This window comes from Zea mays, chromosome 6 (assembly GCF_902167145.1).
Source record: "Zea mays cultivar B73 chromosome 6, Zm-B73-REFERENCE-NAM-5.0, whole genome shotgun sequence".
NCBI lineage: Eukaryota > Viridiplantae > Streptophyta > Magnoliopsida > Poales > Poaceae > Zea > Zea mays.
In genome coordinates, this window is record NC_050101.1 from 165,592,832 (window position 1) to 165,664,053 (window position 71,222).

Sequence of the window (71,222 nt, forward strand, 5' to 3'; positions counted from 1 at the left end):
GGTCAGCTATACACTAGTACAGAGAAGTTCTATAGTGGCGGTTGTAAACCTATTTATAGTGGCGTTTTTCGTAACCGCCAGTGCTAGGGGCTAGTGAAAATCGATTTTCACTGGCGGGTAACTGAGGACCGCCAGTGAAAATCGATTTTCACTGGCGGTCGGCTTAATAAAACCGCCAGTGAAAATCGATTTTCACTGGCGGTCGACGTAATAAAACCGCCAGTGCAAATCGTTTCCAGGAAACATAAAACATATTTTACAAATAGTTAAAAAATTTATTTTTATTAGGCCCACCCCACCCGCATTTTTCGCGCAAAATTCACGCGCTACGCGGTTGTTAGTATTCGAACACTAGTACAGAGAAGTTCTATAGTGGCGGTTGTAAACCTATTTATAGTGGCGTTTTTCGTAACCGCCAGTGCTAGGGGCCAGTGAAAATCGATTTTCACTGGCGGGTAACTGAGGACCGCCAGTGAAAATCGATTTTCACTGGCGGTCGGCTTAATAAAACCGCCAGTGAAAATCGATTTTCACTGGCGGTCGACGTAATAAAACCGCCAGTGCAAATCGTTTCCAGGAAACATAAAACATATTTTACAAATAGTTAAAAAATTTATTTTTATTAGGCCCACCCCACCCGCATTTTTCGCGCAAAATTCACGCGCTACGCGGTTGTTAGTATTCGAACCGTCGACCTCACCCTCGCGCGTACCCTCCCCTACCACTCCGTCTATGACATGTCTTGTGTCTAGTTTGTAGTTGTTTTCTCCACATATTACAACCATTTGAGTGTAAAATGCTTATTTGAGACACTAAACGAATTCAAATAAAAAAGTTGTCAACTACAAAGATAAATAACTTTTGAAGTTCTACAACTTTTATTTTGACACTTTTTTCATCCGAGGTAGTTTGCAAAATTTGAATTTTAAATTTGACATACTTAGATTCAATTTTTGAGAACCGAAATGAGTTCAAACAAAAAAGTTGTCAACTACAAAGTTTCATAACTTTTAGAGATCTACAACTTTTATTTTGGTGGTTTTGTCATACGAGGCCGTTTGAAAAACTCAAAAAATTAAGGATAAAAATGATTTCTAGTGGCGGTTCCTTAAGAAAACCGCCACTAGAAATCGTATTTCTAGTGGCGGTTCCTTAAGAAAACCGCCACTACAAATCATGGATTTCTACTGGCGGTTTTCTTAAGGAACCGCCAGTAGAAATACGATTTCTAGTGGCGGTTTTCTTAAGAAACCGCCACTAGAAATAACACAGTCGGTGGATAACCGAAACCGCCTGTAAAAATATATCGTCCCCGCAGGCTTTGAGCCTTTTTGTACTAGTGATACTTAGTAGATTTTGATAGAGCTGAACTCGACACTTGCTTAATTGCTAAGACTAACATGGGCTGGCTCTGGCATCGCCGACTAGCACATGTTGGAATGAAGAATCTTCACAAACTTCTAAAGGGAGAACACATTTTGGGACTAACAAATGTTCATTTTGAGAAAGACAAGATTTGTAGCGCATGTCAGGCAGGAAAGCAAGTTGGTGTTCATCATCCACACAAGAACATCATGACGACTGATAGGCCACTCGAGCTCCTACATATGGACCTATTCGGCCCGATAGCTTACATAAGCATCGACGGGAGTAAGTACTGTCTAGTTATTGTGGATGATTATTCTCGCTTCACTTGGGTGTTCTTTTTGCAGGAAAAATCTCATACCCAAGAGACCTTAAAAGGATTCTTGAGACGGGCTCAAAACGAGTTCGGCTTAAGGATCAAGAAAATTAGAAGCGACAACGGGACGGAGTTCAAGAACTCACAAATCGAAGGCTTCCTTGAGGAGGAGGGCATCAAGCATGAGTTCTCTTCTCCCTACATGCCACAACAAAATGGTGTAGTGGAGAGGAAGAATCGAACTCTATTGGACATGGCAAGAACCATGCTTGATGAGTACAAGACTTCGGATCGGTTTTGGGCCAAGGCAGTCAACACCGCCTGCTACGCCATCAACCGGTTGTATCTACACCGAATCCTCAAGAAGACATCATATGAACTCCTTACTGGTAAAAAGCCCAATATTTCATATTTTAGAGTCTTTGGTAGCAAATGCTTTATTCTTGTTAAAAGAGGTAGAAAATCTAAATTTGCTCCTAAGACTGTAGAAGGCTTTTTACTAGGATATGATTCAAACACAAGGGCATATAGAGTCTTTAACAAGTCTTCAGGACTAGTTGAAGTTTCTTGTGACATTGTGTTTGATGAGACTAACGGCTCTCAAGTAGAGCAAGTTGATCTTGATGAGATAGGTGATGAAGAGGCTCCGTGCATCGCGCTAAGGAACATGTCCATTGGGGATGTGTGTCCTAAGGAATTCGAAGAGCCTCCAAATGGACAAGATCAACCATCCTCCTCCACGTAAGCATCTCCACCAACTCAAAATGAGGATGAGGCTCAAGTTGATGAAGGAGAAAATCAAAGAGATGAGCCACCTCAAGATGACGGCAATGATCAAGGGGGAGATGCAAATGATCATGATAAGGAGGATGAAGAACCAAGACCACCACACCCAAGAGTCCACCAAGCAATCCAACGAGATCACCTCGTCGACACCATCCTCGGCGACATTCATAAGGGGGTAACCACTAGATCTCGTATTGCACATTTTTGTGAGCATTACTATTTTGTTTCCTCTATTGAGCCACACAGGGTAGAGAAAGCACTACAAGATTCGGATTGGGTGGTGGCGATGCAAGAGGAACTCAACAATTTCACTAGGAACGAGGTATGGCATTTGGTTCCACGTCCTAATCAAAATGTTGTAGGAACCAAGTGGGTCTTCCGCAACAAGCAAGACGAGCATGGTGTGGTGACAAGGAACAAAGCCTGACTTGTGGCCAAGGGATACTCACAAGTCGAAGGTTTGGATTTTGGTGAAACCTATGCACCCGTAGCTAGGCTTGAGTCAATTCGTATATTACTTGCCTATGCTACTTACCATGGCTTTAAGCTTTATCAAATGGACGTGAAAAGTGCCTTCCTCAATGGACCAATCAAGGAGGAGGTCTATGTTGAGCAACCTCCTGGCTTTGAAGATAGTGAGTACCCTAATCACGTATACAAACTCTCTAAGGCGCTTTATGGGCTCAAGCAAGCCCCAAGAGCATGGTATGAATGCCTAAGAGATTTTCTTATCACTAATGGCTTCAAAGTCGGAAAGGCCGATCCTACTTTATTTACTAAAACTCTTGATAATGATTTGTTTGTATGCCAAATTTATGTTGATGATATCATATTTGGGTCTACTAATGAATCTACATGTGAGGAATTTAGTAGGATCATGACACAAAAATTTGAGATGTCCATGATGGGGGAGTTGAAGTACTTCTTGGGATTTCAAGTGAAGCAACTCCAAGAGGGCACCTTCATTAGCCAAACGAAGTATATTCAAGACATTCTAAACAAGTTTGGGATGAAGGATGCCAAACCCATCAAGACACCCATGGGAACCAATGGGCATCTCGACCTCGACACGGGAGGTAAATTCGTAGATCAAAAGGTATACCAGTCGATGATAGGTTCTTTACTATATTTATGTGCATCTCGACCGGATATTATGCTTTTCGTATGCATGTGTGCAAGATTCCAAGCCGACCCTAAGGAAGCTCACCTTACGGCCGTAAAACGAATCTTGAGATATTTAGTTCATACTCCTAAGTTTGGGCTTTGGTATCCTAGGGGATCCATATTTGATTTAATTGGTTATTCGGATGCCGATTGGGCGGGGTGTAAAATTAATAGAAAGAGCACATCGGGGACTTGCCAGTTCTTGGGAAGATCCTTGGTGTCTTGGGCTTCAAAGAAGCAAAATTCCGTAGCTCTTTCTACCGCCGAAGCCGAGTACATTGCCGCAGGTCATTGTTGCGCGCAACTACTTTGGATGAGGCAAACCCTTAGGGACTACAGTTACAAATTAACCAAAGTTCCTCTTCTATGTGATAATGAGAGTGCAATCCACATGGCGGATAATCCCGTTGAGCATAGCCGCACTAAACACATAGCCATTCGGTATCATTTCTTAAGGGATCACCAACAAAAGGGAGATATCGAGATTGCATATATCAACACTAAGGAACAATTAGCCGATATCTTTACCAAGCCACTTGATGAACAAACTTTTAACAAACTTAGGCATGAGCTAAATATTCTTGATTCTAGGAATTTCTTTTAATGTCTTGCACACAAGCTCATAAGTATACCTTTGATCATGTCTCTTTTATATGCTATGACTAATGTGTTCTCTAGTATATTTCAAACCAAGTCATAGTTGAAAGGGAATTGGAGTCTTCGGCGAAGACAAAGGCTTCCACTCCATAACTCATCCTTCGCCGTCGCTCCGAGCAACTCTCCGTCTTTGGTATAATCTTCACTCATGTCTTATGTGCCAAAGGGGATAAAGTAGTTAGCAAAGGGCTTATATTTTACTCAAGTATCCGTTTTTGGCGATTCATGCCAAAGGGGGAGAAAGTATTAGCCCAAAGCAAAAGGACCGCACCACCACCTTATTTTTAAAAGAGTTTTTCAAATTGGTATCTCTTTGTGTTCAAAAGGGGGAGAAAGTAGCACATTCAAAAATTGATATCTTAAAACCCTCTTGAACACTAAGAGGAGGATTTTATCAAGGGGGAGTTTTGTTTTAGTCAAAGGAAAAGCATTTCAAACAGGGGGAGAAAATTTCAAATCTTGAAAATGCTTCTCAAAATCTTATTTATTTACCTTTGACTATTTGCAAAAAAAACTTTGAAAAGAATTTACAAAAGAATTTGCAAAACAAAACTTGTGGTGCAAGCGTGGTCCAAAATGATGAAAATAAAGAAACAATCCATGCATATCTTATGAGTATTTATATTGGCTCAATTCTAAGTAACCTTTGCACTTACAAATATGCAAACTAGTTCAATTATGCACTTCTATACTTGCTTTGGTTTGTGTTGGCATCAATCACCAAAAATGGGGAGATTGAAAGGGAATTAGGCTTACACCTATTTCCTAATTGATTTTGGTGGTTGAATTGCCCAACACAAATAATTGGACTAACTAGTTTGCTCTAGTCTATAAGTTCTACAGGTGCCAAAGGTTCACAATAAGCCAATGAAAAGACCAAGAAAAGGGTTCAAACAAAAGAGCAAAAGACAACCCGGAAGGCACCCTGGTCTGGCGCACCGGACTGTCCGGTGCACCACCAGACAGTGTCCGGTGCACCACCGAACAGTGTCCGGTGCACCAGGGAACTCGACGCCAAACTCTTCACCTTCGGGAATTTTCAGAGAAGCTCCGCTATAATTCACCGGACTGTCCGGTGCCCCAAGGGAGAGCAACTCTGAACTCGCCAGCTTCGGGAATCCGCTCCGCTATAATTCACCGGACTGTCCGATGAGTCACCGGACAGTGTCCGGTACACACCGGACTGTCCGGTGTGACAGCGGAGCAACGACTACTTCACACACAACGGTCGACTGCAACGCATTAAATGCGCGCCTGCGCGCGCAGAGGAGCAGAGCACGCGCGGGTGGCACACCGGACAGCCTACAGGGCCTGTCCGGTGCACCACCGGACAGTCCAAAGGCCCCACAAGTCAGAGCTCCAACGGTCGGAACCCAACGGCCAGGTGACGTGGCTGGCGCACCAGACAGTGTCCGGTGGCGCACCGGACTGTCCGGTGCGCCCGTCGACAGCAGCCTCCACCAACGGTCAAGTTTGGTGGTTGGGGCTATAAATACCCCAACCACCCCCACATTCAAGTCATCCAAGTTTTCCCACTTCTACACCTTACAAGAGCTAGCATTCAATACAAGACACACCAAAGTGATCAAATCCTCTCCCAATTCTACACAAAGTTTTAGTGATTAGTGAGAGAGATTTGTTGTGTTCATTTGAGCTCTTGCGCTTGGATTGCTTCTTTTTCTCATTCTTTCTTGTGATCATCTCAATTGTAATCAAGGCAAGAGACACCAATTGTGTGGTGGTCCTTGCGGGAAGTTTGGTTCCCGTTTGATTGAGAAGAGAAGCTCACTCGGTTCGAGGGACCGTTTGAGAGAGGGAAAGGGTTGAAAGAGACCCGGTCTTTGTGACCACCTCAACGGGGAGTAGGTTTGCGAGAACCGAACCTCGGTAAAACAAATCCTTGTGTCTCACTCTTTATTCGCTTGCGATTTGTTTTCACACCCTCTCTCGGACTCGTTTACATTTCTAACGCTAACCCGGCTTGTAGTTGTGATTAAGTTTGTAAATTTCAGATTCGCCCTATTCACCCCCCCTCTAGGCAACTTTCACATTCCAATCATGCATAAAGTTGATAACAAGAAAGCCAGATAAATTCCTACAAATTAAAATAATACGTTGTTACATATATGTAGACAAAATTAGTAAGTGGTTCGGGTTAAAAAAATTACCAGTTTAATGTTCTTGGAACCCATGTTGGTACTATACGACGCCACATATAAATATCGTCTTTCCATGTAGGATTGGCCAATTCCATGACAACATTCATATTATTGGCAATATAATGTATATTATGGATATTATGCATGCTAGGATGATCACCCTTAAACCATGATGGTATATGCATGGAGTCCATTATATAGATGCTTCTAGTGTCCATGTTAAGTACATATAAGGTGAAGTGACCCAAGAAAGAATCGGGCAATAGAATCTGCAAGTTAAAAAAATAGTTCAAGTAAGAGAAAAAACAAGATTACAAAAATGATGAAGAGTATAGCTTACTTGTTTGCAATCTGAAACATCGTACTCCATGGCAGGCCAACATTCTAATAATTTTGCCAACATGTTGATATCTGGCTTTGCACGAAGGCGAGGGTCTCGATCAAATTTAGTTATGGACTACTTTTTGTTAGTAAAATAATGATATAATGAACACACTTATATGAATAAAGACTAATTACTTCAACTTACACAGAACTGTAGATCCATGTAGTGGTATTTGTCTTCCAACAAGAACAAGGCATCATTGCATGCGGTCATCCGAACAGCCATATTAAAACAATCTATATCCATCGACTTATTTACATCCAATATATCTTTAAGTTTTTGAAGACTTAAAGAAATTGGATAAGGTTTAGTGCTCTGAATCCAATGTTTCCTATTAAATGAACATTTGTTTTTATAGTTAAAGCAATAACATATGTGTTGAATATTTACCATGCATATACTATATTAAATGAGAATTAACTTACTTTAAATATTTGGCGTTGTCTATCTCCATGATATATGTGCATAATACAAACATCAGTTCTTGTGTGTTTGTTGATGTTACTTTAGCAGGCAGAACATATGGAGATATATATGGTTCAATCTGATGTGATGTATTTGACGATTTACATAACTCACATGGAGTATCGATTATTTGAACATCACTTGAACTCTCTCCATCTTCATCCACATTGTGATCAAGATTTTGATGGCTTTTCTTTGTGTTTAATCTCGAATCCCATAATATTGTAGGTAGCTTAAACCTAAACATTGTTATATCATCCTGCAAGTATATAAATTAGAACAAAAGAAACATTGTTCCTATAAATATACGTCCTCTACATGAGTTACGTTATCAGATAGGGAGGATTCTGCCCAGTATTCCATATAGTTTATCATCCATAGCCCGCAAGATACCCTAATATGAAATTTAACAGATCAGGTGAGTTTCTATGTATATATGAAAATAAATACAACCAATTTTGTAGAGTTGTGGTCACATGAATTTTATCCATCGGTTTGCATTTGTGTTGTGATCTTCTCTATAACTGGCCATGATGCAACATCAAGGTTCGACCACTTGCCTTGGTAAAGCTCTTTATGTTCTGCTGCAAGTTTAATCTGTCTTTCTAGACCTTTTAACTATGTGTTTATATAAAACATATCACGATTTATAGATAACAAATAATGTAATGATGAAATAATCATAATATAAAAGAAATAATTACTCACTGTAGTATAAAGGTCTCGACGATCCGTTATTTGTTGTCCCATAGAATCAAGTACATGTACCTCACTTTTTTTTTGCATTCAGAACTGCCAGGTACTAGTGAAAATTTTCTATATTCATTTGTCGGCGTTTCGAACCCGGGGGGTCCCTGGACCGACGAGTAAATTGTCGCCGTGTTTCCCAGCCCAGATGGGTCGGCACGAGACGGAGCGCAAAGGGGGGAAAAAGCCGGAGGGAGACAGGCGTAAAAGGGGAAACCCGCGGCCTTCGTGTTTGTCCCGCGCCCAGGTCGGGTGCGCTTGCAGTAGGGGGTTACAAACGTCCACGCGGAAGGGAGCGAGAGGCTTACGCGAGCGCCGTCCCGTCCTTCCCCGCGCGGCCAACCCCCTGTAAGAGGGCCCTGGACCTTCCTTTTATAGGCGTAAGGAGAGGATCCAGGTGTACAATGGAGGTGTAGCAGTGTGCTAACGTGTCTAGCAGAGAAGAGCTAGTGCCCTGAGTACATGCCATCGTGGCAGCCGGAGAGGTTTTGGCACCCGGTTCGTGTGGTGTCGTGGCCGTCGGAGGAGCGCTGGAGCCTGGCGGAAGGACAGCTATCGGGGCTGTCGAGTCCTTGCTGACGTCTCCTTGCTTCCGTAAGGGGCTGAGAGCCGCCGTCGTCATAGAGCATGCGGGGCGCCATCATTACTTGTTTACCGGGGCGAGCCAGATGGGACGCCGGTCTTGTTCCCCGTAGCCTGAGTTAGCTTGGGGTAGGGTAATGATGGCGCCTCCTGTGACGTGGTCGGTCCGAGCCCTGGGTTAGGCGAGGTGGAGGCTCCTCCGAGGTCGAGGTCGAGTCTGTCTTTCGAGGCCGAGGTCGAGTCCGAGCCCCTGGGTCGGGCGAGGCGGAGATCGTCGGCTGAGGCCAGGGCTGAGTCCAAGCCCTGAGGTCGGGCGATGCGGAGTTCGTCGTCTTCCGGGGCTGAGCCCGAGTCCGAGGCTTGGGGTCGGGCGAAGCGGAGTTCGTCGTCTTCCAGGGCTGAGCCCAAGTCCGAGCCCTGGGGTCGGGCGAAGCGGAGTTCGTCGTCTTCCGGGGCTGAGCCCGAGTCCGAGCCCTGGGGTCGGGCGAAGCGAAGTTCGTCGTCTTCCGGGGCCGAGCCCGAGTTCGAGCGCTTCGGGCGATGCAGAGTTTCCTATGGCGCCTGAGGGCGGACTTGGCTGCTGTCAGCCTCACTCTGTCGAGTGGCATAGCAGTCGGAGCGGCGCAGGCGGCGCTGTCCTCTTGTCAGACCGGTCAGTGGAGCGGCGAAGTGACTGCGGTCACTTCGGCTCTGTCGACTGAAGGGCGCGCGTCAGGATAAGGTGCTAGGCCACCTTTGCATTAAATGCTCCTGCGATACGGTCGGTCGGCGTGGTGACTTGGCCAAGGTTGCTTCTTGGCAAAGACTGGGCCTCGGGCGAGCCGAAGGTGTGTCCGTTGCTTGAGGGGGTCCTCGGGCGAGACGTGAACCCTCCGGGGTCGGCTGCCCTTGCCCGAGGCTGGGCTCGGGCGAGGCGAGATCGTGTCCCTTGAGTGGACCGAGCCTTGACTCAATTGTACCCATCAGGCCTTTGCAGCTTTGTGCTGATGGGGGTTACCAGCTGAGATTAGGAGTCTTGAGGGTACCCCTAATTATGGTCCCCGACAATAGCCCCCCAGCCTCGAAGGGAGTGTTAATACTCGCTTGGAGGCTTTTGTCGCACTTTTTTGCAAGGGGACCGGCCTTTCTCGGTTGCGTTTTGTTCCGGTGGGTGCGCGTGAGCGCACCCGCCGGGTGTAGCCCCCGAGGCCTCGGAGGAGTGGTTTGACTCCTTCGAGGTCTTAATGCGTTTCGCGATGCTTCGGCCGGTCTGGTTGTTCCCTCATGCGAGCTGGCCGTAGCCCGGGTGCATGGCCGGGTCCCAAGTTCTTGGCTGGTATGTTGACGTTGTCAACGGTTTGGCCGGAGCTGGGTTTGCGAGAGCAGCCCTCGAGCCTCCGCACAGAGCGAGAGGACGGTCAAGGACAGACTCGACTTTTTTACATACGCCCCTGCGTCGCCTTTCTGCAAGGAGGATGGGGGGAAAAGCGCCATGTTGCCCTTGGAGGGCGCCGAACATGGTGTCTCCTATGAGCTGCTAACGGGTAATCCGAGTGGACGCCCGTGCCCCATTTGTTAGGGGTCGGCTAGAGGCCCGGAGGCGCGCTCCAAAAGTACCTGCGGGTGATTTGCCGGACCCGGTCCCCTTTTGACGGGGTCCGAGGGCTCGATGCCTCCCTCTGATGGGATTCCGTTACAAGATCGTTCCCGCTGGTCTCGGAAATGTCCTAGGGTACCTCGGGAGCGTAGCCCGAGCCTTGGTTATGTATCGAACGTACCTAGGGTCATCCCTCGCTCTGCGTCTAAGGCGGCTGTGAACCCTTCGAGGGCCAGCCTACAAACCCCTGATCAGTAGTGGGCGCGGAGCCCGAGTGGCCTGAGGCGGTCGTTGAACCCTTCCGAGGGGCCGACCTTTGAACCTCTGACTAGTAGTGGGCGCGGAGCCCGAGCGCTCTGAGGCGGCAGTTGAACCCCTCCGAGGGGCCAGCCTTCGAACCTCTGATCAGTAGGGGGGCTCGGGGCCTGTTTCCTTCGCTGAGAAGGATCCCTTTCGGGGTATCCCCCTTTCCCGGTCCCTGTTGTAAGAGAGAGAAAGAGGAAAAGGAAAAGGATACGAAATCGAATGACGTGGCGCACCTTTTTTGACGCGGTCATTATGGCGAAGGCGAAGCGTCGCTCGCTTCTCCTGCCAAAGGTGCCGCCTGTCCCGCCGCGGAGTTAATGCGACGGGGCGAGTGGTTCGCGGTGCAGCCGTCGTGCGTACGCGAGCCGTTCGAGGAACGGAACACGGGCGCGCCGTCTTCACGCCGTGGGAGAGGTTCTCTTGCTGTCCCATGAGGGGACGTGAGCTTGGCTGACGACGTGACCGCTGCTTCTGCCCGCCTGCCACCGCCATTACTGCCGGCCCATTTTTGGCCGCATCGACCGTCGCGCCTTCTCCCGCGGCTGACTGGCCCGTGACCGATGCGCCTGGCTGGCACTGTTGGGTCATACGCAGGGTTGCCTCGAGTCGCGGTACTGGTTCCACAGTCGAGGAGGCGCGGTAGTGGCGCGAGGGGCGGTGCAGTTGTTCGCACGTAGCAACCGGCGCGCCGGTTGCATGACGTGTGGGCCTAGGCCTCCATGCTGGGCGCGTTGGAGTCGAGGGGGTGCGCCCACTTGGCGCGGTTGCATGCCGACTGCATGGCTGTCCGCCCTTTCACTCGCTGGTCTGGGCGAAAGTGGAGGAAGGCTTGTAACCGCTAGGCAGTTGCGCGCACCGCGCGCGGCGGTTTGGCTTCTTCTGCCCTGGGCCATCTTGCATGACGCATGGGACCCAGCCCCCGTGTTGTATGGGGAGGACCTTGGAGCGTGTTGGAGAAGACTCAGCCCGCGATGGCTGAGGACGCAAGTGGGGAGAGTTGCCTTTAAAAGGAGGGTGACCCCCTTGAAAGGCAACCATGTCTTCGCGCTCCCTTATGCATCGCGTCTTTCCACCTTCCGAGCCCCCGGATGGGGAACACTCGCAATCATTCCGCCTTGTCGTTGGAGGAACGCAACTTCGCGGAAGTTGGTACCTTTCAGCCATCGTTCGGCTTCAAGGATTTTCATCAGGCAGCCCGGTCGCATCCCCTCGCCGGTGGTCACCCAAGATGGTGACCACCAGCCCCTGGGTGGGGAGAAGCAAGCCGGGCTGCGGCCTCTGCCCCTCCCTCAGCTTTAAGGATGTTCATCATCAACGCTGGGGAGGGGAGTGCGTCGAGTTGGTGTCGGTCGCTGCGCGGGCAGCGGCCCGCTCCTTCCCTCAGTGATCGGGGGGAAGGGCGTTCGCCGTTCGTGGCGCTGGCAGCTGCCGCGTGCCCGGCTCTGCGACCCGAGCGGCTTCGGAGCCGCTTCCGGTGTCACCTTCCGCCACGGCAGCTGGAAGAGGTTTCTCCGCCGACGAGATAGCCGGTGCCGCCCACAGACTGACCTCCGACTCTACGGCCTTCTGCTCGTCCTCGCCTCTCGAGTGAGGACGTGGGCGAGGGCCTTATGGCAGCAGCATCCGCCCTGAGGTCATCGCTGCTGCTGTTCGGCCCCTCGGAGCAGAAGTCGTCGTCGTCGCTGTTGGAGCGAGCGGCGACGAGTCACCCGTCGGCCTTCTGTTGCTACGCAGGCCCTCCAATCGTGTGGGGTTGTTCGTGCCTGCGGAGGTGGAACTGGAGTTCCGTTTGTAATGGCACCTTCAGTGCCGGTGTTTTGTTCATTGTGGCTGTCGGGGCCTGAACATGTATGTATTTTCGGCACGGAGCCGTGTTTTTCCTCATTTCGAGCACTAAGACTCGCCTGTCGGCTATCTGAACCGCTTCACCAAGCGTGAGTTGCCTCGTGCGAAGGTGACGAGTGAGGTATCCGTATCCCGGAGGCGTAGGAGTCCCTCGGCTCGGTCGGCCTTGCTATCCGAGGCTTCTCTTGCTTAGTTAAAGGAACCCTCGGCCGCTCTTCGATGAGCCAAAGCCGGAGGTAGCGGTGTCAGCACGGACAGAGGTGGAGTTGGCTCGAAAGGAAGACTTCGTCAGCCGGAGCCTGGCCGGGCCATCCACTGGCGGGACCGACACCGGAGTCGAGTTGCCGAGGCCACGAGCCTGGCCGATGTCCTCGGGGGACATCTGGCTGAGGCTTCGGGGTGGCCGGCTCGGACTGTCTGCTCGAGCCGGATTCCTGGAGAAGACCCCGCCGGTGATGGTCCGGGCGCGGTGCTGGCAACCACCTTCGAGGCAGAGATCCTCCCGCCTGCGCTGTCGTCCGAGGCCGGGGCGGACTTTGCCGAGGGTGGGGACGAAGCCGAGGGCGCGGCTCCTTCTCCGGGCGACGCCTGACTTTGCTGGAGCAGTTTTCTTTGAATGCACATGTGTCTTTTGCGGCCGCTGAGGCCCGAACACTTTATTATCGTAGTATAAGGTTGTGCTCCTTTTCCTTCCATTTTGCGTATCCGGCCCCGTTCATCAGTAGAAGGGTGGCTTGCCCAAGTAGGAGTCATTTTTCGTGGTAGGTGACGAGTGAGGTATCCGTATCCCAAAGGTGTAGGAGTCCCTCGGCTCGGTCGGCCTTGCCACTTACATGCGCCCTCGCTCGCTTCTTGGGGTCCTGCTACTGATATAGCCGGGGAACGCAGAAGCCTTTTTGATGGAAGACTTTTTTCAAGGAAAATTTTGACGCAGAGGGGGTTCCCCCCTTCTAGCCCCCGAGGGAGGGTCGGGCTTTGCCGAGGCAAGGCTGACCCTTCCTTGATGACTAGACTTCGTGTGTGAACGAGGTGTACGAATAACTTGAAAGCATCTTAAGGGTAGAAGCGACGTAGCTGTCGGATGTTCCAAGCGTTGCTGTAGACCTCGCCTTGACTGTTGGCCAGCTTGTACGTTCCGGGCTTCAGAACCTTGGCGATGACGAATGGCCCTTCCCAGGGAGGCGTGAGCTTGTGCCGCCCTCGGGCGTCTTGTTGCAGCCGAAGCACCAGGTCGCCCACCTGGAGGTCTCGGGACCGAACCCCTCGGGCGTGGTAGCGTCGCAGGGACTGCTGGTACCGCGCCGAGTGTAGTACGGCCATGTCCCGAGCCTCTTCCAGCTGGTCTAGCGAGTCTTCTCAGTTAGCTCAATTGCTTTGGCCGTCGTAGGCCCTCGTCCTCGGGGAACCGTATTCTAAGTCTGTGGGCAAGATGGCCTCGGCCCCATAGACTATAAAGAACGGTGTGAAGCCCGTGGCTCGGCTCAGCGTTGCCCTCAGACTCCAGACCACCGAGGGGAGCTCCTTCATCCATCGCTTGCCGAACTTGTTGAGGTCGTTGTAGATCTGCGGCTTGAGCCCTTGTAGGATCATGTCGTTGGCACGCTCTACTTGCCCATTCGTCATGGGGTGAGCCACGGCGGCCCAGTCCACCCGGATGTGGTGATCCTCGCAGAAGTCCAGGAACTTTCTGCCAGTGAACTGGGTGCCGTTGTCGCTGATGATGGAGTTCGGGACCCCAAAGCGATGGATGATGTTGGTGAAGAACGCCACCGCCTGTTCGGACCTGATGCTGTTTAGGGGCCGGACCTCGATCCACTTGGAGAATTTGTCGATGGCGACCAGCAGGTGCGTGTAGCCCCCGGGTGCCTTCTGCAAGGGGCCGACGAGGTCCAGACCCCATACAGCAAACGACCAGGTGATGGGTATGGTCTGCAGAGCCTGAGCGGGCAGGTGGGTCTGCCTTGCATAGAATTGACACCCTTGGCAGGTGCGGACAATTCTAGTGGCGTCGGACACCGCGGTCGGCCAGTAGAAGCCTTGTTGGAAGGCGTTTCCAACAAGGGCCCGTGCGCTGCGTGATGGCCGCAAGCCCCTGAGTGTATCTCTTGTAAGAGCTCCTGGCCTTCGGCGATGGAAATGCATCGCTGGAGGATGCCCGAGGGGCTGCGGTGGTAGAGCTCCTTCCCGTCTCCTAGCAAGACGAACGACTTGGCGCGCCGCGCCAACCGCCGAGCTTCGGCTCGGTCGAGGGGTAGCTCTCCTCGGTGGAGATATTGCAGGTGAAAGGAAAATGTGCCCTTGGGCCATTTCTAAGTATTTTGGTGATTTAGTGTCTAACACAAGTGCTTAAATGTAAAATGGTGGACAAAGTACAAACCAAGGTCAAAGGTATGTCTCTCAGACTTAGTACATTGTTTTAGTGACTAATGTATTGTGTCTAAGTGTTGGAAACAGGAAAAAGCCAATTGAAAATGCCTTGGCTCGAGCAGCCAAGTTTCAGCTCAGTCTGGAGCACCGGACTGTCCGTTGGTGCACCGGACAGTGTCCGGTGTGCCAGGCTGGCTTGAGCGAACTGGCCGCTCTCGGGAATCCACCGGCGACGTACGACTATAATTCACCGAACTGTCCGGTGTGCACCGGACTGTCCGGTGAGCCAACGGTCGGCCGGGCCAACGGTCGGCCACGCAATCTGCGCGGGACACGTGGCCGAGCCAACGGCTAGAAGAAGGCACCGGACTGTCCGGTGTGCACCGGACATGTCCGGTGCGCCAACAGCTCTCTGGCTGTCAACGGTCGACTGCGCCAGTTATGGAAAGAAATCGTGCACCGGACATGTCCGGTGTGCACCGGACTGTCTGGTGCGCCAGTCGACAGAAGGCAAGATCAGCCTTCCTAGATTGCTCTCAACGGCTCCTAGCTGCCTTGGGGCTATAAAAGGGACCCCTAGGCGCATGGAGGAGAACACCAAGCATACTTACAACATTCCTAAGCACCAAGTCATCGATTCCGCGCATTTGTTTCTTTGTGATAGCATATAGAGCTCTTGTGGAGTTGTGAACTCATTGGGTTGTGTTGCGAGCTCTTGTTGCGACTTGTGTGCGTGTTGTTGCTCTGATCTGTGAGTCTTGTGTGAGTTGCTCATCCCTCCCTTACTCCGTGATTCTTTGTGAACATCAAAAGTGTAAGGGCGAGAGGCTCCAAGTTGTGGAGATTCCTCGCGAACGGGATAAGAAAAGAAAAGGAAAACACTGTGGTACTCAAGTTGATCATTGGATCACTTGAGAGGAGTTGAGTGCAACTCTCATCCGTTGGGACGCCACAACGTGGAGTAGGCAAGCGTTGGTCTTGGCTGAACCACGGGATAAACCACTGTGTCATCTCTGTGATTGTTCTCTTGTGGTTATTGTGTTTTGCTAAGACATCTCTTTAGCCACTTGGCAATTATTGTGCTAACGATTAACCGTGTTTTGTGGCTTAAGTTTTCAAGTTTCACAGGATCACCTATTCACCCCCCCTCTAGGTGCTCTCAATTGGTATCAGAGCCATTCTCTTCAAGAAAGGGACTAAACGCCCGAAGAGATGGATCCTAAGGGCAAGGGGATGGTGATCAACGATAAGGAGAAGGAGTCTTTCGTCAACGAGCCCAAAGATGACAAGCCTACCGACTCGGGCTCGGGCCACAAGCGAAAAGATGGGAAGAAGAAGAAGACAAGACGCATCAAGGAGATCGTCTACTACGACGACAGCGACGAGTCCTCTTCTTCCCAAAAGGACAACGACGACTACGATAGACGAAAGACGGTTAACTCAAACTTTTCTTTCGATTATTCGTGCATTCCGCATAGCTCAAATGCTCATTTGCTCCCCATTCCACTTGGCAAGCCCCCTCACTTTGATGGAGAGGACTACGGATTTTGGAGCCACAAAATGCGTACTCACCTGTTTTCTCTCCATCCAAGCATTTGGGAGATTGTGGAAAGTGGAATGAAATTTGATAGCTCGGATAGCCCTTTGTTTATTAATGAACAGATTCATAAAAATGCACAAGCTACTACTGTGTTGCTAGCCTCTTTGTGCAGAGACGAGTATCACAAGGTGAGCGGCTTGGACAATGCCAAGCAGATCTGGGACACCCTCAAGATCTCTCATGAGGGGAACGACGTCACCTTGCTCACCAAGATGGAGTTGGTAGAAGGAGAGCTTGGAAGATTCGCAATGATAAGGGGCGAGGAGCCAACCCAAACATACAACCGGCTCAAGACCCTTATCAACAAGATAAGGAGCTACGGAAGCACGCGATGGACGGACCACGACGTCGTCCGCCTAATGCTAAGGTCCTTTACCGTTCTTGATCCTCATTTGGTGAATAATATTCGTGAGAATCCCAGGTACACCAAAATGTCGCCCGAAGAAGTCCTTGGAAAATTTGTAAGCGGGCGAATGATGATCAAGGAGGCGAGGTACGTGGACGACGCGTTGAATGGTCCAATCCATGAGCCTCAACTCATTGCTCTCAAGGCAACAAGGAGCAAGGAGGCGCTACCTAGCAAGGTGGCGCAAATTGAGGCAGCCGGACTTAATGATGAAGAGATGGCCCTCATCATCAAAAGATTCAAGACGGCGCTAAAGGATCGCAAGGGACAGCCAAGCAAGACCAAGACCAAGGGAAAGCGCTCATGCTTCAAATGCGGTAAGCTTGGTCATTTTATTGCTAACTGTCCCGACAATGATAGTGATCAGGAACAAGGGAACAAGAGGGAGAAGAAGAAGAACTATAAGAAGGCAAAAGGCGAGGCGCATCTAGGCAAGGAGTGGGATTCGGATTGCTCCTCTTCCGACTCCGACAATGAGGGACTCGCCGCCACCGCCTTCAACAAATCGACCCTCTTCCCCAACGAGCGTCACACATGCCTTATGGCAAGGGAGAAGAAGGTATGTACTCGAAACTCTACTTATGCTTCTTCAAGTGAGGACGAATCTAGTGATGAGGATGAAATAGATTATTCATGTTTGTTTAAGGGCCTAGATAGAACCAAGGTAGACAAAATTAATGAATTGATTGATGCCTTGAATGATAAGAATATGCTTTTAGAAAAGCAAGAGGATTTGTTGTATGAAGAACATGATAAATTTGTAGAAGCACAAAAATCTCATGCTCTAGAAGTTAAAAGAAATGAAATGCTTTCTTGTGAATTATCTTCTTGCCATGAGACAATTTCTAACTTAAGGAGCATTAATGATGATTTGAATGCTAAGTTAGAAATAGCTAGTAAGTCAACATCTTGTGTAGAAATTGTTGCAACTTGTAATAGGTGTAAAGATTTTGACATTGACGCTTGTAGGGAACACCGAGTTTCAATTTCCAAACTTAATGATGAATTGGCTAGTCTTAATGCTCAACTTAAGACTAGCAAGAGTGATTTTGATAAGCTAAAATTTGCAAGGGATGCCTACACGATTGGTAGACACCCCTCAATTAAGGATGGGCTTGGCTTCAAGAGGGAAGCCAAGAACTTGACAAGCCATAAGGCTCCCATCTCCGCCAAGGAGAAAGGGAAGGCCCCTATGGCTAGTAGTGTGCAAAAGAACCATGCCTTTATGTATCATGATAGGAGACAATCTAGAAATGCTTATAGGAGTTGTAATGCATATGATGCCTTTGACTCTCATGCCATGTTTGCTTCTAGTTCTTCTTATGTGCATGATAGAAATATTGATAGGAGAAATGTTGTTCATAATATGCCTAGGAGAAATGTTGTTCCCGGGAAAGTTAATGAACCATCTACAATATATCATGCTTTAAATGCTTCCTTTGCTATTTGTAGAAAGGATAGGAAGATAGTTGCTAGAAAATTAGGGGCAAGATGCAAGGGAGACAAAACTTGCATTTGGGTCCCTAAGGATATTTGTGCTAACCTTGTAGGACCCAACATGAGTTGGGTACCTAAGACCCAAGCCTAAATTTGCCTTGCAGGTTTATGCATCCGGGGGTTCAAGCTGGATTATTGACAGCGGATGCACAAACCATATGACGGGGGAGAAGAAGATGTTCACCTCCTACGTCAAGAATAAGGATTCCCAAGATTCAATAATATTCGGTGATGGGAATCAAGGCAAGGTAAAAGGGTTAGGTAAAATTGCAATATCTAATGAGCACTCTATCTCTAATGTGTTTTTAGTTGAGTCTCTTGGATATAATTTGTTATCTGTTAGTCAATTATGCAATATGGGATATAATTGTCTATTTACATATGTAGATGTGTCTGTCTTTAGAAGAAGTGATGGTTCACTAGCTTTTAAGGGTGTATTAGACGGCAAACTTTATTTAGTTGATTTTGCAAAAGAGGAGGCCGGTCTAGATGCATGCTTAATTGCTAAGACTAGCATGGGCTGGCTGTGGCATCGCCGCTTAGCACATGTGGGGATGAAGAACCTTCACAAGCTTCTAAAGGGAGAACACGTGATAGGTTTGACTAACGTGCAATTCGAAAAAGATAGACCTTGTGCAGCTTGTCAAGCAGGTAAACAAGTGGGAGGAGCGCATCACAGCAAGAATGTGATGACCACTTCAAGACCCCTGAAGCTACTACATATGGACCTCTTCGGACCCGTCGCCTATCTAAGCATAGGAGGAAGTAAGTATGGTCTAGTTATTGTTGATGACTTTTCCCGCTTCACTTGGGTATACTTTTTGCAGGATAAATCTGAAACCCAAGGGACCCTCAAGCGCTTCCTCAGGAGAGCTCAAAATGACTTTGAGCTCAAGGTGAAGAAGATAAGGAGCGACAACGGGTCCGAGTTTAAGAACCTTCAAGTGGAGGAGTTCCTTGAGGAGGAAGGGATCAAGCACGAGTTCTCCGCTCCCTACACACCACAGCAAAATGGTGTGGTAGAGAGGAAGAACAGGACGCTAATCGATATGGCGAGGACGATGCTTGGAGAATTCAAGACCCCCGAGCGTTTTTGGTCGGAAGCCGTGAACACGGCTTGCCACGCCATCAACAGGGTCTACCTTCATCGCCTCCTCAAGAAGACTTCGTATGAGCTACTAACCGGTTACAAACCCAATGTATCTTACTTTCGTGTATTTGGGAGCAAGTGCTACATTCTAGTAAAGAAGGGTAGAAATTCTAAGTTTGCTCCCAAAGCTGTAGAAGGGTTTTTGTTAGGTTATGACTCAAATACAAAGGCGTATAGAGTCTTCAACAAATCATCGGGTTTGGTTGAAGTCTCTAGCGATGTTGTATTTGATGAGACTAATGGTCTCCAAGAGAGCAAGTTATTGATCTTGATGATGTAGATGAAGAAGACGTTCCAACGGCCGCTATGCGCACCATGGCGATTGGTGATGTGCGACCACAGGAACAATTGGAGCAAGATCAACCTTCTTCCTCAACAATGGTGCATCCCCCAACTCAAAACGATGAACAGGTTCATCAAGAGGAGTGTGATCAAGGGGGAGCACAAGATGATCATGTGATGGAGGAAGAAGCACAACCGGCACCTCCAACCCAAGTTCGAGCGATGATTCAAAGGGATCATCCCGTCGACCAAATTCTGGGTGACATTAGCAAGGGAGTAACTACTCGATCTCGATTAGTTAATTTTTGTGAGCATTACTCCTTTGTCTCTTCTATTGAGCCTTTCAGGGTAGAGGAGGCCTTGCTAGATCCGGACTGGGTATTGGCCATGCAGGAGGAGCTCAACAACTTCAAGAGAAATGAAGTTTGGACGCTGGTGCCTCGTCCCAAGCAAAATGTTGTGGGAACCAAGTGGGTGTTCCGCAACAAACAAGACGAGCACGGGGTGGTGACAAGGAACAAGGCTAGACTTGTGGCAAAAGGTTATGCCCAAGTCGCAGGTTTGGACTTTGAGGAGACTTTTGCTCCTGTGGCTAGGCTAGAATCAATTCGTATCTTGCTAGCATATGCCGCTCACCATTCCTTCAGGTTGTTCCAAATGGATGTGAAGAGCGCTTTCCTCAACGGGCCGATCAAGGAGGAGGTGTATGTGGAGCAACCCCCTGGCTTCGAGGATGAACGGTACCCCGAACACGTGTGTAAGCTTTCTAAGGCGCTCTATGGACTTAAGCAAGCCCCAAGAGCATGGTATGAATGCCTTAGAGACTTTCTAATTGTTAATGCTTTCAAGGTTGGGAAAGCCGATCCAACTCTTTTTACTAAGACATGTGATGGTGATTTGTTTGTGTGCCAAATTTATGTCGATGACATAATATTTGGTTCTACTAACCAAAAGTCTTGTGAAGAGTTTAGCAGGGTGATGACGCAGAAATTCGAGATGTCGATGATGGGCGAGTTGAACTACTTCCTTGGGTTCCAAGTGAAGCAACTCAAGGACGGCACCTTCATCTCCCAAACGAAGTACACGCAAGATCTGCTAAAGCGGTTTGGGATGAAGGACGCCAAGCCCGCAAAGACTCCGATGGGGACCGACGGACACACCGACCTCAACAAAGGAGGTAAGTCCGTTGATCAAAAAGCATACCGGTCAATGATAGGGTCTTTACTTTATTTATGTGCTAGTAGACCGGATATTATGCTTAGCGTATGCATGTGTGCTAGATTTCAATCCGATCCTAAGGAGTGTTACTTAGTGGCGGTGAAGCGAATTCTTAGATATTTGGTTGTTACGCCTTGCTTCGGGCTCTGGTATCCAAAGGGGTCTACCTTTGACTTGGTTGGATACTCAGATTCCGACTATGCTGGATGTAAGGTCGATAGGAAGAGTACATCAGGGACGTGCCAATTCTTAGGAAGGTCCCTGGTATCGTGGAACTCTAAGAAACAAACCTCCGTTGCCCTATCCACCACTGAGGCCGAGTATGTTGCCGCAGGACAGTGTTGCACGCAACTACTTTGGATGAGGCAAACCCTTCGGGACTTTGGCTACAATCTGAGCAAAGTCCCACTCCTATGTGACAATGAGAGTGCTATCCGCATGGCGGAAAATCCTGTTGAACACAGCCGCACAAAGCACATTGACATCCGGCATCACTTTCTGAGAGACCACCAGCAAAAGGGAGATATCGAAGTGTTTCATGTTAGCACCGAGAACCAGCTAGCCGATATCTTTACCAAGCCTCTAGATGAGAAGACCTTTTGCAGGCTGCGCAGTGAGCTAAATATCTTAGATTCGCGGAACTTGGATTGAATTGTAGCATACATTTGTTTATGCCTTTGATCATGTTCATTCTGCATTGTGTTGCTTATTATGGTGCTCAAGTTGTACAAGCACTCCCCGGACCTCACAAGTCCTTGTGCCAGTAATGCACATATTTAGGGGGAGATGTGTTACAACTTGACCCTTTGAGACTAACCATATGCTTGAGTTTGCTTGATTTAGTCTCGAAGGAGAATTGAAAGGGAAAAGGTGGACTTGGACCATGCAAGACTTCCACTGCACTCCGATGAAAAGAGTAACTTTTCCAAGTTCATCTTTAAACTCTTATTGCCTATTTGCTCTTAATTGAAGATTTTGGTGAGGCAATGGGGTTAAAGGGCCAAGATTGATCCCATTTTGGTGCTTGATGCCAAAGGGGGAGAAAATAAAGGCCAAAGTGATAGATGGATCAACTACCACTTGAGAAATTTTGAAAATAGTAGAGTAGAGCTTTTGGTTTGTCAAAACTCTTTTATTGTCTCCTGTGTCAAGTTGGCCTCTTGTGGGGAGAAGTGTTGATTATGGGAAAAAGGGGTGTGTCAAAAGTTGGCCTCTTGTGGGGAGAAGTGTTGATTATGGGAAAAAGGGGGAGTTTTTGAAATCCTTGATCAAATTTCTTTGGAAAACCTCTCTTTATGTCTCTACAAGTGGATTTGACTTAGAGATAGGAATTTGAGTTTGATTTGCAAAAACAAACCAAGTGGTGGCATAGAGTGATCCATATATGTCAAATCTGAATCAAAACAATTTTGAGTTCTTAGTTGAATTGATTTTGTACTTGTTCTACTGGCTTTATGTTGTGTTGGCATAAATCACCAAAAAGGGGGAGATTGAAAGGGAAATGTGCCCTTGGGCCATTTCTAAGTATTTTGGTGATTTAGTGTCTAACACAAGTGCTTAAATGTAAAATGGTGGACAAAGTACAAACCAAGGTCAAAGGTATGTCTCTCAGACTTAGTACATTGTTTTAGTGACTAATGTATTGTGTCTAAGTGTTGGAAACAGGAAAAAGCCAATTGAAAATGCCTTGGCTCGAGCAGCCAAGTTTCAGCTCAGTCTGGAGCACCGGACTGTCCGGTGGTGCACCGGACAGTGTCCGGTACGCCAGGCTGGCTTGAGCGAACTGGCCGCTCTCGGGAATCCACCGGCGACGTACGACTATAATTCACCGGACTGTCCGGTGTGCACCGGACTGTCCGGTGAGCCAACGGTCGGCCGGGCCAACGGTCGGCCGCGCAATCTGCGCGGGACACGTGGCCGAGCCAACGGCTAGAAGAAGGCACCGGACTGTCCGGTGTGCACCGGACATGTCCGGTGCGCCAACAGCTCTCTGGCTGTCAACGGTCGACTGCGCTAGTTATGGAAAGAAATCGGGCACCGGACATGTCCGGTGTGCACCGGACTGTCCGGTGCGCCAGTCGACAGAAGGCAAGATCAGCCTTCCTAGATTGCTCTCAACGGCTCCTAGCTGCCTTGGGGCTATAAAAGGGACCCCTAGGCGCATGGAGGAGAACACCAAGCATACTTACAACATTCCTAAGCACCAAGTCATCGATTCTGTGCATTTGTTTCTTTGTGATAGCATATAGAGCTCTTGTGGAGTTGTGAACTCATTGGGTTGTGTTGCGAGCTCTTGTTGCGACTTGTGTGCGTGTTGTTGCTCTGATCTGTGAGTCTTGTGTGAGTTGCTCATCCCTCCCTTACTCCGTGATTCTTTGTGAACATCAAAAGTGTAAGGGCGAGAGGCTCCAAGTTGTGGAGATTCCTCACGAACGGGATAAGAAAAGAAAAGCAAAACACTGTGGTACTCAAGTTGATCATTGGATCACTTGAGAGGAGTTGAGTGCAACTCTCGTCCGTTGGGACGCCACAACGTGGAGTAGGCAAGCGTTGGTCTTGGCCGAACCACGGGATAAACCACTGTGTCATCTCTGTGATTGTTCTCTTGTGGTTATTGTGTTTTGCTAAGACATCTCTTTAGCCACTTGGAAATTATTGTGCTAACGATTAACCGTGTTTTGTGGCTTAAGTTTTCAAGTTTCACAGGATCACCTATTCACCCCCCTCTAGGTGCTCTCAGCAGGCACTGGGTCTGCCAGTTTCGATTAGGCGTGACCCCGCTTCGCTCCTCCTCGACGCGCAGTGCCTCACCCTCGGGGGCCGAGGGTACCTCGGGCTGAGCCGAGGGTGCCTCGGGCTGGGCCGAGGCCTTCTCGGGCTCGGGCGTGTCGTCGGTCTTGACGGAGGGTTGATGCAGGTCTCGGGAGAAGACGTCCGGGGGAACCGTTGTTCGCCCCGAGGCTATTTTAGCCAGCTCGTCCGCAGCCTCATTGTAGCGTCGGGCGATGTGGTTGAGCTCGAGCCCGTAGAACTTGTCTTCCAGGCGCCGAACCTCATCGTAGTAGGCTTCCATCTTCGGGTCACGACAGTGGGAGTTCTTCATGACTTGGTCAATGACGAGCTGCGAGTCACCGCGAGCGTCGAGGCGTCGGACCCCTAGCTCGATGGCGATGCGCAACCCGTTGACCAGAGCCTCGTACTCGGCCACATTATTGGACGCCGGGAAATGGAGGCGTAGCACGTAGCGTAGGTGCTTCCCGAGGGGCGAGATGAAGAGCAGGCCCGCGCCTACTCCTGTCTTCATCAGCGACACGTCGAAAAACATGGTCTAGAGTTCCGGTTGGATTGGAACTGTCGGGAGCTGGGTATCGACCCATTCAGCCACAAAGTCCGCCAAGACTTGGGACTTGATGGCCTTCCAAGGGGCGAACGAGATTGTCTCGCCCATGATTTCCACCGCCCACTTCGCAATCCTACCCGAGGCCTCTCGGCATTGGATGATCTCCCCCAGGGGGAAGGATGACACCACAGTCACCGGATGAGACTCGAAGTAGTGTCGCAACTTCCGTCGCGTCAGGATCACCGCGTACAACAGCTTCTGAATTTGTGGGTAGCGGATCTTGGTCTCTGACAGTACCTCACTGATGAAGTAGACTGGTCTCTGGACGGGCAATACATGCCCCTCTTCTCGTCTCTCAACCACGATCGCGGCGCTAACCACCTGAGTGGTAGCGGCGACGTAGATCAAGAGGGCTTCTTCGGCAGCGGGGGGGGGGGGGGCACCAAGATGGGCGCGTTCGTGAGGAGCGCCTTCAGGTTCACGAGGGCTTCCTCGGCCTCAGGGGTCCAAGTGAAGCACTCGGCCTTTCTTAAGAGGCGGTATAGAGGCAAGCCTCTTTCGCCGAGGCGCGAGATGAAACGGCTCAGAGCCGTAAGGCATCCCGTGACCCTCTGTACGCCTTTCAAGTCCTTGATGGGCCCCATGCTGGTGATGGCCGCGATTTTCTCCGGGTTGGCCTCGATGCCCCACTCGGAGACGATGAACCCCAAGAGCATGCCTCGGGGGACCCCAAAGACACACTTCTCGGGATTGAGCTTTACGCCTTTTGCCTTGAGACACCGGAATGTCGTTTCAAGGTCAGAAAGGAGGTCGGAGGCTTTCCTCGTCTTGACTACGATGTCGTCGACATAGGCCTCGACCGTTCGACCAATGTGTTCGCCGAACACGTGGTTCATGCACCTTTGGTATGTCGCACCCGCATTCCTCAAACCGAACGGCATGGTAACATAGTAGTACATGCCGAAGGGTGTGATGAAAGAAGTCGCGAGCTGGTCGGACTCTTTCATCCTGATTTGGTGATACCCTGAGTAGGCATCGAGGAAAGACATGGTTTCACACCCAACAGTGGAATCCACGATTTGATCGATGCGAGGCAGAGGGTAGGGAACTTTTGGACATGCTTTGTTTAGACCAGTGTAGTCTACACACATCTGCCATTTCCCTCCTTTCTTTCTCACAAGCACAGGGTTGGCAAGCCATTCGGGATGGAATACCTCTTTGATGAACCCTGCCGCCATTAGCTTGTGGATCTCCTCGCCTATGGCTCTGCGCTTTTCTTTGTCGAATCGGCGCAGAGGCTGCTTCATGGGTCGGGCTCTAGCTCGGATATCCAGCGAGTGCTCGACGACATCCCTCGGTATGCCGGGCATGTCCGAGGGACTCCACGCGAAAACGTCGGCGTTTGCGCGGAGGAAGTCGACGAGCACTGCTTCCTATTTGGGGTCGAGCTCGGAGCCGATCCGTATCTGCTTGGAGGCGTCGTTGCTGGGGTTGAGAGGGACAGACTTAACTGTCTCCGCTGGCTCGAAGTTGCCGACGTGGCACTTCACGTCTGGCGCCTCCTTAGAGAGGCTCTCCAGGTCGGCGATGAGGGCCTCGGATTCGGCGAGGGCCTCGGCGTACTCCACGCACTCCACATCGCATTCGTACGCGTGTCGGTATGTGGGGCCGACGGTGATGACCCCATTGGGGCTCGACATCTTGAGCTTGAGGTAGGTGTAGTTGGGGACGACCATGAACTTGGCGTAGCATGGCCTCCCCAACACCGCGTGGTAGGTTCCTCGGAACCCGACCACCTCGAACGTGAGGGTCTCCCTTCAGAAGTTGGAGGGTGTCCCAAAGCAGACGGGTAGATCGAGTTGTCCGAGGGGCTGGACACGTTTCCCGGGGATGATCCCGTGAAAAGGCGCAGCGCCTGCCCGGACCGAGGACAGATTGATCCGCAGGAGCCCGAGGGTCTCGGCGTAGATGATGTTGAGGCTGCTGCCTCTATCCATGAGGACCTTGGTGAGCCTGACGTTGCCGATGACAGGGTCGACAATGAGCGGATATTTCCCCGGGCTTGGCACGCGGTCGGGATGGTCGCCCTGGTCGAAGGTGATGGGCTTGTCAGACCAGTCTAGGTAGACTGGCGCCGCCACCTTTACCGAGCAGACCTCCCGACGCTCTTGCTTGCGGTGCCGAGCCGAGGCGTTCACCACTTGCCCACCGTAGATCATGAAGCAGTCGTGGACCTCGGGGAACTCTCCTGCCTTGTGATCCTCCTTCTTATCATCGTCGCGGGCCCTGCCACCTTCCGCAGGTGGCCCGGCCTTGTGAAAGTGGCGCCAAAGCATGGCGCACTCCTCAAGGGTGTGCTTGACGGGCCCCTGATGATAGGGGCACGACTCCTTGAGCATCTTGTCGAAGAGGTTGGCACCTCCAGGAGATTTCCGAGGGTTCTTGTACTCAGCGGTGGCGACAAGGTCCGCATCGGCGGCGTCGCGTTTCGCTTGCGACTTCTTCTTGCCTTTCTTCTTGGTGCCGCGCTGAGTGGACGCCTCGGGAACATCTTTCGGCTGGCGGCCCTAGGGCTGCTTGTCCTTCCGGAAGATGGCCTCAACCGCCTCCTGGCCAGAGGCGAACTTGGTGGCGATGTCCATCAGCTCGCTTGCCCTGGTGGGGGTCTTGCGACCCAGCTTGCTCACCAGGTCGCGGCAGGTGGTGCCGGCGAGGAACGCGCCGATGACATCTGAGTCGGTGACGTTGGGCAGCTCGGTGCGCTGCTTCGAGAATCGCCGGATGTAGTCCCGGAGAGACTCCCCTAGCTGCTGGCGGCAGCTTCGGAGATCCCAGGAGTTCCCAGGGCGCACGTACGTGCCCTGGAAATTGCCAGCGAAGGCTTGGACCAGGTCGTCCCAGTTGGAGATCTGCCCCGGAGGCAGGTGCTCCAGCCAGGCCCGAGCGGTATCGGAGAGGAACAGGGGGAGGTTGCGGATGATGAGGTTGTCATCATCCGTTCCACCCAGGTGGCAGGCCAGCCAGTAGTCCGCAAGCCACAGTTCCGGCCTTGTCTCCCTCGAGTACTTTGTGATAGTAGTCGGGACTCGGAACCGGGTCGGGAACGGCGCCCGTCGTATGGCCCGGCTGAAAGCCTGCGGACTGGGTGGTTCGGGCGAGGGGCTCCGATCCTCCCCGCTGTCGTAGCGTCCCCCACGCCTGGGGTGGTAGCCACGGCGCACCTTCTCGTCGAGGTGGGCTCGACGGTTGCGGTGATGGTGCTCGTTGCCGAGGCGACCCGGGGCCGCAGGCGCTGTGTTGCGCGTGCGCCCGGTGTGGACCGAGGCTTCCCGCATGAATCGGGAAGTCGCGGCGCGATGTTCCGAGGGGTACCCCTACCTTCGGGAGGCAGAGCTTTCGGCCCGTCGGACCGCGGTATCCTCCAGGAGATTCTTGAGCTCTCCCTGGATACGCCGCCCCTCGATGGTAGATGGCTCTGGCATCGCGCGGAGAAGTATTGCCGCTGCAGCCAGGTTCTAGCCGACCCCACTGGAGGCCGGTGGTGGCCTTGCCCTGGCATCGTCGGCGATGCGGTGCTGGGTGCCCTGGGGTAGATGATGCGCTTCTCCGGCTGGAGGTTGGCCCGCCCATTCCTGCCCGATGTCTCGGCGGAACGGCTCAAGTGTTCCTGCTCCCTCGTCGAGCCTGGCCTGCATCTCGCGGATTTGCTCGAGCTGTGGGTCATGACCCCCCGTCGGGACAGGGACCACAGCTAGCTCCCGAAGGATGTCAACGCGAGGCACATGCCTAGGGGGATCACCGTTCTCCGGTATACCAAGATGGTTGCCTTCGTCGGGACCCCCTAGATCGACGTGGAAACATTCACGACTTGGGCCGCAGTCCTCGTCGCCGAGGCTGTGGCTACCGTCGGAATAGTCGGAAAGGCAGTAGTCGCATGCGGTCATGAAGTCCCGCATGGCACTGGGGTTACCAAGTCCGGAGAAATCCCAACAGAAGTCGGGCTCGTCATCTTCCTCGGAACCCGAGGGCCCATAGGTTGAGACGGCCGTCAGCCGTTCCCAGGGTGACCGCATACGATACCCCAGAGGGTTTGGACTCGCCTCTATGAGAGCGTCCACCAAAGCGAAGTCGCTTGGTGGGTCGAGGCTGAATCCAAAAGGCACGAGATGGGAATCGATCGGTACCTCTTGGTCGACGGGCGATGACGAAGTCACGTCAGGGACAGACTGCACCGTCGTCTCAGGTACGAGGGTGACGCCCAGCAAGTCCTTTGCGAGCGTGCTGGCGTCATCCGTTTGCTTGGAGTTGGCGTGTCGCGGGGAGACGGCGCTCGTCTTCGTCTCAGACGCGAGGTTGATGCCCGACGTGCCCCCCGTTGGGGCGCCGGCGCCGTCGACTCGCTCGACAGCCGACGAGGTGCCGCCTCCTGCTTGGCCTTGGTTGCCCCGCCTCCTCCTCCGTCGGCGGGGGAGGGGACGGGACAAGCCCGAATGTTGTTCTTCCACCACGTGGGGAAGACGTCGTCGATTCCGCCGCCGGCGGGCGGGTTGTCGGCCGCCATTGTCGCTGTCGCGCGACGGGGGAAGGAGTATCATATTGTAGCTGCCGTCGAGGGACATGAACTCAAGACTCCGGAAACGGAGCACCGTCCCGGGCTGGAAAGGTTGCTGGAGACTGCCCATCTGGAGCTTGACGGGAAGCTGTTCGTCAACACGCAGCAGGCCCCTACCTGGCGCGCCAACTGTCGGCGTTTCGAACCCGGGGGTCCCTGGACCGACGAGTAAATTGTCGCCGCGTGCCCCAGCTCAGATGGGTCGGCGCGAGACGGAGCGCGAAGGGTGGAAAAACCGGAGGGAGACAGGCGTAAAAGGGGAAACCCGCGGCCTTCGTGTTTGTCCCGCGCCCAGGTCGGGTGCGCTTGCAGTAGGGGGTTACAAGCGTCCACGCGGGAGGGAGCGAGAGGCTTACGCGAGCGCCGTCCCGTCCTTCCCCGCGCGGCCAACCCCCTGTAAGAGGGCCCTGGACCTTCCTTTTATAGGCGTAAGGAGAGGATCCAGGTGTACAATGGGAGGTGTAGTAGTGTGCTAACGTGTCTAGCAGAGAAGAGCTAGTGCCCTAAGTACATGCCATCGTGGCAACTGGAGAGGTTTTGGCACCCGGTTCGTGTGGTGTCGTGGCCGTCGAAGGAGCGCTGGAGCCTGGCGGAAGGACAGCTGTCGGGGCTGTCGAGTCCTTGCTGACATCTCCTTGCTTCCGTAAGGGGGCTGAGAGCCGCCGTCGTCATAGAGCATGCGGGGCGCCATCATTACTTGTTTACCAGGGCGAGCCAGATGGGACGCCGGTCTTGTTCCCTGTAGCATGAGTTAGCTTGGGGTAGGGTAATGATGGCGCCTCCTGTGACGTGGTCGGTCCGAGCCCTGGGTTGGGCGAGGTGGAGGCTCCTTCGAGGTCGAGGTCGAGTCTGTCTTCCGAGGCCGAGGTCGAGTTCGAGCCCCTGGGTCGGGCGAGGCGGAGACCGTCGGCTGAGGCCAGGGCTGAGTCCGAGCCCTAGGGTCGGGCGATGCGGAGTTCGTCGTCTTCCGGGGCTGAGCCCGAGTCCGAGCCCTGGGGTCGGGCGAAGCGGAGTTCGTCGTCTTCCGGGGCTGAGCCCGAGTCCAAGCCCTGGGGTCGGGCGAAGCAGAGTTCGTCGTCTTCCGGGGCCGAGCCCGAGTCCGAGCCCTTCGGGCGATGCGGAGTTTCCTATGGCGCCTGAGGCCGGACTTGGCTGCTGTCAGCCTCACTCTGTCGAGTGGCACAACAGTCAGAGCGGCGCAGGCGGCGCTGTCCTCTTGTCAGACCGGTCAGTGGAGCGGCGAAGTGACTGCGGTCACTTCGGCTCTGTCGACTGAAGGGCACGCGTCAGGATAAGGTGTCAGGCCACCTTTGCATTAAATGCTCCTGCGATACGGTCGGTCGGCGTGGCGACTTGGCCAAGGTTGCTTCTTGGCGAAGACTGGGCCTCGGGCGAGCCGAAGGTGTGTCCGTTGCTTGAGGGGGTCCTCGGGCGAGACGTGAACCCTCCGGGGTCGGCTGCCCTTGCCCGAGGCTGGGCTCGGGCGAGGCGAGATCGTGTCCCTTGAGTGGACCGAGCCTTGACTCAATTGTACCCATCAGGCCTTTGCAGCTTTGTGCTGATGGGGGTTACCAGCTGAGATTAGGAGTCTTGAGGGTACCCCTAATTATGGTCCCCGACATCATTGGAATGAACACCTTCATAGAACATACATTAACATTAATTTGTAAGTATTATGCACCAATATATTACATATTACATATATTAAAAATGAGCTGAGTTTTAGGTCAACCATGTCAGACTGTAAATAGTTGTCCACCCTTTTTTCAATTGTGTCTTCCTTACAATTTAAGAGCACCTTAGGGTCGCCATCATGCTTAAGTGGACTGGAAATAAATATGTTCTCTAAGAAGACCTTTCCACCTTCTCTTTGAAGTAAATGCTCTTCATCCCTCATATAGTGTATATATGCACTGAGGACCTGTACACCAAAAGAATACAATTAGCAGATCAAATATACATGCTAGCTTTAAATATGTATACCATACTGTATAATAGGATAATTATAAATATATATACTTTATTACTGTATATAATATGTACATACAGATGTACTTACTTCACCAGACAATTGAATGTCACCATGAAAAAGACATTCCATATCATTTTTGTTTAACCATGCGTTGTCGATGTTCACCACAACTTGTTTCCCCAGTAATGTTTTAATGTATTCAATAAGCTGAACATCTTCTGGGGTGCACTTATAATCTATACAATGAAAAATATTATACTTAATAAGCAAATGATATATGCGAAAACCAATAAGATACAATAAGGCAAGAACAAAAAATTACCTTCAGAGACAACTCGAGCTACATTCAATTTCTTTGGTTTTTTATGTTGTGATATTCTAATAAGTGTGTCCAAAGCATCTTGTTTGTTCTGCTCTACCATATTCACATCAAAACTTATTTGACTTGTTTCATTTGGAACATCCAAAGATGTCAGGTGTATCACATCTGTATGAGGAGTGAATGAAACATAAGTCTCTTGACAAAAGCATTTTTAGGAGTACTCATAAGACAATATTTACATTTAGGAGTGTAGATAAGAGAGCCTACCCGGTTGTGGTCCAAGATCGGCTTCAGTTGACACTTTAATAGGATTGAAAATACAGTCAATGCCTACTCCCACAACATCGTGTGATTGTTTTGCAGCATTACCAACACTGACCTTACTATCCTCGCTCTCTATATCTATGGCGCACAAGAGAAAAATTAAGTGTCAAACAAATATTTATTATTACAGACTTAGTTTTTTTGTAATTGATAATAGCACTTACCCAGTTCATGTTCATCAGTGTCATTAGTTGACAATTGTGCTGAACAACCACCGCTAGCCACAACCTCATACGATGGTTCAGCAGTATTGCCAACATCGACATTTCCTTCCTCCACCTCTATATCCATTGTGATTTGGTCTGTACCCATCAGATTGAAAGTGTCAAACATAATTTTATTGACAAAAGTATTTTAGGTATATAAAGTACAAGACTAATGGTCAGACATCGTATTTCATGGATTGTTGTTCATAGATCAGAAAATCAGCAGGGGCCTCTGCGCGAAAAACTCTAAGACTCAGAGTGCTACTGCGTGGACTGCGGGTTCTATTTCGCAATTTTAGGTAACAAAAGTGATCAAGGGCACAACTTGCCTGACACTTGAGATTCCAGTTACCAGGGTGATTCTTCGGATCCTCGTGACCGCACTGCTAGTCGTAGCAATACAAGCAAACATGGTATAGACAAAATTAACATCACACCAAACATAAGTACAAACTGAATAATAATAATATACGCGTTGCTACGAGATCGCGGGATCGAGAACTACTAAGATGGGAGTCATGGTTAAGGAGTTATGATCTGTAAAAGCTCTACGTGACTTAAATATTAAACTATATTATAAATTGGTTAGTATAGATCATATAAGAGATTATTCTATAAATAATTATCTCAACTTTAATCTAAGTCATTATTTGATTTAAATTATATAACCATAAAGTTAGAATACTATTAAATAAATTAATCCAATAGACATAGATTAACCCAATTAACATAGGATAAATAAATATCTAATTATAAAAGTATGAAACATGGTATAATCAATGTTGTTATTACGTATTAAATATTCATACGAGACTAACGCAACAGGAACGATTCAATTTGGAATTAAAATGGGGAAGTTACGAATTTCCAAAGTTTCTATGTATTTTGTAACACCCCTGGTGTTTATATTCCGCTCGACAACAAGTACGGATTTAAGCACGTGATATCAGTGGATAAAACAGACACTAAGTTTTAATCATCTTCGTCTAGCTCGATTTTTATATCGCATCTGTTTCGTCTGTCGCGAGTGCGACGTCGTTTTTATTTTCATCTGTTTGGGCTCTTCCAAAATTTTCGTGATGTTCGAGACATCGTCGTTCTGAAAATCGGTGCGTCCGATGATTAATTAAAATTCATCGCCGCGCGAATCCGAATTCAGAAGCTCGACCTCCTTTTACGCCTTTTTATTTCGGACAGATTAATTTGAACTCGACAGCTAAAATACTCTGTGCAAAATAATCCGAATCGTGCGTCGTTTGAGTGAAATCGTGCGCGAGGTTAGAATCCAATTTCTCCGTCCGCACGCTGTTTTGACGACGAAATCGCGTATACAATAGCGGATTTATTTTCGGCTAATTTTAGTTGAATTCCACAGAGCAAATTACCGAAGGCGAAATCAGTCTTGTTCGGGCCATCGTTTCTTGCCCGGATTCGAATCTTCGGATATAAGTAATTAGCGATTAGATTGGTTCGCTAAATCCGAAGCATATCATATGTATTCGTGTAACGTGTCGGCCTGTGCACAGCGCTAAAAATCGGAATTTAGAAATATCTACGCTTTCCTTTTAAAAATAGAAATATCTGGAAATATTTAAAAATAAATCTTTTCGTTTCTATCCAGTAGCCGCCCTCCCTCTGATTTTTTTGGCTGCCGCTCTTCTGATATTTTGCATCGTCGTGCTCAGGTTGTCTTCTCCAGTGCGTTGTCTCCCTCGTGCTCCTCTCTCCCTTATCTCCCTCGGGTCCGGCCGGCTCATCCCAGTCCCAGCCAGCCAAGGTTCTCTCCATGGTGGCTCCTCTAAGCCGCGCGCTCCTCCATGCCTGCGCGCCCTTCGGGTCTCTGCGTCGCGCGCTCCGCTGCTGCGCGCCGTGGTCTTCTTCCTCCTCGTGCTTCTTCAGCTCGGCGCCTCCTCTGCTCCCTCCAGCTTGCAGAAGCTCCCAGCCATGGCGCCTGCTGGTCGGATGTGGATTCCTCTGCCGCGTCGCTCCCTCACGTCTCCTCTCTTCTTCACCGAGGCCGACCACCGAGCGGACGTCGCGACTGGACACCACGGCACGCGCGCGCCCCTGCTCGCCCTTTTGCCTCCTCCCATGGCGGCTCCCCTGCCGAGCCCCAAACCCAGCCAACCGAGCTCGTCTCCTCCTCTCCATCTCCCTCGGTCGCGGTTCCCAGATCTCCTGTTCGCCTGGCTGGCCGCGCGCTCGTCTTCCTTCTCTGCGCGGCGGCCTTTCCCGCCGGTGGCCGTGCCCAGCGCCCGCTCGGTTCTTCCTGGCACGCGCTCCTATGCTCCGATCGCGCGTCTCGCCCATGGCCACCGTCCGTCGTCAAGCCCCTGCGTGCGCGGTCCTCTGCCGGAGCTCCCTGCTCGCCTTCTGCGCTCTGCTGGCGGCCAGTCCCTGCTCCTCGCGGCCCGCGCGTTTCTCTGTTCAGCCATGGCCGCGCGCCGGCGCTCTTCCTTTGCCGCGTCCCGCTTCCTGCCCGCCGGCCACAGCTCGAAGTCCCTCCCATTGTGAGTTCGCCGTTCCTCCCACGCCGCGGTCACCCTGGTATTCCAGCTCGTCGTCGCGTTGTTTGAGGTCAACCTCACTAAATCGCCTCTTGCTCGACGCCGGTGATGGCCGTTGTGGAGCACCGCTGCGAACTCCCAGCGTTCTTGCTCTGCTCCAAGAAATATCAAGCGCTGAACAGTCATCGTTTTGTTGCGACGTGCGTGTGCGCTACTCGCCCCACGTCGTCGTCTTTGTGTGTCTTTGTGTCTGGCCAGTCCCGTCGAGGCATCTGCAAATCTTGCCTCTTGTCGTCATGTTTTCTTGATCTGCCAAATCATCGCGCCCGTGCTGAGTTCTCTGGCCATCACGTTTTTCTTACAGACGCTCAGCCTCGCCGCGCGTCCTGTTTTCTGCTCGCCAGCGCGCTCTCTCGGCTCGCTCGACTTTAATTCCCAATCGCGTCGTCGATTCCGCCAGTTAGCGTCGTTCGTCGTCGCGTCGCGTGTGTAGCTCTATATACGTCACCCTCCCGTGTCGTCGTCGTTCCGCGTGTCAGCAAGAAATCGCAAGAATCGGGTGAAGACAAAGCCAGCAGCGTGGTATTCACCAAGTGCGCAATAAAAGCTCGGACATCCTGCGCGACTCAAGTTCGGTTCGTCAAAATTATTCAGTCGAGGAAAAGATCTGCAGCAATTGATTACCGAAGAAAAGAAGGCCCCTCAATTACATCAACCGGAACCCGTAGTCGTGCTTGTGACTATCGCGTCGAATTAGTCAGGGTAAGTTGATTCGTATTCCCGTTAACTAGGTCTAGATGATCGATTTAGATAAATCGGTAATCAAGTAATTAAGATACATAGTTTAAAGAGTTAATAAAAAGCTAGGAATAAAAATATATTTTCTAGTGTAATATGTCAATTTGGTTAATGGATGTAGTCGATGCCCTATTGTGATATCCATGATGCTTAATGTTTGGTTTTAAGTGTTTCATCCTTTTTAGGTAGATTATTTATATTATACTCGTTATACTCGTGCTCATACATGTGCATCATGCATCTCATGAGGTACGATAAATAATCGCGTGAAGCGGAAGATGAGTCAAGTCGACCCCAAGTGTGGACTAATTCGCAAGGTGATTAACCTGAAGATGGATAATCGGAACAATGCGAAGACAAGGATGATCGTCAAGTGGACATCGTCTAACAACACTAACCTAGTGTTATTCAGGCAAGCCCCGGTGCATGCAACCCTTTCCTTGTGTTTTTAAATTATTTTTATACACTTTAAGTCTAGTGAATGTGCATTAGGTTTAGAGATGTCCAATAAGCACGAGGCCCGCGAGCCCGGCACGAAGCCCGCTTTTTGGGCCCGGTCCGAGCCCGGCACGGCCCGGTTATATGCGGGCCCGGGCCGGCCCGGCACGAATAAGCGGGCCGGGCTCGGACAGGAAATTAGGTACGGTGGGCTAGCCCGGCACGGCCCGTTTAGCTCTAAGCCCGTTAAGCCCGCTTTTTTTACACTAAAACGTACTTTTCGGCCCGCATAGCCCGCTTTTCGGCCCGCTTTTTTCGTGCTAAACGGGCCGGCCCGACCCGTTTAGGCCCGTTGCGGGCCGGGCTCGGACAAGAAATTGAGCCCGCGTGCTTAGTCGGCCCGGCCCGGTTTTTTAATCGTGCTTGGCGGGCCGGGCCCAAAACGGGCCGGGCTCCACCGGGCCCGGGCCGGACCGGGCCGGGCGGCCCGTTTGGACATCTCTAATTAGGTTTATAGGAGTTGCTTGGAAACCCTTGGATGCATTGCCTTCCTTGAAATCCATACCTTTATAGATACTTCTGGTGAAGTATCAAAATTATGATTTACAAAAATGCTTAGCCCTGCTCAGATCTTGTGGATAGAGGTTGTCTTTTGCATTAAGGCCTAGCTCAGGGGTTATCCTGAGGAAAGATGACTTCTACCTGCAAGAATATTTTCATTGAGAGCGTGGTGGGATCTTACTGCAAAGTTCCCTTTGATGCTCTTTTCATCCTAAGGAATACAAACAATCCTAAGGATGGAAGTACTTAAATCGGGACTTGGGCTAGGAACAGGTGATGTTCTACCCAGGTTGATTAAGGATTGGATGCGTATGTAGGCCTGCTGACCGAGGACCCTTTAACTGGTCACATGCCTCGTCATGGGTAAGCTTTGCCTCGGGCAGACTAAGGCCAGAATAAGATAACACGGAATGGGCGTGGAGCGGTGGCGAGAGTAGCGTGTACCCTTCGTGGCAAGAGGCTGGACGGTGGTGTATCTGTGCTCTCGGTTGGCGTGAACCTGATCTGGTCTTAAGAACCCCAGTGGCGGGTTGACATATGCAAGGGTTAAGTGCTACATTTGTCGTGTGATTGGAGATCCTCAGCTGAGTATAATCGATTCGGATCGCCGTAACTTCGCGGACATGAAGACTTGGTCACTGCCCTACAACCTAAGTCAGGATGTGAACCTCATGAATAAAAATGATGTTGTATTGATGAGATGGTGAAATTAGACCAGATGCAAACAGAGTCTATTAATATTTAATCTGGCGTTAAAATATTGAAAGTAAGGACTCACTTTAGTAAGCTATTTCTGCAAAAGTATCTAAGTTGATTCTTGCTAAAGCCTCTCCTTGATTCCCAAATCCAGCATATCCTTGAGAGTCTTTTCTTTAGTCGGGTAAGTCTTGCTGAGTAATTCCATACTCAGGGTTTTATTCCCTGTTGTTTTTCAGGTTATAGTTTTGTGCTGCTGTTGATGGTGTTAAGTGCCGGTGGGCTCGGCCTTCTTATATAAGTATACCCCGTCTTTATCTTCTTATTGAGGATGGTCACTTGAGCTAACATATATTTCAAACTTATACTTTTGTAATCACTCCGATAAAATAATGTAAAACTTTTGTAACTTGTAAAATTTGGTAATAAGATTTCCGCTACAAAAATATTGGTGTGTGATTTGTGTTACGTAATCCCGCGATTCTGGTTGTAAGTGGTTTATCCGATGTCCTTGGGCAATCGGACGGATCCTGTTAAGTTATCTGGTGCACATGCATAGCCGTCTGAGGTCTTTGAGACAAGGAAAGGTGCATGTGGGCCCAATAACTTGGGAGGTTCTGCCACATATTTGATATATGATTAATTAGGAAATCAATTTTATTGTTGTTTTCATGACAAAACAGAGATATTATGTGATAAAAAATAATATTATAGAATTATAGAAATTGGAATGAACTCATTTGGATTTAATATGAAATTTCCATGAATTAAATGGGTTTCTGCAATTATTTTTAAACCAAAAATCAATTTCTAAACTCCTTTTCCCTATTTTCTTTTTTTTTCTGGACTGTGTCCCAAATTCCAGAAAGATTAGGGTCCAAGCTATAAATGTTTTTCTAGACTCAGTGAGCATATAGAGTGGACGGCGGATTAAATCCGATAAAGCCTAGGGGCTCTTTACAAAGAATGCCACGCGGCTAAGGACTTGGATGCGTTTAGACCATAGGATCTATGATGTACGGTCAGATCTAAGGGACCGAACCGGTACGCGACGTCAGACGTCTGATCCCCCATCCACGGATGAGAGTCTAACAACTTGAGGTTTAATCGCATGCATAGATTGCAGGACTAACGGCCACGATCTAATAATCCCAATCGGTAACTTGTAGCAAATCTCGGCCATCAGAAAGAAATCGGACGACACAGGGGTTTCTCCCCACAAGCCGGCCGACCGAGAATGGCGGCGTGAGGTCTCACGGCGGGCTCTGGCCGGAGGAAAAGCGAATCGTGCACCCGAGCCCCGATTACCCTCCCAAAAGGTCCTACGTGTAGAGGAGATCATTGCGAGCAAGGTGGATGATGTCTTACCGAAAGTGGGACGGCGAGGTTTTCAGTCCACAGAGCAGGCGGGTCCACGGCGGAGCAGCAGGTGCAGTGAGGAATTCCGGTCTACGGTTTGGGTAATCACAAGCTCTACTTGACGGAACACAACCACGAGAAGGAGAGGAGCACAAAGAACCTGAATCTCACCGGCAGCTGTCGCGCAGAGTGTCGGGCCCCGGTGAGCGGCGGATCTGCGGGGTACCTTCACCACGGCGAACGGCGCAAGGCGTGGCGGTGACGCTCCATTGCACGACAACATGTACGCAGGGCGGCGACTTCGATGTGGCTTGCTATGAGGCGAGATCGGCGCGGGGTCTGCGTCTACCGCACCAGCAGCAAGCACGTCCAAGAAGATCACCAAGGCTCCGCTGACGAGTGGACGACCGACGGCTGGGTCCCACCAGCAGTGGTTGATAGGGTCTGCGCAGATGGGTTAGTGGGTCCTGGCAGGCCGCCCAGTTGTTACGGGTCCGGAGGATTCGCAGCCACGAGCTCCGAGCATGCAGGCATCGGAACCGGTCTTCAGTTGAAGGGGAGGAGGAGAGGGATGACAGATGAGCCCTACCAGGCAGTGAGCGCGCGGTCGGCTGTCAGGTGGTCCCAAGTGGTCAGGGCGCGAGCTGATTTGCGGACGCGGGCTTGCGCGGCTACACGTGAGGATGGGCCGCGCGGTTGTATCTAGAGACCAACCTTCCAGCTGCCACGGAGTTACATCAAACTCTTGCCACCAGACCTTCTCGCCATCTGATGGAAGCTTGACTTTGAGAAACTTCGCAGCGAGGAAGATTGCACCACCCGCAATATGGTGTGGTTTAAATTGTAGGCAAAGTGAAGTGCGGAGCCTGTACACCCCTTTTAAGGCGTAGTAAATAGGGATGTTTGTGGATTACTATTTGTAATGAGGAAGAGTAATGTTAGCATACCCATCATTGACAAAATTCCAGGCAACTTGAGCAAGTGCATTTTGAGCAACCTTGAATATTTTTATTGCTTCAACCAAGGGCTTGTAAGGATGGTTCACATTCAAATCAAAACCAAGTGTCACAAGCACAACACGTTCTCCGAGTAAAATAAGTTCCTTTTGCTGTTCATATACTTCCTGAAGAAACAAAACAAACAACCTCAGTTTTTTTGCGTGCCACAGTAAACAGGACGTAAAATTGCATAAAAAGAGTCATCCTAGCCTTGCCTTTTAAAAAGGTACTATTATATGATAAATGAAAAGGAAGAGCCATCAATAGAATAATAATAGGAGAAAAGGATAATAACATCATAGGTCATGAAGTTCGGAACTTCGGATTACCTAGAACAGCAATATCAAGATATTAAATGCTCTAAATCAAATCACCTTCAGTTTTATTCGTTGAACTGCAGCAGGATCCTTTTTGTGGATGATCTCATATGAAAGAAGTATGACATCCTTCAGAGGTCTGGGTGTTTCTTCAACTTTTCCCGCCAAGAACATGCATACTGTTGCAATTGTCTGCATGTTGTAATGAACTTATATATTAAAACTTCCATTAGCAGATAATGAATAACTATCAAGTAGAAATAAGAAAGCAGCGCCAGTATGCTAAAAAGAAATGCATGTATTGAGAACAAACTTAAATTTTTATGATGACTTCATGAGGATTTTATTTTTTGTCTTCCACGTGTAGGTGGTACCAGAACTGTGACTGTGAGCACCAGAGGTTTACCAGTTACTACCAACTGAGATTGCGCTGACTATAGAAGAGGGTTTCTCTGGAAGAGCAGGAATGATGTCAAAGGAGGACATTGCATGATAGCTTAGCCCAATGTGACTCGGCCACTACAATTGGGAGGACTTGGTTCATCTCATTTGCAAAAAATGGGGTGGGCCTTGAGAATGTGCTGATTATGGTTACAGAAAACAGTACCAAATAAACCTTAGCCTTTCATCCCCACCCAAGCACATAAAGTAGTTAATTCCCTTTCTCTATTGCTTTGAAATCAGAGATTGGTAATGGGAGGAATATCAATTTCTGGACTGATAGATGGATGAAAGGACAAAGGACAGATCATCTAGCACCAAATATGTTTGGAGCAATCTCTAACAGAGCCAGAAAAAGAACAGTCCACGATGCCCTCACTAATCAACAATGGATTTCTGATATCCACGGTGCTCTTACATTGGAAGTACTAATGGAATATTTGTTACTTTGGGATCTCTTATCAGAAGTTGTTTTGCATCCAGATGTTGAAGACATTCACATTTGGCAATTCTCACCCTCTGGGATATACTCAGCCAAGTCTGCCTATGAAGTCTTGTTCAATGGATCCATCCCCTTCTAGCCTGGGGAAAGGATTTGGCAAAGTTGGGCACCTGGTAAGCATACATTTTTATGTGGTTGGTGGCACATAAGAAATGCTAGACAACTGATTGACTTGCAAAAAGAAATTTGGAGCACCCTGAGAGTTGTCCTCTGTGTGATCAGGAACCTAAAACAATTTTTTGAAAAGGCAGGAGGTCTGCCAAGATATATTGATAAGAAGAATAACAAGAGGTTTAAGTCAATACAGTGACCGAAGCACTAGGCAAAGGTCCAACCTGAAGAGAAGTAAACAGAAATAAAAAACAGACCCCACTAAATAGTTGTTAAGGGGTAACTAGGTGCTTGGCCCCTGCCAAATTCCAGGCTGCTGCCTCACTCTTGATTTTGGCAATGATTTGTTGGCAGCTCGAGAATCTGCGATCAAAGATTCTCGCATTTCGTTCTCGCCAAATCTCCCAGTTTACAAGGATCAATAGTGATCTGATGCCTTTTCTATTGCATCCCGGCAAAAAAGCCAGCTTTTCCCACCAATGCCCCAGCGAGGGGGGTCGCTCCCAGTTAGACGGCTTCAGGCCCTCAACAGCTACCCAAACAGCAACTTCCTCCCAAATTCTTTTGATGAAACGACATTCCACAAAAAGGTGAAGCCCCGATTCCTGGGCAGCATGACACAGGACACAAGTTGGTTCATGGGGCCAATTCCTGGCGGCTAATCGATCTGCTGTCCAAATGCGATTTTGAATTGCTAACCAGCTGAAAAACTTGCATTTTGGAGGCGCCCAATTCTTCCAGATGATGAGGTCATAATTTGTGTGAACAGAGCCCAAAAATTGTGCCTGATATGCCGATTTGACTGTGTAGCGGTGATCCGCAGTGAAATTCCAGGTGATGGCATCATCACGCTCTGGGTGAAGCTGGATCTTTTGGACTTCAGACCAAAGAATGCAGAACTCATGAATGTGGTGGGGAGTAATCGGTCTATCGAACAGCGCAAGATCCATGATCCAGGCATTGTTTGTGACCGCCTCCGCCAAAGATTTCCTCTTATTTCTTGATATAGAAAAGAGACGAGGCACCAAGTCCTTTGGCCTTTGCCCCCTTACCCAAGCGTTGCCCCAGAAGGAGATTTTAGAACCATCACCAATCTCTATGGTCGTTGATGCCGCAAAAAGCAGTCTATCAACATCAGAGCAAGGAATCTCTAAGTTGTCCCAAATATTCCGTGATGATGTGCAATTATGCCAGAGCCATCGCGCGCGCAAGGCACGCGCAAAAGCGCCCAAATCAAGAACTCCCAAGCCCCCAAGGGCTTTTGGCCTCGCCACCCGTTTCCAGTTGACTTTGCACTTTCCGCCCGTCAGTCGTTCAGAACCAGCCCAAAGGAATTGTCTTCTTTTGGAGTCTAGTAGGCTAATCGTTGCCTTGGGAGCATTAAGGGTGGTTAATAGGTAAATTGGTTGTGAGGTAAGCACTGTTTTCACCAGAGTTAAGCGCCCTGCCACTGAGAAGTTTCTCCCATTCCAGCTACTCAGTTTGTTCAATACTTTGTCCACCAAAAACTGGAAGTGCCCCTTCCTGAGTCTAGTTGGGGTGAGAGGGAGGCCCAGGTACCGGATCGGGAAGGTTGCTCTTTTGGCTGGGAAGCAACTAAGGATGTCATCAAGGGGTAGCCCCTGGCAACGGATTGGGACAATCATGGACTTCTGAAAATTGGTCATCAGACCAGAGGCCTCGCCAAATGAGGTGAGCAACTTGACAATTGTCTCAATATCCTCTTTTTTCGGCTTAACAAACAAAGCTGCATCATCAGCATATAGCGAGATCCTAATGCTGGGCGAGTTGTTTCCCAACTTGTTCAATGCTCCACTGTCCGCGGCGATCTTTAGAATTTTTTGCAAAGGGTCTATCGCCAAGACGAACAGAAGAGGGGAGAGAGGATCGCCTTGCCTGAGACCTCTCTCATGATGAATAGGAGGGTTAGGGACCCCGTTAACGAGCACTCTTGATGTTGAGGTGGAGAGGATAGAAGCGATCCAGTCAGTCCACCTCACAGGGAATCCCAAATTGCGGAGTAAGGCAATCAAGTAATCCCAACGGACGGAGTCAAAAGCTTTTTCAATGTCTAGCTTGAGGAATAGCGTGGGCGAATTGATACGCTGGAAGCGTCTAACAGTGCTTCTAACTGCAAGGAAGTTTTCATGAATGCTCCTTTTTTGAATGAAGGCACTTAGGCAAGGTGAAACTAACTCATTCATTCTTGGTGCCAGACGAAGAGCCAGGGTTTTGGTGATAATCTTAATGAAAGAATGGATGAGGCTTATAGGTCTGAAGTCCCCAGCTACCTCCGCGCCTTCCTTTTTGGGGATTAGAATGATGTTTGCTGAATTGATTAATTGGAGGTTGAGGCATCGATTATTATAGAAAGCATTCACTGCAGCCATGAGATCATGCCTTACAATGGTCCAACAAGATTTAAGGAAAACACCAGTGAAGCCGTCCGGCCCTGGAGCCTTATCTCCTGGTAAAAGATCAATACTTCTCTTAATTTCCTCCTCGGAGAACGGCGCGTCGAGGCTTGATAGATCAAACTGCTGGTCAGAGATAATGTCCCAGTTAAGGTCGACAGATCTAGGGGTTGGCCGCTTTAAAGCATTATGGAAGAAATTTTGTAGCTCTTGTGCTTTTTCATTGTGAGAGAAGACCCACCCATTACCGGTCCGCAACCGTTGAATGAAATTTTTTCGCCTCCTGGAGCCAGCTTTCCGGTGGAAAAATTTAGTGTTGGCATCTCCGAATTTAAGCCAAAGCATGCGTGAGTTTTGCCTGTTTCGTGCCCTTTCAATTACCGCATAGCCAAGGATGTGCATCTTCAATCTATTTCGGAGGTTCACTTCCATGTCGGACAGTCCCCTATTTTCTTGTGCCATGTCCAGTCTTAGAATAACTTCTAGGGCCATATACATAAAGAGTCTAGCATCAGGTATTAACTTGGAGCTCCAATCCTTAAGCGCCTTGGCCGTGAACTGCAGTTTGTAGTACAGCCTATGAAAAGGCTCACGATGTTGGGTCGGTGCCAGCCAGGCTTGCTCAACTATATGCTGGAAACCTGGTAATTTGGTCCAAAAATTCTCAAATCTAAAGGAACGTGGATGCCTCGGCATAGTAGTATTGGATAGGAGCAGCGGGCAGTGGTCAGAGACCGAGGATGATAGTGCATGCAGACCAAATATTCCGAACATCTCCTCCCATTCAGAGTTGCAGAAGAATCTGTCTAGTCTTACGAGAGTGGGATGTCGTCTCTCATTGCTCCAAGTGAACTTCCTGTTTTGCAAAGGAATTTCTTTCAAGTCGCAAATGTCAAGAGCTTGCCTGAACAGAAGCATTAGGCGAGGGTTGACTCTAGAATTGTTTTTGTCGCTTGCTTTGTATGTGCAGTTGAAATCCCCAAGGACCAACCAGGGGGAAGGTGAAGGAGGCCTCTGTGCACTCATCTCTCTTAGAAAATCAGGCTTGCGGCCTCTACAAGATGGTCCATAGACGACTGTCAGGTAGAAAGAAGCACGACGATCCTTAAGAGAGACAATTGCGGATATGTGGAATTCTCCGATAGTAAAATTGGACAATTCGAGTAGGTCGCTATCCCAAAGCAAAAGAATACCACCCCGGGTTCCACTATTTCCTTCCGCAGGTTTAAAACTGAATTTATTAAGCTTTGGTCCTCCAAGCGCCGTCACAATGGACCTGTCGACCGTTGATAATTTAGTCTCTTGCAAACAGGCAAGATGGCAAGTGGTGGTGGAGATCATCGCGCGCACTGCATCTCGGCGCGCTTGCAAATTTAAACCCCTTACATTCCAGCACAGGATGCTAAAGTCAGACATGGAGGAGAAAAGGACCCCGATTAATTACCGACAGCTGGATGAAATTGCAGCACTGCACAATAATGACAGTGAAACTTAAAGGGGCCACCAGGGCCAACACAAGCATGGCTGTTAAAGGTCTGAAGCAAAACAGCAACCCAATACAGTCCAGGGTGCTCACAAAAGTAGTAGAAACTGAACTGAGACTCATTGACATAACAAAAGTAGACCCACATCATCTAACATGGAGCTAAAACAACCATCAATCAAGCCGCAGCAACTGCTCTGGCCTCTGCATGCATGGCGTCCACCTCCTCTTGGATCTCAGCTATAGCATCTCCAGCAATTCCCATCAAGGCCTTGTCGAGGCGAACTGTGTCTGGCGTATCAAGATTGAACAGAGCATCTAGGGCCGTCCCCATCTCCACAGTCAGTGGCTTCTTGAACCAATCCTGAAATTCCTGCAAAGCAGTATTAAAATCAGCAGCGTCATCTTTTGCCAAGAGACCAAGCTTGCGGCAGAGGACGCGCTGGGCCCGTTGCATGACATTCGTTCGAGGGCCGTTGGCAAGTCTGGCGCTATGACGTACCGTCGAAAGGTTGAAGCCGTGTTGCTGCTTGATTCTTCTAGCAGGTGCTGCAGGAATAGTAGACAGAGTGGTCGCTGGTGTTGTTACCCCCTCCGAAGGATGTAGCACTGGTCGCTCAAGTATGGCAGGCGAGGGCTTGGTGAATATGGTGTTGAGTAGATGGCTTTGCGCGGTGGTTGACACCGCTGCAACATCTGTTGAAGGTTCATGTACCGCAGCTATCATCCGAGAGGAAGCGTCGACATTGGAGTCCGTCACAGCTTCGGCGTTGTAGCCCGCAGCAACCGTGCTGCAGGGAGAGCCTAACAGCACATGGTCCTCCACAGACTGCACCAAAGGCAGTAGCTGCATAGCAGGGCATGTTGGAATGGAATCGAGAATAGTTGTGAATGCTCGCTGCACTGGGATGAGACTTACGTTGTCTGCGAAGTTCATCCTGCTGCCATCCCAGACAGCAAGGTTGCTGTCGCCAGCAGCAGCCCCTGGGACCGAATCGACTTGGCCCTTAGGCACCAAGCGCGGTCGCCTTCGGTACACGCAGCCAACGCGATAACGACCTTTAGGGAGAGCTGCAGCCTTCACAGCAGGGCGCGGAGAACCGTCGTTGCCACCACCGCGTGAGCTGCGGATGCCGGGACTGCAGGCGCTTGGTGGAAATCTGGGGCGAGCAGGATGCCGTGGGGGGGGGGGGGGGGGGTCGCTGAACGGCCACGCCGGACAGCAACACGGGTGGAACGGCGCACACGGCTGCGTCCACGTCTCGCCGGGTCACGACCAATCGCCGGGTCACGACCAACATGTGGCGTAACCAACGACGCGCCTCCGGCATGACGAGGCTGCTGATCGCCGTGAAGGTGGTGACGAAGCTGCTGATCGCCGTCGAGGTGGTGACGCCGCCCGGATGAGTCATGGCGCAGGCCATGGCGCGACCCCGAGCGCTCCCGCTCGCGGTCCCTGGGAGCCCGCGAGATGCTACGAAAGAGCCGGGAGCTCCAACTGTCGTCGCGTCCTGGGCGGCGACCACGACGGTCACTATCACCATCCTCATCCCTGCGACGGTTGCTGCGAGGTGGTGGAGGGTCGTGACGGTCACGTGGTTCGCACTCGCCGTCAACAACACCAAGCCGCCAATCATACGCACGTGGATGCCCATGGCCATCCCTGGTAGGGGGGTCTTCCACCATATCAAGATGGACGATGACCCTGAAGGTTAAGCCGCTACGCCCCGCCGGTGTCGCGTCGTGGGCAGTGTTGTTCCTGTCAACAATGGTCAGCCACGTTACCTTAGGTATGTCAGACGGGTTTCGCGCCCACGCCCACAGATTGAGCGTCGTAGCATCCTCCATTCGCAGCGACTGGGCTTCAACGTAGTCCAGCACACAGGACTTAGCCACCGCACGCTTGGCGATGCCATCGTTCCATGCGTGCAGAGGGATGCCTTCCAGGCACAGGCGCACGTGGGAGCCGAAGACGCTGTGGTCACCGTGGACGGGGAGCTGCCACGGCCTGACGCGGATGTCGATGTTGTTGTAGGTGAAGTCGCGTTGCGCCACAGCCGTGTCCCGGTGATGCTGGTGTTCAAAGGTGACGAGGAAGTCCTCTGGATAGTGTCTCACCACCTTGATGTCTTCTTCGCGCATCCTGAACCTAGAGCAGAAAGCTCTTCTAACTGTGTTAGTGCTTGTTGCCGGTCGAACGCCGCCGAGCCAGGCCCATGCCGCGTGGGTGCTCAACCGCGCCAGCTCGCTGTCCATGTCCCGAGAGGACGCGGCAACAACGAAAGTCTCCTGCGGGCGCTCCATGGGGTTGCCAGGCTTCACCATGTTGACTTGGCGCAGAGGAGGGAAGTTGACGTTGTCGAAGCAGGGAGGTGGTGGGAAGGCAGAGGGGGTAGAAGCAGCAGCACTAATCTTCTTGGGACATTGCCAGGCTCTGTGTCCAGGGCCGCCGCAGTTGAAGCATTTCAACGGATCCCTGCAATCAATGGCGTAGTGCCCTCTGGCCAGACATCGGAAGCATTTACCTCTCAGACTTACCTTAAGATTTTTGTTGTCCAGATGGCGGAACCTTGAATGCTCGGTTGTTGGCTTCAATGAAGTCGCAGGCGAATTGAATCTCCTGCGGAGTCGCCGATGGACCGTTGTCCAGCCGGGCAAATCTTCAGTGCCGGATTCAGCGGATTTGCTGCGTTGAGGAGTGATGGGACGCAGGCCTGGGTATTGAAGTTGGTGGGTAGCAGTCCCATCCCGGCCGTGCGGAGTGATTTTTGTTGGAGCAGCAGACGCGTCAAAGCAGGAACGATGAGATTGGTCGGCGGACAGAGCTGATTCGGCGAACCTAACTCTCCTGGTGCAGGCGGCCTTAGCTGTCGACGAACCGGCGGCAGGCTTGAGGCAGGACCGCGTCGAAGAAGAAGTTCCGGACTCAGATCTAGGAATGCGGGCGTCCGCGTCGAATGCTGGAATCCCCACTGAGGCAGGGTGGATCTGGAGGATGGAGGCCTGATCAATGGGTTGATGGAGGGGTTGGGGTTGGTTTTCCGGCGAGTCGGCGGGGGGAGCGGCAGCGGCGGCAAGTGCGGTGCTAGCCGCCGCGAGGACAGGGAGAGCGTCCATCCCCAAGATTCGTATCAGCTATTGAACCTAAAACAATTGATCATTTGCTAGGCAGTTGTAACACATTTAGTAAATTTGGCCTGCAAGCATTGGCCCCTCAAGGGCTTGTTCGGTTCTACCCCAATCCATATGGATTGAGGGAGATTGAGGGGGTTTCAATCTCCAGTAAGTCAAAATTCCCTCCAATCCATATCAATCCCCTCCAATCCATATGGATTGAAAATAACCAAACAAGCCCCAAGTGGGCAGGCTTTCCTTTGATGACTGGTGGGAAACAGTAAATAGCCGAGTGGAGGGTCAGATTAGAAAAGAGTTGAACTCTGTCATCATCCTCTGTGCTTGGTCAATTTGGACTCACCGAAATAAGTGTGTTTGATGGAGTGTCCCCAAATTTAAATGTTGTTTCGGCAGTGGTGGATGAGGAATTACAGAGGTGGAGTATGGTTGGAGCAAAAGGGATATCCTACCTGCTTGCTATGGCTCCTGGGTCGGAGCAGATGAATGCTATGTGTGGGTTAAGGTCGTGTATCCCTCTGTTTCTAGTGGTGTAAATAGGTAGTTTGAGGCTAGGTTTTTAGGCTTCTTAGTTGCCTAAAACCTGGCTGTTTCTTTCGGGTTTTCTGTAACCTTTGGTCCCTTTCTTCTTAATATAATTATTTTCTTTTCTTTTCTTTTTCTATTTTCCTATTTATTTCCTTTCCATTTCAAATCCAAAATTACATGGTATAACAACTTAAACTACTATAAGCATTACATGGTCAGATATGTATAGCTTAACTCGGATAATCTCAATATAAAAATGAGGGTTCCCTTCTAATTGTCCTTACTCCTTACAAAACAACATCAGAAACAACTAACCCTTCCTGTTACATCAGTTTGAAAACTGGGACAATAACTTTTTTTGTCAAGTAAACAAACCGGAAGGGAACAACCTATGATATATGGTTAAGCTGTACACAGTTTCACCGGCATTGAGCTGTTGGTAGCTTCACCGCTGGCTCCTCTTGCCCCCTTTGCTAGAGCTATCATCATGTGCTTCTGCACTCCTCTTCCTGCCTTTGCTGGGGCTATCTACCTGTGCCCCAGCGCTACTTTTCCTGCCTTTGATGGGGCTATTTTCCTGTGCCCCAACAATCCTCTGCTCACTCTTTGGAGGCTGACCCACACCCCTCTTCTTGGCTGGCTCATATGTCTTTGTAGTCTTTTGATTAGCCAGCTCATCACTGCAAGGTCTTTTGCCATCCCCTTCCTTGGCAGCAGCATCCCTTGAAGAAACCTTGCTTGCCCTTGCATCCCCAGAGTGCAAGCTTGTTCTTGAAAAATGCAGGGATCGAGCATTCTTCTTTATTACAGGGGCACCAGCTGTTCTGGTCTCTCGATGGCTTTTCAAGAACAAGCTTGCACTCCGCTTCACAGTTTTGCATGCAAAGTCACGAAGCTCAACCGCAGCCATGTGCTCTAATGTAGTCTTCGGATAGAAGGTTATTACATTATTGATGAAAAAATAAGTATATCTCTCAAAAGCTCCTTGGTGCCAGAGATTACATGTTGAATAATTAGACAAATTCCAAATTAAATTCCGAATATAAATCATGACCAAATCAGAAGAACTGAAATAAAAGCCAAATCAGATGATGCGTACTGATTAGACTTACTGATTGTTGGCGCGCGCCAGAATCAGCTGGGTCGACGATGTCAGAAGATCACGAGCAGTCGCGTGAAGACGCTTCCCAACTCACATTTTTATATTCAGAATGATATCACGACCAAATCACATTTTTTACTGGTATGCAACAGCTGCTCCACAACTTCATATGGGAGAATGATATCACAATGTTGGATCAGTAGGTGAACTGTTCTTTTATTGTCCACTATCATAAGATTGATAATCTGAAGAATATTAAAAAAAGTGTTTAAGTCAAGGATATGGAATGCTTTTTCTAAAACGTACCACTGTAGAATGTAACTTTGTATTAGCAGCTAGATTGGACTCCTCCATTTTGATACCTTATCATGAATAGCATCATGCAAGTTGTATTTCTCAATAAACTCGAATACTTCTGGCTTCAGGAGCTGAACCAAATGGGTTTAATTAGAAATAATTTGACAATAAAAATGTATATTTTGATATGTGCCTACAAATACAGCTTTAGGATGTACTTATTTTAGCATAAAGAGAAAGTGCCTTTTCGTATTGACCATTGATCACATATAATTCAGCTAATGACTACATGGCACATAAGGCAGATATCAACCAAATAGGGAAAGAATATGAAGTGTAAATATATGTTTTACAATCATTAAATAATGTCCCTCCCCACCTCTTTCAATGAATCAGCCATCGATGAGGAGTTTAGTTGTGGCTCAACGGCAGATATGACCGGTGAGGCTGAGTATAATGTCGGTGGCCAATTTTTTATAGTAGTCAAGAGAAGTTCATGGAAAGAAGGATTGATAGTTAGAGCAACAAGGGCAACCTACACAAGAAAATCAGAATAGTATTACAACAGATAGGTGTTAAAATTAGTAATGGAACTTACAAGTTAGCACCACACCTCATATGCAGTATCACTCAGCTGAGGATTTTCTGTAGGAATATAAGGGACCAAAATAGGAAGTTGGCGGAGATGAGCAAAGTGGAAGACCCATGTGTCGCATAAAAGTTTTGATTAAAAAATGAATCAATTAACACGTAGGGTGAGATCCATCAAAATCTCACAACTCATCGGTGTTATGCTAGATCATTCAACAAAAGGTGATATCTGTGTATCCACATATTTTCTAACCTCTCCCATGCTGAAGGGGATCCTCGCAACAACTTTGGGCAGCGCTGAGCAACTTCAGCGTATTTTCTTTCAATTATCGAGTGATCAAGGTATCTTGAGCCCACCTGGATTACCATGAATGAACCGACTTAAATGCATAAAGTACAAGTACTAACAGTCGCAATATCAACATGATGACCCTAAAAAAAGCTGGAAGTTGGCTTACCCCCTTGCGGTGGGACCGACACACATATTACAAAAATAAATCTAGCATTATTACAAAAATGAGAGATATCCTACCGAATTAAGCATCTCTAGTGTATATCATAAGCAACATTACAATTTTAGCATCTTAATTAGCAGTAGTAAAAAACTAACCTGGAGTCGTGATGTCCCTCCATTATTACAAAAATGAGAGATATCCTACCGAATTAAGCATCTTTAGTGTATATCATAAGCAGCATTACAATTTTAGTATCTTAATTAGCAGTAGTAAAAAACTAACCTAGAGTCGTGAAGTCCCTCCACATCTTCAGAACGTGCGGGGGTAAGGTGTCACATCCGGTTTTAAGGAACAAAGCCGGGTGCATCTCATACATGCGCCAAAGAAGACAACATATATAATAACAGAGTGTATAGAGATAAATGTCACAATATAATCAGAGTACTTTATTACATAGCGGAAGTCTTACAAAATAAGAGATAAATATCACAGGATCTAAAATCTATCCTTGGCGCCAGAAAGCTGACTGGGAAACGCCACCTAGATCAAGTCGAATGCCTCAGTGTTAGGCGGCTCCTCTTCGACCACCTGTTCTTCTCCTGTGGGGGGTGTGAGACAGCAAGAGTGAGCTCACATACGTTCATAGCTCAACAAGTCGTAGGGAATAATGTGGCATGAACTCACCAAAGGTGGGAGTTCATATGAAGTGTAAGGCTGATCAACAAAGTAAGGGCTGAGGCTGAGCATTGCTTTTATAAGTTGGTCAAATTTTTATTAGCAATTACTAAATGTAAGTAAATACCAAACCTTAATAATAATAAAGAAAAGTAATAGTAAAATAATCCCAAATGCGATGCAAATGTCAAATTAAATTTAAGTTCCATAATTAATCATGTGAGGGTTCGAGCTGCTCATGACCGTGAGCACGGCTAGTATACCAGTTTTACACTCTGCAGAGGTTGCGCATCTTTACCCACAAGTCACGTTACCCATCTGCCAAGAGATGGCCAATCCCATACACCTCTACCGAGGAGGCGAGGCTGGGTAACACTACGAGGCCTTTACAAAGTTCCACTAGCTTCAGAAATCCCGCTACAGTTTATAGGAAGCTCCAGTGCAGGAATCCCTCGCCTGACCGCCATCGTAGCAAAATCAACCCAAGGACCTCCCTACACTGACCACTCCCCTACTGCCCTTGCCCCTTTCGGGTAAGGAAGACATCCACTAGCTTTCCTAGTTAATCGGCCAAGGACGTCCCATTATACCCTTGTGGTAGCACTGTTTTCCCGGGTGGTCGCTCCATGTTCCCATTAGCATAATGATCTTAACATGAACATTAATAATAAAAAGATAATAAAAGTGTAGTAATTAATAGTGTATCCACATACCCAAAACCACAATAAGCGATAGCAAGTACTATCCAAAAATATTCAGTGGCAAAGCAAGGTATAAAGATAGCCAAAACTGGGGTAACATATTGGGTCCCATCAAAATTAACCTATGCAGATCATTATAATTAATAAGAACATGGCTGGGAAAAAGTAAGTGATCAAGGGCACAACTTGCCTTCGATGAGCTCCTGCTCAGCTACTTCTACTTGCTGAACCTCAGAATCCACAAAGGCTTGCTCGTCTACTCGCATCAACACAATATATACATAGTATATCATAAATTAACATCACATCAAACATGTAAATAAAATATACAGTAAAAGTCTACACATTAAAATGAGATCCTTGGAACCGGAATCATTAAATTTGGAGCTATAGATTTCAAGTTATGAATTTCCTAAGATTTAATGTGCTTGAACTAGGATTAAATGATAAATTAATTTTCTTACCGTTTTATGTCAAAACAGAGACACTAAATGATAGACAATATTATTATAAAATTTTAGAAATTGAAATGGGTCAATTTGGATTTAAAGTGAATTAGATATGAATTTTCCAAGTTCTAGCAATTATTCTTGTATTAAAAATACATTTACTAATTCATTTGCACATTTTAAACGGGCTCTGAACTGGGCGTCAATTTCTGGTAAGCACAGGGTTCTCAGTGTAAGTTTTCTAAGACACAGAGCACAGTATGAGTGGATGGCGGGTTGTTTTCTGATAAGCGCAGGGGCTCTTTAGCAATGTTGACCCGCGAAGGGGTACAGTCAGATCTCGGCTATTGGATCACAAGCTGACGGTGCGGATTAGATCGGTTTTATCCCGAACCGGTACGCAAACGGGGCCCTTGGATCCATGATCAAGGGTCCAGGTTCAACGTACACGCGACTAGATCCTAACTATCCAATACCGGATCGACGCCACAGATTACGCGGCGCGAATCGGTACACAGAGTATTGATCCCAATCGTCCGTTATGAGATCGACGCTCCATAATCTACCCCCTTCTCCCCACCCAGAGCACGGCGGCAACGCCGCCGGCTACGACGGCGGACATGGCCGGAGCCAGGTCGTCGACGATCCTACACGCTAAATTAACGGAAAATTGACCCTATACGTAGCTAGCTCTCTACTGAGTTCGTCTGGGTCGACATTACTCGAAGTTAGGGCACTGAAACGCTATGACCTCACCATCGACGGCCCGAAGGTAGCACGACCACTCCGGCGACGCATTACCTTGGCTAATCAAACCCGTGAGCTATGATTCTTGGTTCTACGTGTTCTAGGGAATAAGGGTAATATCGGGGTGGTTTCTTACCTGCACCCGGGTCGTGGCGCGACCGGTTCACGAGGCGGCGGATTCCGCGGCGGAGCTGGGTGTCGACGAGCAATTGGTCGTACCCGAGGCGATGGTAGCGGCCCGCGGTACTCCAATTGACTTCAACGTCCCCCGACGACGGCCATGCAAGCAACAACGGAGCTGCTTCACTGAGGAGCCGAGGAAGGATCGACGTGACACTCACTCTCCCTCACGACGGCGACTTTGATTTGCGCTACGCGGCTAGGGCGGACGAGCGAGTACATGGCAAGTCAAGGGAATACTAGCGACGAGTCATGGTACTTGTAGGGCGGTTCAAACGGGTCCCAGTCAATCCCCCACGCCACGCTGAGCCGATGCGAGTGCCGGCGTTCTCGGCAGAGTCGTTACGGGACGAAGCTGACGCTGTGGCCCCGCATGTAGGTGACTGGCGCGAGGGAGAGGATGGCCAGTGGCCCCGCGAAGCAGCCGGTCGAGCGCGCGTGCAGCGGTTGGTCTTGGGCCGCGCAGAGGGAAAATGCACCTTGGGCCAGAAGGGAGGCAGTCGGCCTAGGTAAGGTTTTCTTTTTCTTTTTCTTTTTCTGATTCCCTCTTTCTCTATTTTCAAATCCAATTTGAATTCAAGTTTAAATTCAAACTTTATGGCTCCTCATTCACACTATATTTGTGCAGTTAAAAGTAATAAGTTTAAGGATATTTATATTATTTATATTTTTGTATCATTCCTCTTCTTATTTTCAAAACCCTATTTTCAAATGTAGGGTTTTAATTCCACTTCTAGTAATTATTATATTATTATTATTATTAACATCATTATTTTATTTAATGCACAAACATATAAAACTCCAACATGATGCATTTTTTTATCATTTGTTTGAATTAACCTCTAAATTTTGTGTATGCTCTTTTTATGAGGCAAATGAGGCACATAAAGTTGAGGAGATCTCTCTATTATTCCTTGTATACAACTTTGAGTATTACAAATCCTACCCCCCTTAAAAATAATCTCGTCCTCGAGATTTAAGAAGATGTAAGGAAAAGGTGGGGAAAATCTATGCGAAGCTCTTCTTCTCTTTCCCAAGTAGTTTTTATCTTCTCTATGATGACTCCACTGCACTTTGCACATCTTTATCACCTTATTTCTCGTAACTCGAGTCAATGTATCAAAAATCTTGACAGGATACTCCATGTAAGTCAAATCACTCCAAACACTGAGCTCATCCATTGGTAACTGTTCCTCAGGAACACGGAGACACTTCTTTAGCTGAGACACATGAAACACATCATGTACATCTGAAAGATGATCGGGTAACTCCAGTTGATATGCAACTTCTCCCACTCGCTTTAAGATCAAGAAAGGTCCAATGAAGCGAGGGGACAACTTTCCTTTAACTTTAAATCTCCTCATACCCTGGAGTGGTGACACCTTCAAATAGACATAATCACCTTCTTTAAACTCTAGCTGTCTTCTTCGGGTATCAGCATAGCTTTTCTGCCTTGACTGTGCAGTTCTCAAATTTTCCCTTATTTGCTGGACTTGTTCTTCTGCTTCTTGTATAATCTCAGGCCCAACAACTGCCTTTCACCAGTTTGATCCCAATATAGTGGAGTCCTGCACTTTCTGCCATACAAAGCCTCAAACGGTGACATCTTCAAACTGGCCTGATAGCTATTATTATAAGAGAACTGCGCATAAGGTAAACTCTTATCCCAACCTCCACCATGTTTAAGAGCACAAGCTCTTAACATATCCTCTAGCACTTGGTTGGTCCTCTCAGTCTGCCCATCAGTCTGTGGATGGTAAGCCGAACTAAAATTCAATCTGGTATCCAAGGACTCGTGCAACTTCTTCCAATACCGCGAAGTAAACTGTGATCCCCGGTCTGACACAATCTTCTTTGGCACACCATGTAAGCAGACAATCCGTGCCATGTACAACTCTGCCAATTTGGCTCCTGAATATGTGGTCTTTACTGGAATAAAGTGGGCTACTTTTGTTAGCCTGTCCACAATCACCCATATAGAATCATATCCAGCAGACGTGCGGGGTAATCCAACAATGAAGTCCATGCCAATTTCTTCCCATTTCCACTCAGGTATCTTCAGTGGATGCAGTAGTCCGGCTGGCCTCTGGTGTTCAGCCTTAACTCTTTGGCACACATCGCACATAGCCACATGTGCAGCCACATCTCTCTTCAATCCATACCACCAATATTTTTGCTTCAAATCCTGATACATCTTAGTGCTCCCAGGGTGGATAGAATAAACTGAATCATGTGCCTCCTTCAATATGGTTTCCCAAAGACTATCGATATCAGGAACACAAATCCGATTCTTGAACCATATCATGCCTTGCTCATCCTCTGTGAATTCCGGGCCTCTACCCTCTGTTATCAGATCTTTGATCTCCTGAATCTTAGCATCACCAACCTAACCTTTACGAATTTCTTGCTCCAAGGTAGGTTCCAATTCAATGGTAACTCCTTCTGTATGTGTAACAATTCCCAGGTTGAGCCTCTCAAAATCTTTTGCTAATTCATCAGGTAGCTGGACAACGAAAGCGGAGTGAACATGATCCTTCCGACTCAAGGCATCTGCAACAAAATTTGCCTTGCCTGGGTGATAGTGAATCTCCAAATCATAATCCTTAATAAGCTCCAACCAACGGTGTTGCCTAAGGTTGAGATCCTTCTGAGTGAATATGTACTTCAAGTTCTTATGATCCGTGTATACTTGGCGCTTAGTTCCCATAATGTAGTGTCTCCAAATCTTAAGTGCATGCACAACTGCTGCCAGCTCTAAGTCATGAGTGGGGTAGTTCAATTCATGTTTCCGTAGCTGACGAGACGCATAGGCGATGACATGTCCTTCTTGCATGAGCACACATCCCAAATTCCCAATCCTTGGCCACATGCATCACAATAAATGTCAAACCCCTTCTGTAGGTCTGGCATAATCAACACTGGTGGCGACATCAATCTCTTCTTCTATTGATCAAAGCTTTCTTGGCATTTCTCATCCCACTTGAATTCTCTTCCTTTCTCCAAAAGCGAGGTCATAGGCTTGGCAATCTTAGAGAACCCTTCAATAAATCTCCGATAATATCATGCGAGTCCCAAGAAACTCCGAATCTCAGTAACTGTAGTGGGCACTCTCCACTCCATTATCTCCTTCACTTTAGCAGGATCCACTGCTATTCCTCCATTGGAAATAATATGTCCAAGGAATGGCACCTTGTCAATCCAAACCTCGCACTTGCTAAACTTGACATAGAGTTGATTATCTCGTAACTTCTGTAACACCAACCTTAGATGTTCTTCATGATCGCTTTCACTCTTAGAATAAATAAGAATATCGTCGATGAACACCACGACGAATCTGTCCAAATACTCCATAAACACCTTATTCATCAAATTCATGAAATAAGCTGGTGCATTGGTTAATCCAAATGACATAACAGTAAACTCATATAATCCATATCGGGTTGAGAAAGCCATCTTAGGAATATCTAATGGTCTAATCTTCATCTGATGGTATCCCGATCGGAGATCAATCTTCGAGAATACCCTGGCTCCTCTCATCTGATCAAACAAATCCTCAATACGGGGTAATGGATACTTGTTCTTCACAGTAACATCATTAAGTGATCTATAGTCCACACACATCCGCTGTGATCCATCCTTCTTCTGTACAAATAACACCGGTGCTCCCCAAGGTGAGGAACTCGGACGAATATACCCCGCCTCCTGTAACTCAGTTAACTACTTCTTAAGCTCCTTCAGTTCTTCTACAACCATCCTGTATGGTCGCTCAGATATAGGGGCAGTTCCAGGTAAAAGATCAATCACAAACTCAACTTCCCTATCTGATGGCATCCCTGGTAACTCCTCTGGAAAGACATCCGGAAAATCTCTAACCACCCGGATGTTGTCACCAACAAACTCCTCAGGTATAAAGAACATTGCACGCTTGGATGAGGTGGTTACTACAATATTAACTTGAAATGTTTCTCCTTTAGGACTAGTGAGTTCTATAGTTCCTCTACCACATGCTATAATGGCCTTTGCCTTCCTTAACCATGACATACCAAGAATCAGATCTATACTGCTGGCCTCTAATATTATAGCAGTAGCTCCAAATTTTCTTCCCATAATTGATAATGTCAATCTACGTGTCATTTGATTTGCCTCAATAGGCCCTTTAGGTGTGATTACTATCATTGGTTTTCTCATATTTAGCAGGGGTATCTCATTAGTGTTGGCATATCGAGCAGACATGAATGAATGTGTAGCACCAGAATCAAATAGTATGGTTGCAGGAATGGCATTAATGTAAAACATACCGAGTACGATGTCAGCACCATCAGGAGTATCATCAACACTGACTTGATTCACCCTGGCTATAGAATATCCCTTGCCAGGAGCCTGTTGCTTGTTCTTAGCTGGTGTACCAGAATTCCCCATAGGACAAGCATTAGCATAGTGCCCAATCTGACTGCACTTGAAGCATGTAGGGCCAGTCTTCTGTCCTGTAGACCTCGTCGGGGTGCCAGTGGGAGTAGCCTGACGAGTAGGAGGTGTCCGTGGAGATCCCTGTGGAGCATACTGAACTGGGCGTGGTCCTCCTGGTCGAGTCGGTGTACTCTGTGGCGAAACGTAGCGGGGACGAACACTGCTGCTACCGTGTCCCTGTGAGATAGCCTTCCTCTTCAAATCACCCAGTTGAACACGCTTGTGTTCAATAGCAAGAGCCTTATCCAGTAGCCTCTGAAATGATGGAAATGTGTGTGCAACCAGCGCATACTGTAGGGATCCATTAAGTCCTTCAATAAAGTGCTCCTGCTTTCTTTCATCCTCAACAACTTCCTCCGGAGCATATATCGACAGCTGAATAAATTTGTCTCTATACTCGCTGACCGACATGTTGCCTTGCTTCAATGATAGAAACTCCTTCTTCTTGATCTTTATCAATCCAGCTGGAATATGGTAGTTCTTGAACTGCGTACTGAACTCTGCCCAAGTAATAGTATCAGCAGCATCATGGGCAGCAGTATAAGAATCCCACCAGTCAACAGCAGGACCTGTCAGACGACCCGAGGCATAAAGAACTTTCTCCCAGTCTGAGCATTGGGCGATGTTAAGCATCTTCTCAATTGACTTCAACCAATCATCTGCATCAAGTGGATCTGGCGAACTGGCGAAGGTCGATGGCTTATGGCTCATAAATTCCCGGTGCTTATCACGAGGTGGAACTGGTGGTGGTGGAGGAGGCAATGGTACTTGCTGCTGTTGCTGTTGCTGTTGAAATTGTTGTTGCAGCTGCTGTTGCGCCCTTCTCTCCTGGCGTATCTCTTCTCTCTCCTGGCGCAACTCTTGGCGTATCTCTTCTCTTTCCTAACGCATCTCCTGGCGTTCCTGCTGCATCTGAGCACGCATATCTGCCATAGTGTCCGCCATTTGCTGCATCATTCTCATCTGAGCTGCAATCAGTGGGTAAACTCCGCCTGGTGGAGGATTAGGAGGATTCATCTCTGCTGGCTGTGGCTGAGGTTGTCTATATATCCACCGAGTGTGTCGATTAGGAGGCAAATCAATTCCACCACCCCTCCTGGTATTGACCATCTGAGTTAGATACATATGGTAAGAGAGAGTAGTAGACAAGGCGGTAATTACGAATCATGTTACTTTGGGGGATTTATTAGCTAAGCAGATTAATGTTTTACCTACCATAGCTAATTTATTACCTTATGGTGGAACATACTAAGATGTCCATATATAATATTTCAATCAATCAAAGAAGCAAATCAGACATTTATCATCAGAACAATCAAACAACATTTTTAAATATAGAAAATAGTTTTGGTTGGGTTTTAGGCCTCCTATCTCTTAAAAATGTCATAGGGGTAGGGATTCCAAGGTGTGAAATCCGTCTTGTCTTGGAGTAGAAAAGGTAAGAATCATCAGAGTAGAACAGTAGAAGGTGAGTCAGGATCAAGATAAGTATAGAGAGAATCAGAGTAAGGTAAGTATAGAATGAATCAGAATAAGGTAAGTAGGTAAGGGTTTTATCCATTTCTATCTAGGTTTCGTCCTACAGTCAACATTTCCTCTGATACCACTTTTGTCACACCCGGTTTTAAGGAACAAAGCCGGGTGCATCTCATACATGCGCCAAAGAAGACAACATATATAATAACAGAGTGTATAGAGATAAATGTCACAATATAATCAGAGTACTTTATTACATAGCGGAAGTCTTACAAAATAAGAGATAAATATCGCAGGATCTAAAATCTATCCTTGGCGCCAGAAAGCTGACTGGGAAACGCCACCTAGATCAAGTCGAATGCCTCAGTGTTAGGCGGCTCCTCTTCGACCACCTGTTCTTCTCCTGTGGGGGTGGGAGACAGCAAGAGTGAGCTCACATACGTTCATAGCTCAACAAGTCGTAGGGAATAATGTGGCATGAACTCACCAAAGGTGAGAGTTCATATGAAGTGTAAGGCTGATCAACAAAGTAAGGGCTGAGGCTGAGCATTGCTTTTATAAGTTGGTCAAAATTTTATTAGCAATTACTAAATGTAAGTAAATACCAAACCTTAATAATAATAAAGAAAAGTAATAGTAAAATAATCCCAAATGCGATGCAAATGTCAAATTAAATTTAAGTTCCATAATTAATCATGTGAGGGTCCGAGCTGCTCATGACTGTGAGCACGGCTAGTATACCAGTTTTACACTCTGCAGAGGTTGCACATCTTTACCCACAAGTCACGTTACCCATCTGCCAAGAGATGGCCAATCCCATACACCTCTACCGAGGAGGCGAGGCTGGGTAACACTACGAGGCCTTTACAAAGTTCCACTAGCTTCAGAAATCCCGCTACAGTTTATAGGAAGCTCCAGTGCAGGAATCCCTCGCCTGACCGCCATCGTAGCAAAATCAACCCAAGGACCTCCCTACACTGACCACTCCCCTACTGCCCTTGCCCCTTTCGGGTAAGGAAGACATCCACTAGCTTTCCTAGTTAATCGGCCAAGGGCGTCCCATTATACCCTTGTGGTAGCACTGTTTTCCCGGGTGGTCGCTCCATGTTCCCATTAACATAATGATCTTAACATGAACATTAATAATAAAAAGATAATAAAAGTGTAGTAATTAATAGTGTATCCACATACCCAAAACCACAATAAGCGATAGCAAGTACTACCCAAAAATATTCAGTGGCAAAACAAGGTATAAAGATAGCCAAAACTGGGGTAACCTATTGGGTCCCATCAAAATTAACCTATGCAGATCATTATAATTAATAAGAACATGGCTGGGAAAAAGTAAGTGATCAAGGGCACAACTTGCCTTTGATGAGCTCCTGCTCAGCTACTTCTACTTGCTGAACCTCAGAATCCACAGTGGCTTGCTCGTCTACTCGCATCAACACAATATATACATAGTATAGCATAAATTAACATCACATCAAACATGTAAATAAAATATACAGTAAAAATCTACACATTAAAATGAGATCCTTGGAACTGGAATCATTAAATTTGGAGCTATAGATTTCAAGTTATGAATTTCCTAAGATTTAATGTGCTTGAACTAGGATTAAATGATAAATTAATTTTCTTACCTTTTTATGTCAAAACAGAGACACTAAATGATAGACAATATTATTATAAAATTTTAGAAATTGAAATGGGTCAATTTGGATTTAAAGTGAATTAGATATGAATTTTCCAAGTTCTAGCAATTATTCTTGTATTAAAAATACATTTACTAATTCATTTGCACATTTTAAACGGGCTCTGAACTGGGCGTCAATTTCTGGTAAGCACAGGGTTCTCAGTGTAAGTTTTCTAAGACACAGAGCACAGTATGAGTGGATGGCGGGTTGTTTTCTGATAAGCGTAGGGGCTCTTTAGCAATGTTGACCCGCGAAGGGGTACAGTCAGATCTCGGCCGTTGGATCACAAGCTGACGGTGCGGATTAGATCGGTTTTATCCCGAATCGGTACGCAAACGGGGCCTTCGGATCCGTGATCAAGGGTCCAGGTTCAACGTACACGCGACTAGATCCTAACTGTCCAATACCGGATCGACGCCACAGATTACGCGGCGCGAATCGGTACACAGAGTATTGATCCCGATCGTCCGTTATGAGATCGACGCTCCATAATCTACCCCCTTCTCCCCACCCAGAGCACGGCGGCAACGCCGCCGGCTACGACGGCGGACATGGCCGGAGCCAGGTCATCGGCGATCCTGCACGCTAAATTAATGGAAAATTGACCCTATACGTAGCTAGCTCTCTACTGAGTTTGTCCGGGTCGACATTACTCGGAGTTAGGGCACTGAAACGCCATGACCTCACCATCGGCGGCCCGAAGGTAGCACGGCCACTCCGGCGACGCATTACCTTGGCTAATCAAACCCGTGAGCTATGATTCTTGGTTCTACGCGTTCTAGGGAATAAGGGTAATATCGGGGTGGTTTCTTACCTGCACCCGGGTCGTGGCGCGGCCGGTTCACGAGGCGGCGGATTCCGCGGCGGAGCTAGGTGCCGACGAGCAATTGGTCGTACCCGAGGCGATGGTAGCGGCCCGCGGTACTCCAATTGACTTCAACGTCCCCCGACGACGGCCATGCAAGCAACAACGGAGCTGCTTCACCGAGGAGCCGAGGAAGGATCGACGTGACACTCACTCTCCCTCACGGCAGCGACTTTGGTTTGCGCTACGCGGCTAGGGCGGACGAGCGAGTACAGGGCGAGTCAAGGGAATACTAGCGACGAGTCATGGTACTTGTAGGGCGGTTCAAACGGGTCCCAGTCAATCCCCCACGCCACGCTGAGCCGATGCGAGTGCCGGCGTTCTCGGTAGAGTCGTTACGGGGACGAAGCTGACGTCGTGGCCCCGCATGTAGGTGACTGGCGCGAGGGAGAGGCTGGCCAGTGGCCCCGCGAAGCAGCCGGTCGAGCGCGCGTGCAGCGGTTGGTCTTGGGCCGCGCAGAGGGAAAATGCACCTTGGGCCAGAAGGGAGGCAGTCGGCCCAGGTAAGGTTTTCTTTTTCTTTTTCTGATTCCCTCTTTCTCTATTTTCAAATCCAATTTGAATTCAAGTTTAAATTCAAACTTTATGGCTCCTCATTTACACTATATTTGTGCAGTTAAAAGTAATAAGTTTAAGGATATTTATATTATTTATATTTTTGTATCATTCCTCTTCTTATTTTCAAAACCCTATTTTCAAATTTAGGGTTTTAATTCCACTTCTAGTAATTATTATATTATTATTAACATCATTATTTTATTTAATGCACAAACATATAAAACTCCAACATGATGCATTTTTTATCATTTGTTTGAATTAACCTCTAAATTTTGTGTATGCTCTTTTTATGAGGCAAATGAGGCACATAAAGTTGAGGAGATCTCTCTATTATTCCTTGTATACAACTTTGAGTATTACATAAGGACCTCCTTATAAACGAGATTTGCATACTGAACAGTGTTCTTCTATTTAAGTGAGATGCAGTTATCTATATCTAGTTTAGTTGGGTCCAAAGACCCAAGACTATTTACTAAACAATACATGAAACATAATGAAAAGAGACCAATAACATCTATTCAATGCTCATCTGCTTTATTTGTTGTATCAACCAAATGACCACTAAACAATAGGAAGCTAAAAAGGAGCCAAAATAGATAAATAAAAGGCAAAAATACATATTCACCTAAAAACCAAACTAATTAAGTGCATTACAAGTTGTTAATTGACATGCATTCATCAATGTCAGCTACAGCGTAAGGACCTCCTTATAAACGATATTCTTTGTGTATGTTGTGCCATTTATCACTGAGTTCCTTTCAACCCCCTTCTTCTTCTTCTTCTCATTAGTGACTGGAATAGCAAGTATCTTCACTTTCGATCGAGCGGTGGCCCTTGATAGAGCAACATAAAGCTAGCCATGAGAGAACACTGGTTCCAGCAAGTACACACCAACATTAGGAATCGTCTAGCCCTGGGCCTTGTTAACCGTCATGGCAAAACTTAGTCTTATCGGAAACTGCTTCCTTTTAAACTGGAAAGGGAACATCTCATCATCAGAGGGGCACAGGGGTATACGAGGCAAGAAAATTCGCATTCCAGCATGTTGGCCAAGGACAATTTCAGCATCAATACTGTTTTTTGGAAACCACGAACCACCAACCTCGTGCCATTGCAAAGTCCATTAGCAGGGTCTATATTCCTAAGCAACATGATTGGGCATCCAACTTTGAGCTTCAGAATGTGCGGGGGTAGTCCATTAGGAGTCAGCGTGTTTAGAAACTCTGATGGGTAATAGTTATTAGGATCATCCACCGCAGTGTCAAAACTATGGTACATCATCTGCTTCCCTTGGAAACGATCGATCATCCTCATATTTATCATATCCACCCAGTCATTCCGTGTAGACAATATTGCTCTTGAAGTGATGTAGCTTGTGTTAGACATGTTTTCATTTAGATTGGGGTAAATGTCATCTATCAGTCTATCAAGGTCGCGGTCATTACCAGTATATGGCACACATACCTCATTTGGAAGATGAACATCACCATCGTTGTTCGCTTCCTCAGTTCCACCACCGGCGTGCAACAAATATTCTGCAAACCATGGGTCGCTCTGTGCCCTCATGTTTTGAACAAGCTTTAGGTGGCACATGGATTCCCAGAGGTAAGAACTCCGTAGAGAGGCAGCAACTATCTGAGCCCTTGACCACTTGCGTACAACAGGGAGTACTTGTCTGAAATCACCCCCGAACACAACAGTCCTCCCACCAAAGGGCAGCCTAGGTCGTCCCATTATATTGCGCATGCTATTGTCTAGCGCCTCAATTGCTTGTCTCTTAGTCATCGATGCCTCGTCCCAGATAATGAGCGATGCTTTTTGTAGCAACTTTGCTGTCCTGCTTTGTTTCGTGAAGCTACATACAACACCATCATTAATAGTAAGTGGTATCTTGAAGCGCGAATGGGCAGTCCTCCCCCCAGGCAATATGGAAGCCGCAACACCAGATGTAGCTGTGGCAACTGCAATCTTGTCCTGACTGCGTAGTGCCGCAAACAGTGCCTTATACAGATAGGTCTTGCCAGTCCCACCAGGCCCATCCACAAAGAACACTCCACCGTTATTGGTGTCAACGGCAGATAGGATCTTATCATAGGCAGACCTCTGCTCCTCATTTAGGGTTTCTTTCATAGCAACGTCTTCTGCTGTCGGCTCGATACTTTCCTCCTCGTAAATCTCTCTATCAGTACCATGTGAATCGTCATATTTGTCGATGATAGTAGGGAGAGGGAATGTCTTTATGTCTTTACCCATTGACTGCAAAATGTTTCTAATGTCAATCAAGACCATCTGTTGCACATGGGTTTTGCTTTGAGTACTACGGTGATAGTCCTCTGACATTGAATCAAGGTGTCTCTGCCATAATTCTGCCACATCGTTCGGCTTGCAGTATACCAGTATTGTTGCAAACAACCTTCGTAGTGCTGACGGCATTTGGTAAATAGCGGCTTCGTTGAGACACTCATCTATTGTGTCGTCTGCTTCAAGCAGTCCACTCCTTTGTGCTGCCTCACGAAAAGATGGTAGTGTGTCACCATCTACTATCCTTAGATCCGCATAGGAGGTAGCACCCATCACATGGTTTAAGAGAAGTCGAAGATAAAAGCGCTCCCCCTCAGCTGGATGAGCAGAGACTATTCTACCAACCTGTCCACCCGTGTTTCGTTTCCTCCTTTGCCACACTTTGCCTTGCTGCAAAGTGTACCACTCAGGAAAATCACAGTAAAGGATGCTCCGAGCCTCCTCGTGTAGCCTATTTGCCTCAAAATATGTCGTAAGCATTGACCTATCGACACCTGGACGTTGGACAATATGATTTACTTTAGCACGCTCGTGAAATGACACCATATGCATGTTTTCAAGATGGAGCTACAGTTGCATCACTGGTGGAAAGTTTTGACTTAGATCAAAGCTGAATATCCTCCAAAGGGCTTCTGGAGGGGTCACCCACCTAGCATCTCTATACTGCTTGATCTCATCAACGTCACCATCAACCTTGTTTGCATCTGTCACAGCCACAGACGCACGATCGTGGCCTTTGTATATGTATTTGAACAAGTATTTGATAGCCTTGATGCTCCCGCATGCCTCAACATTGATGTGACAGTTGAAGAGCCGGAGGAGGTAAGGGTTGTAAGGGACGACCCGTCTGTTGTCCAATTCACAACCTCGAACCGTTTCCTTACGCCCATCATCACGACGCCTATAAATAGGATATGAATCCTTTCCTTGAGACGTTGCATTGCTAAAAGCTCTAGGATAATGGTTTTTGCATGAAGCAGGACCCTTAGTGCATGGGCATTTAGGATTTAGCAACCCGCATGGTCCATGCATCATATGCTTGATAACCATCTTGTATAGTTCAGGGTACTTCTTCTTGTCAGGGATCTCAGCGGAGATAAGGAGATCATACTGATCGGGGCAAGTTAGCTTGTACTTTCTCTGCATGATGAGTAGGAAATGGACATGAGGCAAACCTCGCTTCTGGAACTCCACGACGTAGACATAAGCCCGGATTTTTCGAAGAATATGGTGCTTAGTCAATCTCTTCTTCAGTTCCTCTAGTTTTGCACGGAATATGCAAACAACAAGGTCCGAACGATCCTGTGGTGACTACATAGGGAGAAGCTCTCTGGTTATTTCATCCCAATTGGGGTTGCACGTCATAGTGAGGAATATGTCTGGCTTCCCAAACTTCCGCACAAGGACCATAGCATCCATATACCGGCGTCTCATGTCACGAGGACCACCAATAAATGATGTAGACAGCACGGTTCGCTTTCCAATTTTGTCTACTCTGTTCTCGCCTTCATGCAAGCTATCTACCAAACCCTTGTATAGATCCGCCCTTAATTTGTCTTGGTTTTTATGTATGAAATCCAAACGAGAGCTCTCAATCTTGATGTAGGTGTCAACCGCGAACTGTTGGAAAAGCCGCTTCCCATGAAGTACTGGATTGAATATACCTGGTCGAATTTGGAATCTATAGCAGTAATAATCACGTACAGACACACATAGATGGCTGGGTCGTTCTGCAGCCAGAAGGTTTATTAATTAGTGTTGCTAAAACATATTTAACAAAGGATTATATAAAAATCACAAAGAAGCAACTAACTTGTATCGTCATCGTTTGCATCCCTTATCCTATGTTGCTCACGGTACGCGTCTACTTCGTCCATGGAAACATTGGACTTAGGAATATTTGCATGCCATCCAAGTTCACCTTTAGGAAAGAACATTGGATATGATAGTGCATCATAACATCCATGATAGGAATGGATACTATGGCTTGACCTATCCTTCCCATGCAACATAACACTATTACTGAATTGACCTCGTCGTTCACTCCCCTCAATCCAAACTGCAGCAACCTCTGAAGTGATGGGTGCATTATATAAATTATGGTTCAGCATTTGGTCAAGGTTCAAGGCGATATGGTAGTCTTCAATGTTATCAACGTGTCCCATACTCCTAAGGTGCTCAGAGTATGGGTTTCCCTTAAGTATTTCAACCAACTGTTTAATAACTACCTTGTCTTTCTCAAGTTGATCTTGACGACATTTACGATATCTATGCTCGAGGCTAGGATCATCATCGTAGAAGTAAAGTTCAAGGTGTTTATGTTCTGCCCCAGCTTCCCTACCGAACGACCTTACATTGTGGTACATCATGCCATGTGCACGGAACGTGTAAATACCACAATTCATGTTTGTAGTCATACTATCAAGGCAACAGTACAGAGAAGTGAAAGAGAAATGGCCGTTAAAAAATCGAATGTTATCACGGAAGTGTCTCGCATCAGCATCTGAGCACTCCCACAGCCTCCTAAGTTGGGGTGGTGTCTCGAATGGGGCTAGATCAATCTGTCCATTACGACAACAAAATCTAGGTGGTTCATACTGAAACTTCTTTGCTTTGCAGTAAACGCGGTCAGCAACAATGTCCAACGAATGTGTTTCTTCAGGTATGTTACTATACACCTTATCGTATGGGTCAGGTACGTCTGGGGTAACAGTAAATGCATCTTGAGTTTCATCAATCTCGATATCCTCAATAGATTCACAATCTAAATTTGTTTTCGAGGAACAATGGGTAAGACGAATAACTTTAGAAACTTTCAAATCCTATATCCTATATATATACTATTACAAACATTATGTAAGTACCTTGCCCAGCGAATAGGTATCCATCTTCTTCGTCATCATCTTCTTCAAAAAGTACATCCTCGTCATGATTCTCTACAAAGAGCACACCTTCATCGGCATCTATTGATTCACATGGTTTTAACCACTAAGAATAATTAGGGAACTAATTGTGGAAGGAGCTTGTAATTACCATTGGTGGTGACATTCGGGGTTATCTGTTGTTGCATCCCAACGTCTGCTCCTTCAGTCATTTTGCACTATGTGGACCAGTGACTGGACATGGGCTTGTACTTTCTATTGACGGAAAGTTGTGTTAAATCAATTGGCCACTATAAGTTAAGTATCATATCAATTAAGGATGAATTAGTAATTACTGTTGTTTTCGATCTCTGAAGCAATCGCGTGATCAATTTCATTGTGCTCACCGCCTTCCATTTCGTGATCCCTAGTTGCAGTAGCAAAGTTTCTTCTAATGGCAGATTGAAATTTCTGGTTTTGACGAGATATCAGGCTCTGTCTTTCGCCAGACGACACATGATGCTTATATCGTTGTCTTCTACGAGACTGTGTCATTTTGTCCATGTCAACATACTTAGTCTGCAATGAAGCATAAACAAAAGGTGTTGCACTCAACTCAGAGATAACCATATCCTTGGAGCTAGATAGAGACCCAGTAGGAGGTTGAGAATCTGCTAAACTCCACACAAGCTCCGGCGTAAACTTCGGATTCTCAATGGCGATCGAGTCTTGAGCTAGCATTTCTTGTTGTCTTCTACTATAGTTTTCCCTTGCACTATTTTGACATGGTTTAGTATTACACAATGCCCTTTGTTCCCTTGTTAGAGTTGCAAATCGAATCTGTTCTCGAATTCTCTTACGTTCCCTTGCATCTAAAACTTCTGAACTTGGATTGGAATCATGTTGATGACCCGTCTGAGCTGATGCGCCTTAAAGTTGAAAGTAACAAAGCTCTTAGGTGTATATATTATAGGTTTAATGATGAGAGCTCAACTCACTATTGGGGCACATTTGTTATAATTTTCGTCTTTCAATAACATAACACAGAAACATAATAACCTAGAGTGTCAATGCTTTGATGATTATTATTCTCTTTGTGTGCAGGTATGCTGCAATCTACAAACTAACCCAAGAGCACATAAGAAAAGCATTACTTTAAAGATGAGTGACACACGAGCATAGTTAACATACCTTTTGAACGCTCATGGTGCACAACATTTTCATTTTTGCTTGACTGACGACGCCTCTTCAATTCATTTTTCTTTTCAGCACTCATCGTGGCATATCGTGCTCTTTCTCTTTCCCTCTTACGTTGTCTCGCATCATCACATCAACCTAACCAGTTATATCATTTTCCATTATTAATCGTTGTTGTTCATTAACATAACAAAGAAAAGTAATTACCTAAAGTGATACCACACGGTATAGTACAATCAATGATGCTTCCGTCGCCTATAGCCACATCTGGACAATCATCTACACAAAGTAACCCGATAACACATAAGAAAAGCATTATTTTAAAGATGAGTGATGCACAAGCAGCCTTAATTTACCTTTTGAATACTCACGGTGAACAACATTCTCTTTTTTGCGTGACTGACAACGGTTCTTCAATTCGTTTTTTTTTCAACACTCATCGCCGCATATCGTGCTCTTTCTCTTTCTCTCTTACATTATCTCGCATCAGTTCGACCTCCTGAACCATCATATATTACCCATCAATAATCTCCATTGTCAGTACATGGTAAACAAACATATTCACCTTGAGTGTTATCACATGATTTAGTTAAATCAATTATGCTTCCATCGCTGACAGGTACCTTTGGACATTCATCTACACAATATGAACATCGTTTTAGTTAACATTTGCATCAATAAAGTAACCCGACAACACATATGTGTTACCCTTATTGATGAATGATTCATGGAAATAGGTAACATACCTTTTGAGTACTCAATGTTTTCGTTTTTGCGTGACTCACGATGCTTCTTCAGTTCATTCTTTTTTTTCATCACTCATCGCTGCATATCGTCCTCTTTCTCTTTCCCGCTTACGTTGCCTTGCATCAACATGTCCTCCTAAACCATTTAATATTTTCCTTTTTAAAACCTTGGTGAGAGATCAAATATTGCATTTTATTAGTAGATATACCTTCAAGGGTGTTGCTAGACAATTCTCTTAATGGAGGTCGAACATCGTTATTGTTGAACGGATCCACCTACGTCTTTTAGTCTACCAACAAACCTGTGTAGAAAAAGATTAGTCATATTCATACTTAGATTATTGCAATTCTGGATAGGAAACACATCTACTACATCTCTCCCAAGCCCACCTGCTACCCTTGAACAATGTGTAGTAGTAGACCTTTGTTTGCAATTTTATTTTGTTTGAATGATGTTTTATACTTAAATTCCCTTTTTTGCATGCGTGACATTATTCTTCGTAATATTGTTTTCATAAATCAATGCCAAGCATGAATCCATGTTTTTTACTTGGAAACCCCGAAAACACACCATTAGCAAGAGGCACTCGTGTTGGCGTCACTCATCGACGACTACTATATCGAGGACTGTGGCCAGTGGCGGAAAGCAAGGTAAAAATGAGCTATGGCCGTGGAGAACAAAAAATGGAGGAAGAAGTATTGTGATACGGAAGATTCAAATATGGAACCTGTTGCACACACATGTTACACAATAATCACCACACTACACATCGAATTTAGGTATGGCGGCCGCCATATTACGCCATAATGGGTGCTCCACCACTAACTGTGGCGTCATATTGGTGCCGGAGTAATTTTGTAACAAATCAGTGACCTTTACTTCATAGCAACAAAAAAAGTCTAAAAATGTTGCTCGTAACGTTTCCAATGTGGCACCCAATTGCAACCTGAACCCAAGGCTCTTAGTTACGACGCTACTAAAACGTAAGTAAGCTATGAAGAAAGAAGGCATTCACAAAGTGAAACCTGATGCAAGGGCGCGCTCAAGTATATCTACTATAACAAGTACGAAGGAGGCCAGAATATGGTACTCGGTGGGTACTGGTGGGCTTAAGGATATTTGGTCGGTGAGATTAACCATGGATGTGAACGTCTTCGAGTCGTGATGGATTCATTCGTGTATTCCGATTTTTGGGGACCATAAGATAGAGCATGTTTGCTGTGTTTGGACGTGTTCCAATACCTCATTTTAATATAATGATACACATTTCTCATGCACGTACAAGAAAAAAGAAACATGGCGCAAGGATAAGAGGCTCATATAACAGGAAACCAGAAAACGCCCCACTGTAAAGGAAGTAGTTACTAATAAGAACACTGACAAACAAACTAATGATGATGAACTTATTTATTAGATAATAGAGAGGTCACATAGTTCTATACAAAGCGGTTAACATTGAGATCAAACACACGACCAATAAAAACAGAACAAAAATCATTATTAATAAGTTTCATCTGATACATGACTAACAAAGTATTCTACTATAACAAGCTAGAACACATGTCTCAATTCGATGTCACAGTCGCCAAATGTGCCCGTCTGTTCTCTAGAAATTTGTCGATGAAACGACTCCTTGGATTGTCAATCAACGAACAACAAATTGCTGCAATTTAGAACATGATTTGTAAGAACATGATTATTTTAAATTATTGTCATTCTAATTGTATCTATATCTATAATCTATAAATCTATAAATATATTATAAGAACCACTCACTCTTCAAGCGGTATATAGTGTGATGATCCGGGTTGAAATGAATAGTGCTGTGGTCCGAGGTTTCCAAGCACCCTATTGTTATAATAGTATATAATTATTAATAAGAGTAAGAATTAAGAATATATTGAAAGATGTTAGGCACAGAA

At 47.6% G+C, this 71,222-nt stretch overlaps 4 protein-coding genes across 4 annotated transcripts; 1 reads left to right on the top strand and 3 right to left on the bottom strand.

The window, feature by feature from the left end:
* Positions 1 to 30,463: 30,463 nt before the first annotated feature.
* On the bottom strand, positions 30,464 to 38,651 carry LOC103630502 (uncharacterized). Its single transcript, XM_008651561.4, has 6 exons — positions 38,180 to 38,651; positions 31,608 to 31,745; positions 31,387 to 31,521; positions 31,120 to 31,284; positions 30,885 to 31,033; positions 30,464 to 30,746 (listed from the first exon to the last, which is right to left on the bottom strand). Exons 1-6 carry the CDS (start codon positions 38,289 to 38,291, stop codon positions 30,465 to 30,467), a joined length of 981 nt encoding a protein of 326 aa, XP_008649783.2. The 5' UTR covers positions 38,292 to 38,651; the 3' UTR covers position 30,464.
* LOC109940224 (uncharacterized) lies at positions 32,827 to 35,094 on the top strand. The gene has a single exon (XM_020539598.1). It carries the CDS (start codon positions 33,436 to 33,438, stop codon positions 34,462 to 34,464), a length of 1,029 nt encoding a protein of 342 aa, XP_020395187.1. The 5' UTR covers positions 32,827 to 33,435; the 3' UTR covers positions 34,465 to 35,094.
* LOC118472322 (cyclin-T1-3-like) lies at positions 38,594 to 39,579 on the bottom strand. The gene is made up of 4 exons (XM_035960309.1): positions 39,381 to 39,579; positions 38,956 to 39,131; positions 38,723 to 38,874; positions 38,594 to 38,619 (listed from the first exon to the last, which is right to left on the bottom strand). Exons 1-4 carry the CDS (start codon positions 39,519 to 39,521, stop codon positions 38,594 to 38,596), a joined length of 495 nt encoding a protein of 164 aa, XP_035816202.1. The 5' UTR covers positions 39,522 to 39,579.
* Positions 39,580 to 48,379: 8,800 nt separating this feature from the next.
* On the bottom strand, positions 48,380 to 48,883 carry LOC103630499 (DNA-binding bromodomain-containing protein). Its single transcript, XM_008651560.4, has one exon. It carries the CDS (start codon positions 48,842 to 48,844, stop codon positions 48,380 to 48,382), a length of 465 nt encoding a protein of 154 aa, XP_008649782.1. The 5' UTR covers positions 48,845 to 48,883.
* Positions 48,884 to 71,222: the final 22,339 nt, after the last annotated feature.

Excerpts from the sequence above, each read along its gene's own strand:
- LOC103630502 (XM_008651561.4), bottom strand. The coding sequence starts at position 38,291 with ATGTTGTCGTGCAATGGAGCGTCACCGCCACGCCTTGCGCCGTTCGCC. Across the intron at positions 31,522-31,607 it reads CACTGATGAACATGAACTGG|ATATAGAGAGCGAGGATAGT; the intron begins GTAAGTGCTATT and ends TGTGCGCCATAG. Across the intron at positions 31,285-31,386 it reads CGATCTTGGACCACAACCGG|ATGTGATACACCTGACATCT; the intron begins GTAGGCTCTCTT and ends CTCCTCATACAG.
- LOC109940224 (XM_020539598.1), top strand. The coding sequence starts at position 33,436 with ATGGTGGCTCCTCTAAGCCGCGCGCTCCTCCATGCCTGCGCGCCCTTC.
- LOC118472322 (XM_035960309.1), bottom strand. The coding sequence starts at position 39,521 with ATGCAGACAATTGCAACAGTATGCATGTTCTTGGCGGGAAAAGTTGAA. Across the intron at positions 38,875-38,955 it reads TGGAATTTTGTCAATGATGG|GCTCCGCACTTCACTTTGCC; the intron begins GTATGCTAACAT and ends AGGGGTGTACAG. Across the intron at positions 38,620-38,722 it reads AACTCCGTGGCAGCTGGAAG|CCGACCGCGCGCTCACTGCC; the intron begins GTTGGTCTCTAG and ends ACCACCTGACAG.
- LOC103630499 (XM_008651560.4), bottom strand. The coding sequence starts at position 48,844 with ATGGCTGCGGTTGAGCTTCGTGACTTTGCATGCAAAACTGTGAAGCGG.